Source organism: Caloenas nicobarica, chromosome 5 (assembly GCF_036013445.1).
Source record: "Caloenas nicobarica isolate bCalNic1 chromosome 5, bCalNic1.hap1, whole genome shotgun sequence".
NCBI classification, from domain to species: domain Eukaryota; kingdom Metazoa; phylum Chordata; class Aves; order Columbiformes; family Columbidae; genus Caloenas; species Caloenas nicobarica.
In genome coordinates this window covers 3905277-3969263 of record NC_088249.1, presented here as the reverse complement: position 1 = coordinate 3969263, position 63987 = coordinate 3905277, and the positions used below count along the sequence as shown (strand labels likewise).

The 63987-nt window shown below is 44.0% G+C and overlaps 2 protein-coding genes across 2 annotated transcripts; one reads left to right on the top strand and one right to left on the bottom strand.

Moving 5' to 3' along the window:
• Window positions 1–5177: 5177 nt before the first annotated feature.
• On the bottom strand, window positions 5178–43260 carry DDHD1 (DDHD domain containing 1). The gene is made up of 12 exons (XM_065635762.1): window positions 42510–43260; window positions 33279–33452; window positions 27965–28093; window positions 26110–26257; window positions 21067–21173; window positions 20800–20906; window positions 19023–19285; window positions 16383–16458; window positions 11080–11229; window positions 9574–9826; window positions 7845–8021; window positions 5178–5747 (listed from the first exon to the last, which is right to left on the bottom strand). Exons 1-12 carry the CDS (start codon window positions 43192–43194, stop codon window positions 5566–5568), a joined length of 2451 nt encoding a protein of 816 aa, XP_065491834.1. The 5' UTR covers window positions 43195–43260; the 3' UTR covers window positions 5178–5565.
• Window positions 11721–12367, top strand: LOC135989955 (ferritin heavy chain-like). The gene has a single exon (XM_065637114.1). It carries the CDS (start codon window positions 11750–11752, stop codon window positions 12365–12367), a length of 618 nt encoding a protein of 205 aa, XP_065493186.1. The 5' UTR covers window positions 11721–11749.
• Window positions 43261–63987: the final 20727 nt, after the last annotated feature.

Sequence of the window (63987 nt, the reverse complement as noted above, 5' to 3'; positions counted from 1 at the left end):
GCTCCGGTTTCTAACCACTCTGGGCTTTGCAAGCAGAGGAACACGAACAGAAAACCAGAATTAAACCCTCTTTTTGCTTAGAGGCTGTTGGGTATAATATTAATACAAAAAAAGTGACAGTGCAACACGGATCACGGGGTATCGAGAGGTTAAAGTGTCCAGTGCTGGCCAACTGGCAACCAAAATGCCAAAGCCTTTTTATTCCTGCGCTTAATCCATATTATACAGAAAAGGTAGGAAGAGTAACAAGCACTAAGGGCACTCAGAACGTGATCCAACACTCACCAAAGTCAAGGGAAGACCTTTGTTTCTGTGGGGTTGGGATCTGGCTGTTAGAGAAGCAGCATAAGCAGGACCACATTGGTAATTTGATGTTGTCTGTCATGTTACCAGTGATGTCATATCAGAGAAAAAAAAAAATCTAGATTCATAAGACACAAGGTAAGATTAATTTCTACTTGAAACAGCTATTATGAGTTCAAAACGCAAGCTGAAGGAGCCTTCTTATAAACTGCAGAAAGTAGTAAAACCCAAAAAACTGATGATACTTTGGCACGAACATGCTTGAAAACCATGTTTTAAAATGGGAGACAGGGATCTCCAGTATCGGGGGGTATGGTGAAATGAAGATGTCCCTGATCATGGCAGGGGTTGAACTAGATAACCTTTAAAGGTCCCTTCCAACCCAAACTCTTCTGTGATTCTATGAAACGGTGAGACTCTTCGAGTAGCTGCGGTACGAAGTAGGGGACCACTCTGAAAGAGATATTGAAAGAGCCATAAAACCAGCAAGAACAACAAGCTGGATGTGGGGTGCTTGGAGCTCGAGTGTCCGGTCAGGGCTGCAGTCGGCAGAGGTGTTTGCACTTCACCTCTCCCACGTCCACGCCTACAATTGATGAGGCACCAGGGAACGGGCAGAGTGGCTGCAAGAAATGGTATTTTATTTAAGAAACAAAGAGAGATGTTAATTTATGGCAGATGCCCACAAAATTGTCAAACGAAAACCCTCTCTGGATAAATCATCGAGGATTTCAAAACCACAGGAGATTGCTCCAGGGACATCTCGTGTTTGCAGGGGACTCATTGACTTTTCACTCTCAAAGGGAAAGTTCTGCAAGTCAAGAGCTGCTGCAGCTGCAGCTGGGGAGATGGGGCATTTTTTGGGGAAAAGGCTGATGTTGGAATTTGCTTTCTGATGGGACCAGAGAGCACTGACCTCTGGGGCGATCCGAAACTTGGATAGCCAAGCATTTCTCTCCGTGGATTAGGACTTCTCCTCGGAATCCTTGGAAGATGAGACCATGTCAACACAGACTGCGAGCTCTGCATCCAGTTTTAAGTGCTTCTGCAACAGCAAGCAGAGAAATGCAGAACATTGTGACATCTATAGCAAAATGTGGGTCTAAATGGGCCTCAAGGGATGCGGGAGAAACCCAAAGAGCCAAAATTCATCGACAATGACAGAAAATGTTTCATCAGTCCCAGAGTTAAGCTGACTGACGCAAGACTTGAACGCGGCGAAGAGACAACGTGCAAACCCGCCCTGAAAGCTGAACACGTCCAGCTGGGCTTTGCTGATGCTGAGCTTTCAGAAGTCTCCGGGATCACAATGGTAATTCCTGTCTTTTGGGTTTCAAGCAGGTTTCAAAGTCTCCACTTTAAGTTTTGAGGATGCACAGGCCATGCTCAAACATTCACGAAGCTTCAATTCCAGCGGACAGAAATCGGAGCAGAAATGAAAACCAAACGCTTCAGAAACGGCTGCAGTGCAACTGGTACCGGACAAGCTGCAGGAAAAAATACCTATGGAAGAAGGAGGGAAACAGGTAAACCAAGAGAAAGTATCATTTTGTGGAAAATGATCACTAAATGCAGGTTAAACATGGAATGCCAGAAAAATATCAGGCCGAAGTCCATCTGATAAACCAGAAAATGGGATTGTCACATGGGTGACATTTGAAAAAAGGATTTTAAAGCTTTTCGCAAGATCAGCAAAGACAATAGGCACGGACTCTGGGGACGCAATGAGAAGTGGTCACCACAATTGTAGATGGAGTAAGATAATGCTTGGAAAACTGAGAATAACTCAACACATGTGGCAGTTTATTACTGGCTCTTGGTGCATAAAAGTTGTTGAACCCTTGATGGTTGCTGAAGATGTATGGCAGAGATGGGGGAGCTGACCCTGTAAAACACCGTGGGTCAATCACCCGCAGTCCGACTTCAGGAGAAAAATGATGTGCAGAGGCAGAAATCTCCAAGCTAATAATGGAAAAACGGCAAAGAACGAATTTCAAATAAACTCGCTGGGCAGAGGGCACGCAAATATACATTAACTATCTAACTGCAAACAGTTGACATAATGATTCGGGAAGTCAACTTGAAAAAAAATCAATCCCCAGCGATTTAGCTACGGGCAGAGTCAGCTCGACTGACAAGTGGCATGGGACAACGGAAAATAATGGAGAAAGAGGTGGCAGCCAGGTGCAATGTATGTATGAGAACATGAAACATGCTTCAGTTCAGCCCAATGTTACTAATTAGGAAATGAGATAAAGTTGGCCAGCAAGGCTATCACGGTAAAATAAAGCAAAGGGCTCTCACTCCAGAAACACGGGCAATAAAAGCAGAGAGAGCAGAGAAAGGGAATTATGGTAAAGCCACAACAGAATAATTAGGAGCAAAGAGATGGAATTCAGTTAAAAAAAAAAAAGTATATATACTTATCTGCAAAAATGACCTCGTAGCAAAAAAAACCAAACCAAACCAAAACCCAAAAAAACCCAACTGTAAGCATCAAATTTGGACAAAACACTCAAGGACAAGTTTCGGAAAACAGCTCAGTATCAGTCAAAAGACTGACAGCAGCGCAGAACATTTCCCTTATCTTGGTTTCTCAAGAAAAACCACCAGTCAACACAGCTTGTAAAGCTAAACATCATTCTTGCAGAAGAAAACAAGTCAGTAATTGGAAGCCAGGACATTCCAGCTCTATATTATGCCACAGACCATCTGACCAGAAAGTTTTAAGCGTGAAATTTAGACTGTAGCATGCAGAGACGTGACTCTACTTGAATCTGTGCTACAGAAAATGGGACAGCCATTTTTCTAACAACTTCAAAATTTAATTTTCAAATAGTATTTCATCTTTGCAGGAGGGTAAGAGATCTCTTTTGAGGACCAAAAAGATGAAAGTCTGCCCACAGCATGCTTAACTTCTTCGCATACACTTCAGAATAAATCTCCATTTATTCTTTTGAGGTATGTTTTATCCTTGTAATAAAGCTTGGAGATCGGTAGATGCTCCATGAAGCTACAAATTAGAACAGAATCATAAATACATATGCCTATTAATTCAGAAAAAATGCAAAGCGATGAGCAGGTATCGGTCCTTATCCTCCCTGCTCCTACCAGGAATACGCTTTATTTCTCCCTGATTTACCACGTATATAAAAGCAGGATCTCATCCCTTATATGGAGAGCAGGCAGCAAGTGCCGGCACGTCCCGATGCGAAGGGAACAGCTATTCCATAAATCTGAAACATGCTCTGGACAACAGCAGAGTTTACACAGACCACAAGAATTATAGGAATTAACTCCCTTTTGTTTACAGCGTTTAAAAAGAGAGATCTCGTGTAGATTCGGTAGCGTAAGGGGATAACGCAGCAGCGACACAATCCAACTCAAAGCACTGAAACACAAACCGTGCACATTTGGAAATGTTTTGCACGTTCTAAATATAAAAGGAGACTCTCCTTTTATGTTTAAGTTCTTCTAATTAGGAAGAGCTGATTAAACAACTTATCCGGAAAGGCAGTAATGCAAACAAAAGCCTGTTCCGTGGAGCAGAGGTGTTAAGCTTTCTTCTCCAAGAGGGTTGATTTTAATTTTTTATGATTCTCATCAACCAAGGTAAACACGTTAGGCAGGAGAGTTACAATTTGCTGAGGCTGGATGGATTTTTTTCAGAGATCCACACTGAAGCGTGGTCTTTTACACCGCCTGAACATCTGTGTTGGGTATTGGTTCCCTGCATTTATAGCAGTGCTGTTTCTGTCATCTTTTTTTCTTCCCATTCCCCTCCACTCCTACCTTTCATTTTTCTTCGCATTATTTTTTCCCCCTTTACAATCATTCCTAAATCCATAACCCCAACATACAGGCGCAGCTCCCAATTCCTTCCCCATTGCACCACAGAAACCAGCAACAGCCCAAGCAATATTATTTGGGAGAATAATAGTCATTCTCCCTGCAGAATTTCACGAAAAGGGACATCTGGGTGTTTTCCACATCTCCGAGCCACTGTCTGGTGCTGTGGGCTGATGTTGCCACATCTGTTTACACTGAGAACACCGCTATTCACCAACACCACAGCCTGTTTTTTTTTTTAAACAAAAGTTTAGATTCTGCAGCTTTTCCATGCGCCATACAGATCATAAATAGCTCTGCCAGAGGCAGCTCAGAAGCCACATATCTGACAGTTCTACCCCAGAGCTTTCCATGTTGTTTTAAAAATCTCAGCAATGACCTTTCAGTGTTTCATTTGGAGATTATTCCTTTTCATCGCAACACTTCTCTCTTGACTTCTCCTGAATTAGTATCAGATACAAACGTAATCTAAGCTATAGTATTCTCAGGCCTCACGACGTTTATTTTATGCCACTCTCTTTCCTCTTGATACCATCCTTGCACATAAATATACATATATTTTTATACAAACGCACACACATACATTTAATAATGGTAACCATAACCAAAAGACAGCTGGATCTGCTGCCAACCAAGTCGAATGTGAAATCAAAACCTCCCTGTGCCCGAGAAGCACTTGGGACCTAAAAAACAAAGGCAGTTACTTAACTTTGAGAAGAATGTGACTGATGTTGTTTGTGTGAAACCACAAATATTTATTTTTCATGAAAAAATACTTAAAGTGTGCCACAGTGTCCATATATTCATCTGAATAGTAGTACAAAGATATGTATTTCTGAGAAAAAGTCTTAACACTGTAGAAAATAAATGTGGTTCTTAAATTATGTCAAAAGAAACCAGTAAAAAAGTTATGTTTTATACATTGGAATAAAATGAAACAATTAGAGAGAATAATAAATTATAATTACAGTACTTCAAATATTTGCTTCATGCAAATTATTTTGGTTAATGGAAATTAATTTAGGTTGTTTTTTTTTTTTTAATCAACTGATCTTTTATACTTCAATGAACTAAACAGCACTTATGGTCATTAACAAGTATGTCACCCAAGCACACTGCACAACCGTGCTTACGGGATGCTACACGTTGTCTTGGCTTTTTATACAGTCAAAGTTAACAAGAATTTGGAATCGTTTCAGGTCTAATTAAGCACTGCAAAATGTTTAAAACTGTCAAGTGCTTTTAAATACAAATCATTTTTGCTCTTTAGAAACAGGAAAAAATCCAAACATGCACTTAAACCTGAAACCTCCATGCCATATATAGAGTAAATGGTTCAACAGTAAAACATCAGTTTTGTGCCATTTGTTGTAAAATTGCCTTTCCCATCCTGCCCCCTCCCCAGTCCAAAATTCAAGTAGTGTCTCTACTGGATTTGTCGGTGTCTCCTTGGTCGTGTTTGCACATGAAGGTCAGGAGGAAATGAGCGATATCCAGAGATGACCAGTAGGCAGTGTGTGATGTGACTGTGGACCAGTATCTGCTCTCCACGAGACCCTCCCTGAGCTCAAAATCAATCCTGTGCTCCAGTTCCACTAGAAATTGAACAAGAAACGAAAAAATTGGTTAGAATTGTGTGTCAGCGGAAGAAAAAACACCGGCGTGTTTTTCCATCAGCTTTCAGTTCTGATTCTACTTGCTGTATATAAAAACAAACATAGTATCTCTGTGTTTAACAGCATATCCATCTAAATCAACTGTGATTTTTAATGGCACATACATCCATTTTTATGCACATGCGTTTGGCACAAACCTCAGAGCAGTGCTTAGTCAAAAGGAAAAAAAAAAAAGAAACTAAACTCCAAGCTTGGAAAAAGCTGGCCTTCTTTAAGCAGCTGTTTTCCTTACAGTAACAATATAAATACATTTATTTATGTTCCTTATGATAACTATACAGAAGTATCCAGCAAATGTTGAGGCCCCATTAGGAAACACTGACTTTCAGAAGCTGGATGCTCAGAACTTTCTGAAATAAATTGACTTATTTGCTTTTTTAGTGGCTATACAAGGAGACTACACCCAATCTTATATGCCCCTTCTGAAAACCAGCCGTCCCTACACAGCATTAGCCCTTTTAATTTCCAGATTATTCCAAATATATTTCAGCAGTTATCCTTTCATTTCAATGGCGGGTTTGATTAATACCATATTCAAAGCAATTTTCACCGCGTGTTTAACTGGGCCAATGACTAACCTATTGTTAAGGCACTTCGGCGGTTAGAAAAAAAATCTCTATGAAGAGCAATAGTATAAAAAGGACGAAACTAAAAAGCCTGCTTAGCTAGAAAAGCCAAAACCCCATATGTAGTAAAAAACAGAGCCATTTATCAAAGCCAGTTGCAAGGAATTTTAATTCTTGGCTCCAAGAGCGTTAAAGGGAGCATCGCACAGGCACTGCCTCGGCTCCCATCGAATGAAACGGCGTCTCGACATCACCCTGGGAGCATCGCACTGATTTGCAAACGCAGCGCGGAGAAGGAGTCAAAGCCTTGGAATACCAGGAGACAATCGCAGCCATTTACACTAAGATACATATATATTTAAAAAGCAGTTTCCCTGCAGGAAGGACGCCCCGAAGGACTCTGTGTCTCCCCTCCCCGAGGAGAGGCCGTTGCAGGAGCTTGGTCGGCAGCCAAACCCACCGCGAGCCGAGCGGCCGCCCGCTCGGCAGCAAATCCTTTGGCGGCCGATTGCATCATTCTGCGTGCGGCCTCGCCGGCCCCACATTCTCCTTCTATGGAGCAGGGACGGGCTTTGAGCACAGAGGGTAAAGAAACCACGCAGAAGGTCCTTGACATGCTGCCCCCCCCACCCTGAAAGGACCTCATCGGTAGCTCCGCGATATTCGCCATCGTGCAGCTCTGTTTTCCTCAAGTTTAAAAGCAAGTCTCTGTCCTCAAATACTGACTCGGGTTATCTGTTGAAACGAACGGACAGCAATGCATCATGTGAACGCTGTCACAAGATACAACAAAAACCCCCACCTTGCAACAGTGCCAATGAGAAGTTTAGAAATAAAATGAAGTATGAATTTCTGTAAAGGAAGTACCTATACTTTTCCAAAAACAACTACCAAAATTGTACTTTCTGTTCTGGGCAGTTCAGACCGGGACAAGGGCAGCTTCTGTCTCCAGTCATACATGCCTTTAAATCCAGGTTGCTTCAGGATTGCAAATGTATGGGGAAATGTAAATAAATCCATTTTATGATAAATGGTGAGTGGGATTCTCTGCAGCAATTATATTGCTTTTCCTAGAGGGAGTCTAGGAACTACTGATATGCAGATATCATTAGCCAAAAGTCATACATGCAAGTGTGTGTATATATATATATATATATATATATATATATATATATATATATATATATATATATATATGGTGTATGTACAAACAGATATACAGATAAATCTTTAAGATGAAAAAAAGATTAAAGGGAGCACAAAGGCTCAGTCCTGGGACAATCTTAAAAGATTCAAAAAGCAGGAATGCATTCAGTATTCATGACTTCAGAGCAAAGCAACAGAATTAAATAGCAGCATATGTTGTTGTGGCATTTCCAGCCTCCCGTAACACAGAGATGCAGCTCAGTAAAGGTTTCCATGGGGTCTGTGAGGGGGACTTGTCACTAACCTGCAGGTTCGACAAAGCCCGAGCTGCTGTGCGGGAGAGGTGGTGTCTCAACACTTGTGGCCTTCTTGTCCTCCCCCTCGGCTCCATCTTTTCCTGTCTCAGCTGTCTGTGCTGTACTAGAGCGACCAAATCTCGAAAAAAGCATCCCGCCGAGGCCCTTCCCGATACTCGCAGCTCCTGCATTCAGCACGGAAGAAAAAGTAAGCACAAGGGCAGCTAAAATCAAAATGCAAATTAAAGTCACTGAAGCGTCCATCAATTAGAGTTGAGTGACAGACGAAGGAAAACGCTATTCATGCTTTTCTAGGGTGGGAACAGCTTATCTGACTTCAGTGTACACTGTTGATTGTGAGACTAATCTAGCGTACATGCAAAGGCTATAATTTGGAAACTGTACTTAGGGGAACAAAAATACATGATAACACTTCTGCAGCAAGAAATCTGGTACTTTTACAGATATGTTGTAATTTCTCTTTCATAAAAAGTCTAAGACTGAGACAAAAATGCTTTGTAACAATGTTAGTATCTTCTGTGTATAGGAATCTCATCAAGACATCTAAGATAATCCTCCCATAAGGGTCCTCATGTTGGCATAACCCTTCCAGATCTTTAAAAGGACTATTTTGGTTGCTCAGGAAGAGGGGTGTAAAAGCTAAGAACAGATCTTTGATGTTTTATCCTGACTTTGCTGCCACCTTATGGACAAGACATTAAAGATACTACAGTAACACAGCAGAAAGCAATCCTGCTTTGAAATACTGCCTATTTCCACTTGAGGACTAAACTGGTTTTATATATTTTACTTATTTGACTGGGAAGATTCCTGGCGCTACATCACATTAGTCTTCTTCCAAATCCCACATAGGGAGCTAAAGAAAAGCCTTGAGTCAACAAAAACTGCAAGTGCATGCTCAAATATAAGCTCCAGTGAAAGTGAATTTAAGCTCAGTTAAACCAGGGCTTATTTTGAATCAGAAAGCCAGAAGGGCACAGACTTCATATTAAAACAGCCTGAATTTCCTATTGTAAAATCATTGAGTTAAATGGAAATGTACTAGCTTACGTATTTTTTCTCCTATCCAGTATCAGAAAATGTAGTCACAAAACAAGATTTATTTTTTTCCACAAAGTGGAAACTATTAAATCACCAGGATGTTACTTCAATCAGGCCAACAACAATAAAGCAGCAATAGCATAAACTCCTTGACCCACATCCTCTCCCTACAAGCCTTGTCTCCAGCATACGTAAACTGTCTTCTCCTTAAAGTAAATGCCAGTAGGGATTAAAACAAGCCATAAGCATATACAGAACCAAAACAGCCAGGAATAGCTTGCTTATGGTTGCACCTCAAATAGCGAAGCTCTACAAAGGAAAGGAGGTTGGAGCATGGAGGGGGTTGGTCTCTTCTCCCAAGTAGCAAGTGAGAGGACAAGAGGAAATGGTCTCAAGTTGCGCTGGGGAGGTTTAGATTGGATATTAGGAAAAAATTCTTCCTGGAAAGGGTTGTCAGGCATTGGAACAGGCTGCCCAGGGCAGTGGTGGAGTCACCATCCCTGGAGGGGTTTAAAAGGTGTTTAGATGAGGTTCTTAGGGACATGGTTTAGTGCTAGAGTTAGGTTAGGTTATGGCTGGACTCGATGATCCTGAGGGTCTCTTCCAACCGAAATGATTCTATGATTCTAAGAAGGTCCTATATTAAAAAAAAAAAAGGGCATAAAGAACAATTACCTAATATACTCGCTTTGCCTATATTTGTTATAGACTCCCCGTAGTGGCGTCGAACCATGACTGGTGAAGTAGTTGGGCTCGGTCCAGTTGAAGCACTTTCACTGTCGGTAACTGAGGTAGATTCTTTTGTCGGGTTGAGAAAACTTGGCTTCATATGCTCATAAGGTACAGGGTTCGCGGTGTTGTACCAGTGGATCTGGACCGGCGAAATGTTGCTGTAGTGTTTCAGAATTAAAGGTTCTAATCTATAGGCCTGCGAGAGTCATTCAGAAAAGAAAATCTTGAGTGTCAAGACAAAAAAAAAAAAAAAAAAAAAAAATCAAAAAAAAAAAATCACATTCCCTTCCCATACAGAGTCCTCTCCAACCTCAAATCCAAAATATCTGCCACGAGTGTAGCCTAGAAAGTGACAGAAAAGCAGTGTTAAATTCTGGTTGACTTTTCTTTTCACAGCCTGGAAGATATATCGGCTGCCCAGTTGCTTGTGCGCTCCCGTTTGCACATTTCTCTGCAACGCTTCTACTACAGGTTGCTGTTACCACCACAAAAGCTACTGTTAATAGATGTTTGTTGTTATTCTTTGACAGAGCAAACTTTATATTTATAAACAGTTAAGCTTATTCTGGACAACACAAGGGAGCAGGAGGAACTGCCTATGTAAACACTTTGCTTAATGAGTCTTCATTGATCCCTGTGCAAACCATTAATCGGTGTGCTTAATAGGAAAAAATCGTTTTCTAGTGATTATTTTTGTTTACTCAGATGCAGAAAAGCATTCTGCAGTTCTTTATCTTAAAACTAAGTAATTATTTGGAGAGTGGGACCACAGATTGCATCCTGATCAATCGCCTTAGATATCCCAGGAAAATTCCATTTTTTTGAGCAGCTGGAGCCGAACAAGATCTTGAGATGAGCAGAACCAGCATGTTTGAAGTCTGAATATGCTCAGATTCAGGCAGAGCTTAAACACAAAAGTATCCCCAAATTATCATTCTACAGCATGAAATCTCAAATCGAGCTTGCATCAAAGGCCCTTTGATGACAGTCAATGCTGGCTGCCTATGGAAGAGCAGAAGGGCAGGGCAAAGCTACACCAAAACTATCCCACTCTCTCATAATTTGTTACTCAGGACCCTTTGGGAAATAAAACTGTCTCTGTTTTTCTACAGTATCCTGTAAATTGCTTGTGAAGCCTTTTTTAACAGCAGTAGTATCTTTGGACAGATGATGTTTAATGGAAGTCAGAAAGTTAAACACAAGTAGGAACTTGACTGAGAAGGATTATTTCTTAACATCTTTCAAAAAAAAAAAAGCAGAGTAATCTTAAATTTTATGCTTATTAATATGAAAAGAGAATAAAAGTATACGATATTTAAGGCAATTATTTGTAGGAACTGTTATTCTACAGTTATAAAAAGCAAGACATGCTTTGAAGACCACACATTATCACACAGCTGATGCTTAAAAATAGTCAAGGAAAAAGTTCCAACTGCAATTAAAACTCACCACTGGATCTGTTGGATGAAAAATATTTAGTAAGCGGTTACAAATTGTTTTGGGCAGAATGTGATCTTGACTGCCGCTGTTTCCTGGACGGACGCCACGCATTGCCAAAAACACCGCTAATGGGGATCCCATACAGAAGAAATTCTCAACCTAAGGAGAGATTTCATCCACGTTAATAAGGATGGAAATAATGCTAACACGGCTGGATTTCATTTCTCTCTTCCAACCAATTTCTCAGTTTCAACTGAGGGACATGTACAATATTAGTAAGTCACAACAGGGAAGACTTTGCTGTGAGAAGAGTTACATGTCATGGTGCAAAGTAGTCGGAAAATGAAGAAACAAGTTGGGTATTTGAACTGAAAGAGGTCTACCAACATTGGAAAGGCTGGAGCAAGAAGAATTTGGGAGACACTGAAGAAATTTGATGAGTTTCATAAGATTGAAGTCTGATTCTCAGGCGACTTCCCAAAGCTTACCACAGTTCCTTAATCTTACCTTAACCAAGGTCTCCATGACTTGTTTTGCTACATACACCCATTGATCAAGTAGAAATGCAAGCCACATTGAGTATTAAAGTCAACCTACAGGATACTTATAGTAGTCAAACACACATACGACCACCTAATCCACCATCGAATCTACCGACTCAACACCTTAAGGTAATGCCATGGCAGTGCCCACTTCCCAGGTGCGCCAGAACTACCAGCAGGACTGCGAAGCTGCCGTCAACCAGCAGATCAACCTGGAGCTCTACGCGTTCTACGTGCATCTCAGCATGTCCTACTACTTTGACCGGGATGATGAGGCCCTGAAGAACTTTGCCAAGTACTTCCTGCATCAGTCCCATGAGGAACATGAGCATGCTGAGAAACTGATGAAGCTCCAGAATCAGAGGGGTGGATGCATCTTATTGCAGGACATCAAGAAGCCAGATCGTGATGACTTGGAGAATGGCCTCACTGCAATGGAGTGTGCCCTGCACCTGGAGAAGAACGTGAACCAGTCACTGCTGGAGCTGCACAAACTGGCAACTGAAAAGAATGATGCGCACTTGTGCGACTTCATTGAGACTCTTATCTTAAAACCACCTTATCTTATCTTAAAACCACCTGGTGTTAAGCGAACAGAATGGCGCTTGTCAAAAGTGCCACCATGTCACACGTTAGGAACCACTGCCCAGGATAGGTACAGCACATGGAGAGACTCCACCAGCTACGCGCACGCTGGCCAAAGCTACTGTGACTTTGCTCTAGAAGGACCATCTCAAACACAGAGAAGAAATTGAGGAAACCTGGACTGACCCATCTGACAAAGGTCACTGAACGCGCATCAGTGGGAACGACTGTTGGTCACTACCAACTTGGGCCGGGATTCAACAGTGACCTAGAGGTGAATGGCTTCATATCCCACCACCAATCCTCAGAACATTGTCTCCTAGAAACATCAAATGTAAAACTCCATAGTGAAAAGTATTTTCAGAAGTCAAAATTAATTTTTAACCTTCAGAGCATTTTCTTAGACGAAAAATTAATTTTACCATGATCAGACCTTTACTGCAACTTCCCCAACAGTCGTGCCCAGTTTGCAGGGCGCTACAACCGAGCAACTCCCACTGTGCTGCTACTTTACCAGCACGAGAAATCACTGCATTCTTGCTCAGTGCGACTGGAGGACGCTTGGATTCCCATGTGCCTTCGCTATATGTCAGCACATGGAGCGCGGGCGTAGACATAATGGTCCGTTTCACCTATCGGATTCCAGCACTGATTCCTCCTCCTCTGACTTAGCACTGGTACCCCACCTCTGCCTTTCAAAAGAATGTGCAAGTCCCAATTCAGTTGGGAAAAAAAAAAAAATCTAGGTCTTCAGCAAAGCTATTCAATGCCATATGCTGCAAAGCGCTGCTCTGTCATCTGTATTGTCACCCTAGTCTAGCACAAAGCTGCTCTTCTTTCTTATCATCAGGCTTTACACAGACCCTTACATTTTTGCACTTTGGACAAAAAGCTTTCTTATCTTCAAATACAATAGAAACAGATATTCACAGTGCAATCCTATAAACTGAATAAGTAACCTTTAACCCTGTCTATCTGCTATTCCTGTATCGAGTGCCTGGAGTACACAATTAGTCTTTCTGCTTTAAAAAGAAAGCAGAAAGTGACTGCCAGCTTACGCTTGCTAGTAGATGCTTAAAAGGTGTTTTCTTGAATTCACCTGAGGTCACCACAGACTAGGCAAAAATTGCAAAAGGTAAATAGCTTCAGTGGTTACACAGTGCTTTTGTTCCATGATTTCTATTGCTAAATACAGGATTAACAGTGTCCACAGACAGATGCTTTATTCTTGGAGGGCACTGTTCCTTGCTGTGGATTTTCTTACATGCACAAGCCTTCCAACACGGTCTTCCAGCTCTGGAAATGCTTACAGAGTACCAATTGGTGGGTACCTTAATGGGTGGCACCAGACCAATATCAAAGCGGCAAATGCTACAAATAAAAATTAAGTCTTCAAAAAGTAAAGTCCTTTAAATTGCTGCCATTAGACTTCTCAGCGCTGTTGCAAAGTGGCTGAAGAGAAGACTGCCATGCCACCAAATCTACTAGGAATAGAGGACTAAAATCTTTCTAGAACATATTGATTAATTTTGGTGTTTCTCGTAGAATCAGGAGTGGGGCACTTCACATTTAATACTCCTGTAAATGTTTAACAACAGAGGAGAAATGTTTATGAACATGACCTTTCAAGATAGCATTTTTCTCCTGGGTATGATTCATAAACGGCAGACTTCATGAATTTATTTTTATTTTACGCAGAAGCTGACTCACATAGTCATCCATTCACCCTGAGACTGCAGTATTTTCAGAATTTAGAAAGAAAAAAAAGTAGCTGAATGAGCCAACAGAAGTGAGGCAGTGCAGCTCTTTTGTGCATAGGTAAATGTGGGGGACAAGTGAACATGTTCAGTGGTGACGTTAAAACAGAAGACACCGAAGGTGATTACAATTCATGTTTCTGTGCTGCCTTTCAGCCTGGAGGGTCCCAAACGACCTCTCAGAGCAAGGAAATACAGAGCTCTGCAGCATCCTCTGGCCGTTCTGCACCCAGGAATGTCCTGCAGCCTCAGCAGACAAGGGGAACAGAGACTTACACCAGTATTACACAGGGAATTGAACTGGGCATCTGTGTGTAGAACTACCATGGCACATTTCTGCATTCAGTTTAAAGGCTTCGTTCTCTCCGATAAGGCTGAACGTCAGCATCCCATTGATCTCTCATCATTCTTGTGCATGTGGTAAATCACCAGTATCGTAAATATTTCGTGATAGTTGTTATCAACATTGGCATCACTGTCAGGTGATGCTACACAGAAACCACAAGGCCAAGTACAAGCGGGAGCAAGTTTCTGTAACCCTGGGTGAATGAGAAGTTCTGAGGAATCCTGAAGCACTTTAGGACAGCACACTGATGAGTCCAGATTTAAATGAATTTCCATCTCAGTATTAGGGAGCCACTGCAGTAGGTCCTGCCCTCCCCTTCCCCACTGTCATCGAAAATCATCCAACAACAGTTATTTCAAGCACCACAAGTCATCAAGAGGCAGGCATCACACCATTCCCCATGTTCTCATGTTCTTCAGCTCCTTTAGCCTTTAACTCTGACTCCTCTTACACAGATGCTGGGGGGAAGGCTGCACATTTACATTTACGACGGGGTATTGGCTTTGCTTTTAAGTCATGCAGGTTCTATTGATTTAACAGTTTATTCAATTATGCCATCTGATGAGAAGTAGAGGAAAAGAGGCAAACATACCTCACTCTCAAGTTCCCATTCTGGTGGCTTGTCCAATATATTATTAGAGTAAAATACATACCATATTGTGGCTTTTTTTTTTTTTTTTTTACCTCCCCAAAGGGTCAGTCAATCACAGAGATCATTTCCTCTAACATGGAAAAATGAGCCAAGTTAGCTGTTATATTTATTCTTGTGCTTGCCTTGCCAAAAAGCTACCTTTGTGCTTGCTCAACATCAAGCAAGCTTAATTCTGCTTAACGTAGGACTAGTGACTTTGTCTCATCCTGGGAAGCTGAATTTGTTTCAGTCCATAAAAGTGGCAACACGCGGACAGTCACCAGCCTTTTTATTACAGTTGTACGTCCCTGCTCGTGGCAGGAGGCTGGACTAGATGACCTCTTCCAACACAAACTATCCTATGATTCTATGCCCGTTTTGTTGTGTAACACGGCCTGAGGACAACAACATCTTCCTTTCAGTAAGGGTAAGAAAAATTATGTACTGTCATGGAAAATTACCTAGCAGTAATTTGGACTGATACTGTCCTCTTCTCCCTTTCTTTTCCCCCTCTTTCCCTGCTCCCTCTAGAAAGCACCTGTTCAAAAAAAAATCTTCAGTTTGAACACAACCGAGTGAAGAAGAATCTTTTCCAGAGCTGGAAGAATAACAGCCTGACTCCAGCTTCCTTGATAGTAGGGATAATGGCATGATACATGCTTTTAAGCAGTGGTGAAAAGGAGAAGGCTATGACAAACTGAATTATGGTTAGTTTCCCCCTTTTTTATGGCTCAAGATTGACCTTGGCTTCTAAGACACCCTCGGAATATAGAAAGAAAGAAAAACGGCAAGTTAAGAAACAATAATCTATTTTCTTCTGATCTATCACGTCACATTTTTACTGTTTAATATTTCAGGATATAGTCAAGCAAGCATAAAGTGTTACACATCCCACCAAGGAGATAGAAAACGCTTTTTCCCAAGGACAGGAAGTCATAGCAAATTATACAGCTGATTAGCAAGCAATCTATTTCATAAGACTAAAAGGAACTTGTGCTAACTGTCAAAGCACTGGAATTTGGAAGGAAAATCCACTGCTGGAGGAAATTCAATCAGATCTGCTCAGAGATGTGACATGTTAGAAGTCCCCAAGGAAAATGGATTAGTCTACCAAGTAGAAGTGAAATTGTTTAAGATACGAGATTAATGATGTAATTTGCCAAATAGCTTTTACCTTCCCACACAGTTGTACGTGTAGTATTTTATCAACCTAGATGCAGGTTTATATATTTACATATAAACATATATATTTGTAATAAATAGTAATACATGAATACAGTAACATGTTTACAAAAACGTACACACATTTCAACCAATACGTTAAAATTATTCTACCAACATCATGTCTAGGGATGTAAAAAAAAAAAAAAAAGTACGCAGAATAACTCATTTTGCAGGTGTATTTTTACAGCAAGTAGATCATTCACTAAAAACCTCTCCAACATACATACCTTAAATTTTAAGGCAGGTGGGTTTGATACGGTGGATGCCGTTAACTCACGTAACCTCTCTTCTATCTCTCTCACCCTAGAAAATAGAGATCATTCTGAGATCCAATTAAAAAAAATGTAGCTTTAACCTCCCTGATCCAAACAGGCGCTCCTGTGGGGTTTGACAGTTTTGCATGCTAGGAAGAGGCAGGTCTGGCATCGGTATTTCTTGGAGGCGGTCCGACAGATAAAGAGTCAATGTCTGTGAAATCCTGTCGCTATGCCCACAGAAGGATTCAATCCAGACACGACAGTTTCCTTGTTCACCACCCCAAACATCTGCCCACCCCCCTTCCTCAGGAGGGGGTGACTCACCTCCTGTTTCCTTGGTGTTTTTTGCAGCCAAATCACCTGGTTTGTTTTTTGTTTTGTTTGTTTGGGTTTTTTTGTTTTGTCTTTTTTTTTTTTTTAAAAAAAAAGAAAAAAAGACAGTGCCACAGGAAACTCCATGGCCTAAGCATTATGGAGTTCTGTATTGTGGTAGAATATCTAAAGAGCAGTGTCCCACCCTTTCAACTATTATTGAAAAAGGTTGTTCACGTCTTCTTCTGGTTAGCCTGAATTAAAAATGTAGCTACAATATAAATCATAGAATGGTTTGGGTTGGGAGGGACCTTCAAGCCCATCCAGTGCCCCCCCTGCCATGAGCAGGGACATCTGCACCAGCTCAGGTTGCTCAGAGCCCCGTCCAGCCTGGCCTGGGATGTCTCCAGGGATGGTTCATCCACCACCTCTCTGGCCAACCTGGGACAGGCTCTCACCACCTTCAGTATATAAAAAAAAAATCTCTTCCTCATGTCCAGCCTGAATCTCCCCTCCTTTAGTTTAAAACCATCACCCCTTGTCCTATTGCAACAGGCCCTGCTAAAAAGTCTGTCCCTGTCTTTCTTTTGGGCCCCTTTTAAGTATGGAAAGGCCACAATAAGGTCTCCCTGGAGCCTTCTCTTCTCCAGGCTGAACACCCCATCCGGAAGGTAAAACTGCCCCAAATCCCAGCAGCAGAGCATTATGCCCTCTTTGGAGCAGGAAAACACCATCTCCTCCAGTTCCGCAGAAGCATCACGTAAGCAAATATATTAAGTGTAACCTCTGCCACCCTGATTAGAAAGAAGCAAGTCTAGAGCTGAGACTTCTCAAAGAGCATTACTTTCAAAAAAGTTTGTATGCTTTAATGAGTATGATTCAGTCTTAAAAAAGAAGGCATGCAGAATTCTTGACTCTTGTGAACTGCTGTTGAAGGGTTTCAATACACAACCTCACATGCTGTATGTATGTTATTCTACAATGTAGAATATTTATACATGCTACGACACAACTTACTCAGGCATAAGCATTTCCAGAAATCCACTATGCGTTTGCCATCCTTAAACACTAGAAATCCAGAAATTATAGCATGTCAGTAGTGTATTTTCTATCATTTCAGACTGAATCACACTAAGATGGCTCCTGAAACGGAGAGCCACTCTACCTATACAGAAGTGCCAGTCTCAAATGATACTTGGATTACTGTGGATTTAACCTGATGGCACTTCAGAGGATGCCTAAGGAGCTGGAGCATGAGTGTGAAAATGGTAATTTTTCCCTGATCATATGGTAGTGGTATGTCTCTATCACTAGACAACTTCATTAGGTTGATTACTTCCCTTCTCTCATTAAGATTTCACTTTATCCAGCCTTGCAGCTGACAGAGATGTCCTGTGCCAATCCCTAATTACACAAACAGCCATTTCAAGCACTGCAGGAGATCTGATGCTCTATTAATGCTTCCAAAGTACCACCAGGAAGGAACCAAAAATGTGATCATGCTTTATCCTCACCTCCCACTTGAAAGACTGAAGCTCAAGCTACTGAGATTCTCTATCTATGGGTGTCCCATAGCACCTCAATATCCAGGTTAGGACAGGGAGGTCACATGAACACTGTGTGGACACCACAATGATGTGCAAGGTCCCCTGACACTGAGAATCCCGACCACTACTTGCAAGGTGCTGAAACCAAGATCCTGTTTGTCACAGTGGGCAGTGCTGCTTCGCACCCCAAACAGCTCAAACATTTCTAGATGGCAGCAGAAAGAAGTCAGTAAATGATCCACCACAGAGTAGCAACCCCATAAACCAAATCACGGCAATCACAACATCTGTATCCAGCTGCTGGAGCTCCATTTCCAAGCTGAGCCTAAGAGAAAACTTCCATTTTCCTCTAGAAACTTCAGAACTTCACTGCTCAGGTTCTACTCAGTATTTCAGCTCACTGCCCACCTGTGAGCTACTTTGCTGTGTTTCTCCTCAAGTAGGACTAATGGCCTGACCTCCTCCTTTCTTCCTGGCTGTCATCTGCTCCCATTGCATCTGGCCAGCGAGCAGTAAGCAGCTCGTTGTTTGGTTCTGGTACAGCCATGGGATGTGGATTCAGAGCTCCTACTAGCAGTGTTTGGCATTTACCACTGCCACTCAGCACCGGGAGAAGAACATCAACCACAAAAGATAACAGCCATGGTGGGTTCTGGAAACACTCAAACGGCATCATCTAGGGATGTGGACTCAAATGGCATCATCTAGGGATGTCGTTTTCTCCTTTAACAATCAGAAGTGGATGCATTACCGTTGTTCGGCTATGTAAAGTTGTTCAAGTAAATGTTGCTCCTCATAGCTCATCCAATGGTCTTCAAGCTTCTCTTTCTCCTTCTGCAGCGACTGTTCGTAAAGCCTGAAGGGGTTCCAGCCAGTCATGATGTCGTAGGTGATGACGCAGCCCAGCGAGTGGGACACAATCGAGACTTTCCCTCCTTTCTCCTCAAACTCTGGATTCCGGGAGCAGAAGAGTGAGTATAGCCGGTTCAGCTCCTGCTCCAGCCCTTTCACCAGCTGTTTCAAGAAGGTAAGGAAAAGAAGTTTAATATCAACAGCTTATCACTCCTGTTTATGTATGTTCACATACTACACTGACCAGCTATCTAGGATGAGCGTGATAGAATCCCAGAGACATGCCAAGCCTCTAATGCACTTCAAAAAAATCTATTTAAAGCTGCCGGAGAGCTTTTCATCGCTTGTCACAAAAGTTCATGCTGGCCTCAGTTCCACAATAGACAGAGACACCTGATACACAGCAGAGAACCCAGGAACCATGAAAAATGAACTTTGCATTACTTAGCAACAAGAGAAATACAGCTTTTTGTATGCTTATTCCTAGCACTGGGAGCTTAGAAGGTTCATAGCGATCTCACCACCATTGCTGCTATCAGAAAAAGAAATATTATTAGGTAGCTGAGGGTTTAAAATGGTATTGCCAGCTGAAGGACTTATACTAATCTCATTCTAATGAAAGGTAGCATCAAATTCACAGGTAAACTTTGAAAGTCTCTCTTCTCCTAGCGCCAGTCTAACCATGCACAGAGCACCAAGGCTGCAAAAAGATTACCATTACCCCTACATAATGTAGTCAATACAGAAAACCCCCTACTATTACTACAGAAACTAATCCTAAAACATCCCCACAGGGGTTTCCAGGAAGCGTGACACACAGAAAATGCTATTGGGTGATGCACTGTACCTGTTTTACATGTTACTTTATCATTTATTCAAGGCTTTTCCCCTCTGATTAACAGGGTGTCTCTACAGCTACAGACTTAAGCACACATGTGCCTGCAGCGATATGGCAAATAAGGTGGGAGCTTCCACTATACGAATAGTCCCTGAACAAATGGGTAACCCAGGGGCCGTCTGGTTTTTCCTGCAAGGCAGCTGTACACAAATGCATTAAAACTGGCCTGGGCATGTTTACACATCCCATCTGACACAAATGAGGTGACAAATGTCCACAGATTTTGCAAAAGGTATGAAAGATATAAGGAACAATTTATACCCGGAAAGGGCTGTCAGGCATTGGAACAGGCTGCCCAGGGCAGTGGTGGAGTCACCAGCCCTGGAGGGGTTGAACAGAGATGAGGTTCTCAGGGACATGGGGTAGTGCCAGGGTTGAGTTAACAGCTGGACTCTATGATCTTGAGGGTCTTTTCCAAATAAAACGATTCTATGATTCATTCTAAGAATCTCGGGTCTATGGGCTCCCATTGCTTTGAATACACAGGTACATGAAAATGCCATAAAAACCCTTCCCATTTCTAAGCTGCTGACACGGACCCACTTTAGACAGCCATTTCTGCTCCAAATAAACTACTTTGATTGTACTTTTTGCTGTTTTTTGACTCCTTTCACTCTTAAAACTCTGTATTTTGATTACTATGGATGACCATTATGAACTTGCAAAGTGTTTGCTTTCTTTATGCACGGTCTTTCAGAAGGAAACTTTGCTTACGTTCCTAAATCTGTTTTAGCTTCTATGCCCTCCTCTAGTAAAACTTGCATAAAACTACACTTACTTCATCTCTGTAAAGAGGACTTGTATAATACATTATATCCATCGCGCTGCTGTTCAGCATATCCCTTATACTTCGTACTTTATCGGGAGTAATGGAGTCCACAGTGTCTGGGGAAAAAAAAAAAGAAAAAGATACTTGAGTTACATGCGGGAGAATTATAAAATCCAAACAAGGGATGTCCAGAGAACATGGTGTGAAACTTCTGGGGACAATTTTGCAGACTGCAGCTACCGGAACAGCAAAAGAACCAGTAAGTGAGAGGTGTACCTCCATCAAGCGTAAGTTTTGATCTCCATTCAACTGGGAGAAATTCAACATGTGTTGCAAGATTGGAAAAATATTTTTCTTCTACTCTTCTTACAGTATCTCGCAACCTGTAAGAAAGAAAAAAAGAACGCGTTCCTGTATAAACTACTGTTAGTGCTCTCATCAAATAAAGCCAATATATCCAGGAACAACACAGTTCTCACTGTTCAAGTATGGCAATGCATACTTACTAACATAGGTAACACCTCACCTCATGCTTCTGTTATAAAGTACTTAAATTCTCATAAAATGAAAATTAAGAATTTTACCACTGCCTTGAAATCCTGAATCCACTGAAATCAACAATGTAGACCAGTATGTAAGGAAGATAATTCAGAATTTTAATTTAATTTCACATCAAATTGGAAGGCTCGAGAGCTCTCAGAGTGAGAAAAAGGATCATTTATTAGCATTTTAACTTGCAGTAGCAGATGGACAGGCTTCCTTTTTAAAGCATATCTGAACATGAACGTTGATGCACCTCTGAAGGGATGTGTGAAACTTTAAAGTACCTCAGAAACAAAGTACATCTGACCCTTTTTGTTGTTCGGGGAGAAGGGGAATGACGGTGAGCTATATTATTTTAAAAATGCTGTTTTACTAGTGTTGTGTGAAAGACTGATCGGCAAAAAATGAAAATCGACACGAAATTATGCAAGTTAGTAAAATATCCATGCGTTCTACCAATCCATGCATTCTATCAAAAACATCCAGCAACCAAACTGGAGAAAGTGTCATTTTTTTCTTCCCTATTTTCAAAGCAAACCCCTTTTAGTGTTTGCTGCAACCACAGGCACGATGACATTAATCTCCCATCTGCACTTCTACCAGTCCAAATGCAATTTAGTAAGTTTAACCCCCTGAGACACTTTCCTTGAATATATTAATGCTCCTCTGTTCTCCTTCAATAGAAATGAGAGAGTTTAGCCTAAATCTCTACCAACACATCTAAAAAGCTAAAAATTACACGAAAAAATTTACAGGAAATCTTGATTTAAGATTACGGCAGCGCATATTTAATGCACCGAAAGGCTTCTGAGAGGCTCTACACTCTGCAAGGGTTTGCACACCACTGGAAATTTACCAAAATCGCTATTCTGGAGTAATTATTATAATGATAACCCACAGTTAAAATGCTTTCTAATGAGACTTGCAATAAAAATGTAATTGGTGATCATGGAACGCCAAGTTGATGGTGCTTGTGCGGACGTCAATTCTTGTGCTACAAGCAGCAGCACCGGTAAATACAATTTTTGAATCAAAACAGGAGATTCAGACAGAGCACCAGCTTCGGGTTAAGAGCAGCCAAGAACTGTCAAAACATTACAGCTACCATGGAAATACACAGAACAGTTACTTCATTCAATCTGCAAGCACAGGAGCTGATGAAATTTAAAGGGTCAGTCTAAAGGTCTGACCTTTACCTAACTCAGGTAAACAATAGGATTTTTCTTTTTTTAACTAGGGTAGGAAAAATGGGTAGTAACATTCCTAAATTCTAAATTTGTCTACTCTGCCGGAGGCTGTCCTGAGGAACCCCGTACCCCTGAGGCCCCAGAGGAAGGCAGGACAATGGAGGATGATGAGGACTGGGTTAGGGAGCAATTAAGCAATCTGGACATCCATAAATCCATGGGTCCAGATGGGATACACCGGTGGGTGCTGAGCGAGCTGGCTGAGGTTGTTGCTAGGCCGTTCTCCATCATCTTTGCTAAGTCATGGGAAACGGGAGAGGTGCCTGAGGACTGGAGGAAAGCAAATGTCACTCCGGTCTTCAAAAAGGGCAAGAAGGAGGACCTGGGCAACTATAGACCGGTCAGCCTCACCTCCATCCCTGGAAAGGTGATGGAGCAACTTATCCTTGGTGCCATCTCAAGGCATATCAAGGATAAGAGGGTCATTAGGGGCAGTCAACATGGCTTCACCAAGGGGAAGCCTTTTATGAGGACATAACCAGGTGGATAGATGGTGGCAAAGCAGTGGATGTGGCCTATCTTGACTTCAGTAAAGCATTTGACACAGTCTCCCACAGCATCCTTGCTGCTAGACTGAGGAAGTGTGGTCTGGACGATCGGGTAGCGAGGTGGACTGTGAACTGGCTGAAGGAGAGAAGCCAGAGAGTCGTGGTCAATGGGGCAGAGTCGAGTTGGAGGGCTGTATCTAGCGGAGTCCCTCAAGGGTCGGTACTGGGACCAGTCCTATTCAATATATTCATCAATGACTCGGATGAGGGAATAGAGTGCACTGTCATCACGTTTGCTGATGACACCAAACTGGGAGGAGTGGCTGACACACTAGAAGGCTATGCTGCCATCCAGAGACCTGGACAGGCTGGAGAGTTGGGCAGGGAAAAATTTAATGAAATATAACAAGGGCAAGTGTAGAGTCTTGCATCTGGGCAGGAACAACCCCAGGTTCCAGTATAAGTTGGGGAATGACCTATTGGAGAGCAGTGTAGGGGAAAGGGACCTGGAGGTCCTGGGGACAGCAGGGTGACCATGAGCCAGCACTGGGCCCTTGTGGCCAGGAAGGGCAATGGGACCTGGAGTGGATTAGAAGGGGGGTGGTCTGTAGGTCAGAGAGGTTTTCCTGCCCCTCTACTCTGCCCTGGTGAGACCGCATCTGGAATATTGTGTCCAGTTCTGGGCCCCTCAGTTCCAGAAGGACAGGGAACTGCTGGAGAGAGTCCAGCACAGCCACCAAGATGCTGAAGGGAGTGGAGCATCTCCCGTGTGAGGAAAGGCTGAGGAGCTGGGGCTCTTGAGCTTGGAGGAGAGGAGACTGAGAGGTGAGCTCATTCATGGTGATCAATATGGAAAGGGTGAGTGTCAGGAGGATGGAGCCAGGCTCTTCTCGGTGACAACCAGTGATAGGACAAGGGGCAATGGGTGCAAACTGGAACACAGGAGGTTCCACTTAAACATGAGAAGAAACTTCTCCACAGTGAGGGTGCCAGAGCCTGGAACAGGCTGCCCAGGTAGGTTGTGGAGTCTCCTTCTCTGCAGACATTCCAACCCGCCTGGACACCTTCTGTGTAACCTCATCTGGGTGTTCCTGCTCCGGCGGGGGGATTGGACTGGATGAGCTTTCGAGGTCCCTTCCAATCCCTGACATTCTGTGATTTAATATGTGTAAGGACACCAGTTCCCCTCCACAATCTAGAAGCACAAGTTCGGCAAAATCAGAGATTAGGTTTCATGGAAAAAAATATGCCAAATAACAATATCAAAGTATGCACAGTAAAATACAAGGATATCTCCAACATGATTTTTTTTAAATTAACATTGTACTAGTAATGCCAGAATACCGCACTTGATGGCAAATAAAAACCCCTCCAATTAACTACATTATGCCAAAATATCTTCGCTTATATTGCACAGAAATGTAGAATATACTGTCAGATTCCTTAACTAACCCTCCCCTATGCTACCGAAGTGGCTCCCAGCACATCATTCTGTTCACGTTGGGTCAGCTGAATGACGGTTCCAGCCTGGAGGAGGGAGGAACCGCCTCTCCCCAGATGAGTTCTGCAGTTAATATCGGCACCGACACGAGCAGGTTGTTTTACCAGCTGCTGTGCTACATTTAGATAATAAATGTGTTTAACTACACCGTGAAACAACAAAATCATGCCACATCTACCCAAGACCCGTTCATTCAAGCATCGACAAAACACATCTTTTCCATTTACCTATTTACAGGACATCCTGCAACCACTGCGTCTAACCACATTAATGATTAGATTGAAATCCATTCCTTAATGAAATTAGCACATATAATTTTCAATTACCCTGGAAGAAGAGTTCTGTTTTCACCTCTGTAACCAACAGGATCTGCCTAATGATGCAGATGCATCACATACGCTGCACCAATTTCTGCTCGAGGCGGTGACCTGAGGACAGAGCATCTCAAATGAGCTCTGGTAGAGTCTCTCACCAGCCTGGGCTACACACGGAGTATTCCATGTCTGGCTTATAAGTTGTATTTTTGCACCTCTCTTTTCATTTGTTTTTAGGACCACTTGTTCACATGAGGCTTTGGTTTTGTGCTGTGAACTGAAGTAAATACAGGTTGAAAAAAATACAAGAGTTTTATCCCAGGGTAGAATGAACCCAAAAAGAAGCAACAACAATGTACGTGGCAAAGACAAAATGCACAAGACAGTTTTTTGTGGATGGTAGAAAGGAAGACACCTGAACAAGTATTCCCTTCTGCAGATCCAAGCACCATACCAAAAAAATGCAAGGTGTCATGGAGTTTGCTTCATCTCTGTTCTCACCCTCATTGTAAAAAAATTCATCCTCATGTCCAGCCTGAATCTCCCTCCTTTAGTTTAAAACCATCAGGCCCTTGTCCTATCACAACAGGCCTTGATAAAAAGTTTGTCCCCATCTTTGACTTCTCAAGCTTTTCCAGGTCCCTCTGGATACACCTGCTGGTGGCACCAAGATATGGGCAAAGGAAGAAGACATGGAGACACTGATGGGCAGACCTAGGGCTGAAGTGGCATCTGCGCACAGAACTCCACAAAAAAATCTCACAGCAACAGCTTCCAAGTGCATGAAATAACACTGTCCTGTTAGGAACGCCAATAGTCACACTAGCTCCCCAGCTCCCTTCTCTTACCAGTATCCGCTTCACTTGACCATTATTTTGATAACCAGCAAGAACAATGGAGATTCCCCTCGATTTTAACAAAATGAAAAATCTCTCCCCGCTCCGCAAAGTCACTGACCACAGGCGCTAGAAATTCACGGGCCAGTCCCCTAAAAGCACAAGCGCTGGCCATGAAAACAGAATATATTTTTGTTCTTCTGGCTTGCAGCTAGTCCATACATTTGAATTAATGTAGAAAATAGTGTACCCACAATTTAATGACTCGGGGAAGAGGAGAAGGAGGAAAAAGTTAAACATACAGCTTAAACCAAAGGGTCTGTCGTCATTTATAAAGTCAGCCTTATATCCAGGCTTGAGTCAGTATGGCAAATATTACAAAGCACTCACATGGCTGTATTTTTGATGATCCTTCCTTGGTCCATTTTCTGTCCAATACCATGCACGACAAACACAATGTGACTAGTTTGTGGTGGCTTGTCTTCTAACGTGGCTTCTTCTACATAGCCTCTATGTAGCCTTGTCCCACTACTTGAAGCTGCAGAGAAAACATTATCCTAGATCAGTTACATTCTGTGGAGTGCAAAATGGTCTTACGTGTTGACACAAACTTGACTTTTTTCCAGACCAATAAAGTATTTTGAAAATAAGGTTATGTATAAAGGGAATAGCATGTATTTTTAAATATCTGCGATTTTAATCTCCTGAGAGATTCGAGCAACTAGGTGCTATTAATCGTATCAGTCAATGTACTACCAGGCCATTTCCACTGTAAAGATAACTAATGTGACGTTAGTCAACGTTTTGAAAAATAACTTTTTAGAAAACAGTTGTATAATAGTCCATCCACTTTTACAACACAATATCCTTCCTCTGTGTGTCTCAATCATTAAACTTCCTCATATCTCCACCTTACTCCCACAGCCTAGAAGAATCATGGAAATGATCTGGCCACAAAACTGACAAGTGTTGTCACTCTCTGACCCAATTAAGAGAGCTGGTCGAAAAGCTTTCCAATTTTTCCTTTTGGCAGGGAAAACCTATGTTTTATTTCAAGCTGATCCAAGCTCCGATTTCCCCAGTTGTTCTCTGGTTTAGTGGCCAAGCCAAAAATCAACTACCCAGGGAAAATCTGAGTGTTCTCTCACAGTCAAACCCACTGTCATGGCATGTATCCATCCCCCTCTAGTGACAGACCCACAGATAGGACCACAGTCTTACACAGGAATCCCAAATTGCTTTGGTTTTAAAGAGGAAAACACTAGAAAAACACTAAGGGCAGTTTTTACACAGGACAGGTTTGGTTTCTCAAGTAGGCCTCTGTTTGGTATTTCCACCCACAAGTTGTTTAGGGCACATCTTACTTGTTATTTATTACACACTACCCAAATAATATTCTCGATACAGAAGACTTCATTTCTTCTGGAACTGAAGCATTGAATTATATTAATTCTCAGCAAACATTAAGTACGTATCCACCCAAGAGCCCTGTGGGGTAAGAGGGCATTAATTACAGGACAGAGGCATGGAGATTAAAGCCAAACCTACCACATGATCTTGTCTCTTCAGAGACCAATGAACAAAACAAATGTGTATGTTCTCGTTTTTCTAGTTGTCCAGCATTGCACAGGAGCACCATCACAAGTTCCAGTTTTCTAGGTCGGCAATAATCTGCATTTTCCTTGAGAGAGACCATCCTCTCTCCCAACCATCTCAGCCTTGCTGGCTTTATGACTGGTAGTTTTGGGCTTAAACGACCCTGGATTCCTGCTGTAAACAATTTCTAAGTGCTACACCCCTGCTCTCAGTTCATACGTCTGTTTAACGAACTGAAAAAAAGCCAGAGCTGGTGAGAGGGGAAGATACGATCATGTATTTAAGGAATGAATCACAGTATGCAAGTACACAGCAATGAAGTCAAGGTTGCAAAGGGAACTGTAATTCTTATATTGCAGACACTAGACTGCTGCTGTAATATTTTCATATACTTATTAGGTAATGCTAACTGCTGCATCCAAAATAATGATAAAATGCATAATAAAAATAAGTCAGACTATTCACATCTAGTCACAATTATGCACGACAACCTAAGGACCCTAATATACTCCCCTGTGAAAACTGCAATGGCCAAAGCGGGCTAATCACATATTAAAACTTCAACCTTGAAATCTCCCTCTAGCATTAAAGCAACAAACTTAAAATCCTGGTATTTACAATATTCTTTACAAACTCTGAGAAACTTTACCTTTGGAAAAGCCCAACTTTTGTGTAACAGTTCTTGCAATTTTAGATGTTGTTGCATCACTGTAAAGATAAACTTCATCCACACTGTGCCAGTCCACATGGTTGCGACTCAACTTTAGACTATGAATTGCTGCAGCAAAAAGGAACAACATTTAATTTAGAAGGGTAAGAGGGGAAAAACAAAAAGTCTCTTTGAAGAGAGAGAGAAAAGGGTAGTTTATATACAGGTTAAAAATCTAGAGCTCCATTATATCTAAATCTATTACTTCTTACCTTGAAAAGTTTTTACATTTAGGATTTATCTCACCAGGACAAGCAGCTGTTTGGAGGCCACCTCTGAGGACAATTCACATCCTTCTCCTCCCACCCTCATTTTAGGATGGTAGGTTTCCAAAATATTCCCTTAGCTGAAAACGAAAACCAGGGGGAGGCAGGGCAACGCATCCCGAAATATTGGAGGTTGGTGTGATGACCAGGTAGCTACCCCATGCACTATTTTCACTAGAAAAAGAGCAATTTCACTCAATTTTGACTATCCGCTGCAGTAACACAGAGGCTTTCAAGGCTCCATTACTAGAAGGCTCCGTGGCATTTCTATCCTTTCAGAAATATCTAGGAGATGGAAATGCAGTTCAATGAGAAAGCCTCTGAATGAGTAATTTCTGGCATGGAACAGAATCTAGCTCTTCCAAAAGCCACTAAGAGCTCTAGTGGGTTTTTTTGTGCAGTTATTGTGTTTTCCAGATTTGAAACTGATTGAGCTCTGGGACCAACCTCGTGACACACTGTCCTATTGTCAGGATTAAGCACAGCAGGCACGGTTTAGTGCAAGTCAGAATCGCTCATCTAAGGCTTAGAGATTGCTTGAGCACACACAGCTGAGAGCATCATTTGGCCACTATTGTTCTTCCTTAAACTCTGAAGTTCTGGTATGTAAACCTGAAATACAGCTGTGGATTTTAAAACCTGTTTTTAATTTATTTAAAAACAAATGCAAAGCCATTAAAAAGGCTATTCCTCTTAATTAAATTGGGCTGCTTCACATTGCTGTCATTTTAATAACGCACTTCACCACCTCTTAATTCAGTGTCACTATTTGTTATGCAAGCACTTACTCTTAATTTTTTAATTCATGCATATTCATTAGCACAACTGAGCATGATCTGGGAAAAAATAGACAAAATAATTCCAAAATTACGAACACAAAATAAAAGGCAGAAGTATTTTCTTATTGCTCCAGACAGTAGTTATGCTTATTTGCCTTTAACAGAATTCAGTTCCACGTGTGAGAAGCAGCAGGAAAATTTCACTATTAAACATTTTGATTTCAGGCATTTTCATTTGGACCCAATTATAGAAAAATATAATTGAAAGAAGTCAAAAGGCAAACATTTACGCATGTCAGAATAAATTCTTACACTTTACAATATCCCCAGGAGCTAAGCGTATGACAAGAATAACTCTAAGCCATCCATGTGCATTTAAATTTTAAATTGAAGGTGCAGTTTTCAGAAATCTAGTTCCACAGTCACTGAAGTCAGTAGAAGTTTAATTACTACTGGCTTTAACGGTGGCAGAAGAGGATCAGCGACAAGGACTTTTGAGCCTTCTGCAACCACTAATGGCTCCTCTAAGATCTACTCCCACTTTCAGAAACAAATTTGCACATCAGCTGTTGTGAAGTCCAAAGTTGTTTTCTGCAACCCAGCAGCCTTTATTGTGTATTCTATACAGCTTGTCTTTTTTATATTGTGCGTCCAAAGTCTCATGTCATTCCAGTACTTATAAAAAAAGCCAAAGTAAAAATAATTTACAACATAAAATTAAAGATGTGTGCATTATTAAAAAAAAAAGTGTCAAACAAAACATTATCTAGTATAAACCTTCAATTCCTCCTCTGACATAATTTATCTTATACCAGGTCTGGTGTGCTTCTAAAAAAAGCTGCTTTTAGTTTATTGAAAAAGCCAAACCACATATAAAGAGTGTAGGAAACAAATGTTTACAGTTTTCACAGTCACAATTATAATAAGGATTACAGCACAATACTGTTAGCATCTACTTTTCTCTCAGATTCACAACACTTCTACTTTTCTTCTAAGATCTACGATGCTTTTTGCTTCTCTTTTGAAGGAAGTGGCGTGAATACAGCTCAAGAAATTGAAGCATGTAAATCTAACACATTTAACTGATAAAAGCAAACTAGAATTTAAACTTCCTAAACTAGGAGTACTACAAAAAAAGAAATCTACAATTACTGTACCTTGGGAACGCTTGCGCTTAAGACATGCAGCATCTGAATTCTCCTTATATCCTCTCCATTTGAACAAAGAAGGGAGGGAGAAAGGAGGGAGGTAGTAGAGAACTAAAAGTAAAAACACTGAGCTTCAAAGTAAAATTTTTAAAAGGGGTGTCATTTTTTTATTAATTAGTATTACCATTTTTAGAAAAAAAAATAAGAAAAAGTTGGCATATTTACTGAAAAAGTATATACACTTAGACTGGTTTTTAACAAAAGCGTCAGGTCACATTAGCCAAATTCATTTTCTTCACTCTTTATAAACAGTTATGACATCACAATAAAGCTAAAGGCATTAATAAAAGACAGCTGGAACACAGTGTAATCAGACTCACCAAATGTCTTTGCATTTACTTGTACAAAAGCACAAACGCTCTATTTGTATAGGGTAGAACACAGTAACCCTTCTTAACTGTACACTGAACATTTGGAAAAACAAAACCAACCTCAATTTTAAGCACAGCTCTATTATTTTCCCCAAAGAGGACCCCCTTGATGGTAAGGCATAACTTTTATTAGACTTTCAATCGTCTTATTTCATTCCTTGTGAGAATACCAAAATATTGCACAGCAATTCAAAAGATTCTTTTTTTCAGGGACTTACGCATTGGTGCTGTGTGATTATGGAAGAAATATTAAGGTAAGTGAAAGCTGCTGCTAAGGAGCAGGTGAGGTTATGTGAATGGGGAGAAACTGCTCTTGGCATTTACAAAACAGAATTATATTGACTGTTAATTCTGTTATGATGGAGGTTCCCAAGCAAGGCTGGAAGAGAGGTCCTGCAAATCTACAACTTCTGTGTTACTGCTCTGTGGGCCCTCACTCATAAATAATCTTAATTTCAAAATGCTTTAGCCTCGAAAACCTGATATAGTCACAAGAGTGTGTTTAAATCCAGTGAGAAATCACAAGGCTCCAGCCTGGCTTCTGAATGCACCAAGCCATTAAGTTGCAATTACCTGAAATCAGTTAGTCTGCTGGAGAGCAGGGAGAAATGCAACGTAATGACATCTTCCCTGACAAACACTGGGAGTTGTTAATACTCTATAATCCAGACACTTATGCCAGTATAAAAAGTGATATTCCATGCTTGGGGCAAGGGCTTCAAGCGCCACAGCGATGCTGGTCCAGGACCTCACGTCTTCACCCCCTCAGCTAACAGCTCTGCCAGCAGATGCCTCAATACAGATGCAAATGAAGTATCTAACTGTTGCACATCAGTTTTCTAGAGAGGAAAATTAGGCTTATAGCTACTGCACTTGGAACTTAATGGAATAATTTCCTTTACAGAATAATTTACTGGCTGTGGCAACTCAAGAAGAATATACACAGGAAATTCAAGTAAAGTACAAGAAAAAAAAGAGTCTTCTGTATGGTCAGGCTGGTCCAACACTGAAAGAGATTGTCCAAAGAAGTGGAGATCTCCATTGCTGGAGATATTTGAAACTCCACTGGAACATCCTGAGCAACCTTCTCTTATTGTCTCTGCAGCTTTGAGTGAGAAGGTTGGACTAAATCTCCAGAGATCCCTTCTGATCTGCATGACTCTGATTCTACCATATGAATCTGGCTTCCCCATCTAAAAGTTAACTTAGCCAGCTGTGATAAAAATTCATTGTTAATATAAACTGTTTATGAAGAGAAAAAAATTTTCTTTGAAATCTAAGGCAAAACAAATAAACTATTTCAAATGCAATTTTTATAGATTTTGTGGCATCTAACCACATGCTGAAATTCCATACGAAAAACCAATAAACTTATGTCATTTTAAAATCAATGCATTAAAAAAATTCATGCTGATTCTGACTTGCAGGATTTTTTTTCTACGTTTCTTATCATCTAGTACAGAATCATAGACTTGATCACAGGATAATTTCAGCCAAAGGGACTGCCAGCGTTCATCTGCTGCAATCCTCTACAGTGAGGAGGATCAACTTTTAAGTTGGATCCAATTTCAAGTTTGGATCAGGTTGCTCAGGTGATTTCCAGCTGAATTTTGAGCATCTCTCTGTGCTAATACAATGAACTATGTCTATTCCTATCCTACTACACATATATTAAGCTTTCAGCTTCACTTCATCCTATTTAAATGAACATACCTGAAAAAGATGATGGAGCATCAGATGATAGGTATTCAACTATATTTATGATACTAACAGCTAATGAAGTATTGTTAAAGCGGAGATAGCAAATCCGAGGCTGCTAGAGGACATGATTTATACTGGGGACCAGTATATGACATTTCCTTTGAACCACTGATTTACCACGTACCAGGCAGCTGTGGAGTTCTTGGTTTGTGGAAGTTCACCAAGTGACAAGCAGCAAATAGCAGCAAAGTGTGAAAGCCAAAAATACTGAACTTTTGCTGTGCTATACTGACCCTAATTAACTAATTCAACAGCGTACGTTAAATAATAGATCAGCAATTTCAGAAGGCTATTCTTAAAAACATTAAATGCATTTGTCTGAGATTCCCAAAAACAGTTACAGAATGTCCTCAGCCTGCTCATTAAAATAGAAGGGCTTCCATAACACAATGAAAGCTCAAGATTTACTATAGCTGAAAACTGCTCTAATAAAATCACAGGCTGAACTAGGATGGAAAATGAAATGCAACCTGTAAAACTGATACTCCCTTTAAGGCTGAATTAGGAATGCTGGCAAGAGAGCTAATAGCCATTTTGCATTTGGACACTGGCTCTTCTTGTCCCATCAAGAGATTTCAGTTTGAGGCAGGATTTGGAACACAATTAAAAGATACGAAACACAAACCAAAATGGAAACAAGAAGTTTATCCATGAATATAATTTTTATGGTGTTCATCAAATGTGCTGCAGCAGGAAATCCTACAACATCAAGATGCACTGAAAAATGGGAGAGCAAACTGACGCCTATAACAATGTTCCCCACTATGCAGGATGGAAAACCATCACAGGTGCCATTCGTAAACTTAAGAAAAACAGACTCCAACTGTCCAGAGAACATACTATAAAAACAGTGATCTAAACAATCTTACCCTCCTTCCCATCAACAGGTTTTGATACTTCCACATCAAAGCTCTCCTGCAGCTGCTGGCCTTTGAAGCATTTGAGGTGCTCCTGTTCTATCAGGTTACTTTCCTCCTCTTCCAGAGGTTGCCACGTTCCATCAATAAACCACTGGCCACGCATAACCGGGATCTTTTCTGTTTCTGAAAAAAATCAAACAAGAGGGGTTTGTTTGTTTGTTTGTGTTTTTAATGCAACAAATCACAAACTGACAGAGCAGATAAGAGGGGAAGGGAATTCTCTCTGGGGTTTCGATAAAGTTACACTCCTGCTGCTGGGACCCCATACAAGGTAACCACAAATGCCTCCAGAAACATCACTGCCTCTTCCCATGGGGCTAAAATGAGCAGTGAAACTGGTGTGAACCCACAAACAGCTGAGCTGACGAGGCCAAGTTTTCAGAATGTGCGTGAGGATGTGAGGGACGGACAGAAAGACACAGATTCTGCAAAATTTACTAAGTCTTAAGTTCAAACAACAGGCCAACGTTAATGGGATAGACTCCTCTCTACCCAGTTGCCTTATATTTTCAAAAAATTAGGAACTTTGTGAGACTTATGCTCCTATATAAAATTTGATTGATAACAACCGCTGGTTTCAAAGTTATCATGAGGGTGCAGAATGAGAAGATACAAACCCACTGATGCCTGCCCTTGCTGCAGAGAGCCTTGTTTCCTTGGGCAATTGCAACAGCCCAAATTAACACTCAATTAGCATTAAGAGTGATTTTAAAAAGGAAAGGTGGTTTTTTTTAATAAAATCAGTCTTCCGTCAAGGGCTGTTTTCGGTCATTGCCATTCTGGTTTCAGTTTCAGTGCTCCAAATGAGAAAGTTGGGTGCCCAGCATTTGTTTAGCTCCCCAAAGCAGCTAAGAGAACTCGACCACAAAAGGAGAGACTCAAAAAACGGAGATGGGGGAAAAAAAATAGGCTTTACTACTCAAAGATGTGTTCCTGCCTGGAAGGTGGGAAAATATCTGGTAAGGAGAGCTTGGAAAAGAAACAATAGATGCAAAGAAACAGAGAAGGAAAATTAGGTAAAAAACAAACAAGGAACACTAGAGAGTGTGGATATTTCAGAGTTACTGAGCCAAGGAAGGGATCAATCTCACCATGTTCCAGTATTTAGAGGGTGGCTACAAAGAAGATGGAGATTCCATTTTCACCAGGAGTCACATGGAAAAAATGAGGGGCAATGAGTACAAGTTACTCCTGAGGAGATTTTTCTCATGAGAACAATTGGCCATTGGAATAATCTCCCCAGAGAAGTGGTGGATTCTTTTAAGATGCAGCTGCACAGGGTACTGGGCCAGCTTGTCTAGACCGTGCTTTGCCAAGAAAGGTTGGACCAGATGATCCTCAAGGTCCCTTCCAACCTGGGATTCTGTGATTCTATCTGATCTGTCACCAGACCAGTACAAACACAGCTGGACGCGGTGACCCAGCCAAGGGCAGTGGTTTTTAGCCCGGCCACATGGCTCTGTTGGCACAGCAACATGCTCAGGTCACCAAAGCATCTGCTTCACATCTGCTCATTATGCCCATGGGCACCAGGATCCACCAGGAGTATCTTTCATACTAACCACTTGCAGATGAGAATGTAGTAGAGAATTGCAAGCACCTTCATAATGTACGTGGAACATCTAAACTATTCTGAATTCTTCATTCCTCAGACCACTGCACCTACCAGCTACAAAAGGAAAAGGGAAATCTCCTTGCAATGATCTCCCCACAGGGCAAGTAACACACAAAAACTTCCAAAGCCAATTCTGAAACCTTTCCCATAACAGATTCACTGGAAAACACTGTTTCTATAGTACTAGAAATTACAATAATCTCGTAACACTATTAACGACTCCGGTCTTGTTGACCTGACCAAAACGCAGACAGAAGTAGCACAGGACCTGGTTCTGCCATTCAACTTCTGTTCGCACACCTAAAATAGCAACTCCAAACAGGAGCCAATTGTTATACACTGAATTTCTGATGTTTTGGATGCTGATGATCCACCAGACGAATCAAGAGGCTGAGGTGTTCAAAAGGCAAGGTTATTTAATGAAAATGAATCCCAATGTTATCAGAAGAACAAAAAGGTCTGAGTGGCTTTAAACTGACATTGTCACTACAAATGAGAGAAAATTCAATTGTCTGTGAAAACTTAAACTCATCTTGGAGCCTGCATCCCATCAATGAAGTGTGAAACACGAGTATTTAGTTTCCACGAAATGAAAATTAACTACAGCAGTGTTAATTGTCACCACATACAGTAGCTTCTCATCATGAACTTGTCTTCACCTTCACTGTATTCCATTTTACACCTGCCAGATCTCTGCTTTTTTCAGTAGAGCTAATACACACAGACCCCGCAAGGCTGCCCTTACAAACAAAGCACTGTCTGTAGGAAAAAAAATGAAATGCACATAATACACGAGCGCAGATAAAGGATCCCATTGTTGCTGAAGCAATGACACGACTACGTCAGATGTTAATCCTTACTGGGAAAATCTGTAAGCAATTCCTTAATTCTCAACTAAGCATTCTGATGAGGCTCCATTCATGGAATCCATAACAATATATTTTTTTTAAATAATAACCATATGAATGCTATTTTGTACTCCAAGCCAAATGAATACAACACACGTCTTTTTCAGTTTTGAAAGGCTTGAAGATTTTCACATGAGAATTTCCACCTACATATTTCTAAAATTCTAAACACAAAGCATTTAAAAAAAAAAAAAGGGAAAAAACTTCCCCCTAACATCTGTGTTTTCAAAAGTGAACAACGGTGGCTATAATGTTATATATTATGCTGGATTTCAGTGCAGGTCACAGTTTAACTCAAATCACGATCACTATAACCTACTGATCCTAAAAGCCACCAGCTCCAAAAGCAAGCGGCATGTTAGTCAAGAAGCAAGAGGGGTATATTAAAGGTATTAATAATTACATGGAATACTCTGGATTGGGTGGGGAAATGAGGCGATTGCAACACGAGATTTTTCAGTATAACCTTTTCACTGTCGAACACAGTAAAGGCACCTCTTCAGAAACACGATGCCTTTCTTTGATCTTGGACAGGTGCTGTTATTTCAATATTTCTCTGCGACTCATCCAGAGAAGTCCATGCAATCTACTACAGTGATCACTGTTAAAAAGCAATCAAACAAAATTGCCATTTTAGCACCCAATTTCACTTACCCCACCTTCATTAAATTCATTCACATCTCGGATATTCAGATGATTTTAGAAAGCTTAGACTACATTCTTTCAGTTATTTTTTTGTTCTATGAGAGAATTAAACATACGGATATTTACATCCCGTTGTAATTTAATTTTTTTTTTTGCCAATAGAGAATTCCAAATCTATAAAATGAAGTGTTCTTTATCTTTGTCCCTAAAATCTTGATCCCTAGGACGGGATTTGCCCCGATTTCTTCACTGCTTTAAGTCTTACGCCACATAATCTGCAGTTGGCAGTGCTTCAAATAGAAATATACCAATGTATTTGGCTGGTTATACACTTACATGGTTTATTTATACAATGATTTCTAAAGAAATTTGAATGGCAGGGATTACAAGCTGATGAAAGGCACTATATTTTCATTAGTCATACATGTTTTACCCTTTAGAGGAAAATAGTTTAAGAGATCTAGACTGTACCAAAGGACTTATTTATTTTTACAAAAAAGGTAATTTTTTTTTCCCCTGACAATTCAAAAAATAAAAGAATACAAGTGCTAATGTAAAGGAACAAGAACATGAGTGATTTGTATTACGATAATCACCTAAATCCTCTGAAGAACAAAAACGATGTTAAAAAATCATACACAACATACACATATGCAGTAACTTTTATATATATACACACCCCAACTACTCCTCTTTTGTGAATATAGTTAAACTGCGCGATCGCATCCACTGAGGTCTCAAGAGACCTCAGTGAACACAAATTGCATGAAAAAGCTTCGTAATCCATCAGGACACAGTATGAATAGTAATAACTGCGCAGAATTTACCTTCATTTTTCTTCTTGTACTCCTACATCTATGTTAGAATCTGCCTCCTGCCACCACATTGGTTGAAACGGTATATACCTAAATTTAAATATTGCACAGCTCAAGCTGTGGCTCACATTATTTCACCTTATTTGATTCAGAACTAAGAAATCTGTGGCAAAAGCAAGATGATATAGAAATACTAACTAAAGGTTAACAAACAGAGCTTAAATAAGGAGTCAAAAGGAGATTTGTTTTGGAAATACTACCTGAAAGACAGACATAATCAATTATAAGACAGCAAGATTTAGTAAACTTCTGTTTCATTGCTTCAAAGCTGAGGTCCTGTTCAGATGGCTTGACGGTAAAGTTCTGGAGCTTCTCGTCAGTCTTAAGACAGCAATAACCTTTTAGATCTTATTTGTGGGTAAATTGTTAATATAATATTCAAAGGCTCAGAAATTTAAATTAAAGCTTGTTTTCTGCTGAATTGACAATCCAAATTTCCCGGCTCTCCAAGCCCAAAGCCAAGAGGTTGGACATGAAACACAAGCTCATAAAATGCATTCAGCTCGAGATGTTTTTCAATGTGGTGATTTCAGATTCCTGCTTTTCAGAGTAGTAATTTCTGTTCCTTAAATTTCATTTCCTTATTATTACAGTTGCAAACAACTTGCAGTGCGTGAGCATGTCTGCACAAGTTGAAGGTGACTTTGAGGCCCTCATTCTGCAAAAGCTCAAGGGCAGAAGCTTTCCACAAGATGCTCACGGCTGCCTCTTCTTCAGCTTTACAAATCAGCTCACAGAGAGCTTACCAAAGAAAACAGAGGGACTTGGATGCTCCTTTCAGTCCAAGCTTAAAGGCAGCTGAAATAGTTTTTAAAAGCTGCCCAATTCCAGTCTGAGCATACAAACTTTAAAGTTAACACCCAGTGGTCCACCTTGTATTCACAGGGTATTTCCAGGCTAAGGTCAGTAAAATATCTGTTGTATCAGTACAGCAGATCTTACATCTTTGCTCAGTAACTGTCCCAGTAAGCAAACTACTTTTTAAATACAGCAACAGGTATTTTACTTAATAGACTTCTGCAACCATTAGGTACAAAAACATACACGTTAAAGAACAAATTAAAAAGCCACTCTTACCAAACCTGTGTCTGGGAGTTGAGTATTTTAAGCTTCCCTAAAACACAGTGCTCCATGGACTCCCCAAATGGCTGTAGAAACACGTATCTTTGTTGTTGCTTCTCTCCACATACTACCAGATCTTACAAAAGTCCTACTTCAATTTTAAAAGCTATCATTGCGAGATAGACTTTAGCTAAGATGATGAGTGTCCCCCAACAGTCAGAATACAAACTGGAGAACATGCTGGGATGAAGAAATTTTTTAATATGAGGGTGGTGAGAGCCTGTCCCAGGTTGCCAGAGAGGTGATGGATGCCCCATCCCTGGAGACATCCCAGGCCAGGCTGGACGGGGCTCTGAGCAACCTGAGCTGGTGCAGATGTCCCTGCTCATGGCAGGGGTGGCACTGGGGGAGCTGGGAAGGTCCCTTCCAACCCAAACCATCCTATGATGATGACCACCTGGAGACTGAAAGTGGACTGATTTATAAGAAACCTCTTCAAGAACTAAATACAAGCAACTTGAAAATGTAACCATCCAAAAAGCAAGGGAAAAGCAAATACCAGCCAGGGCAATAGTTGCATGGGACAAACTCACAAGTCAGGGAACAGGAGAGTCACCCAGAAGTCCACAGGCTGCAGACTCAGACTCACGCCAGGCTTTGAAAACTAGACTGAGTAACTTGATAGAAAAATGGTTGTAAAGTAGCCTTCTTCAACTGGGAGGGCAGAGAAGGACTGGATAATCTAAGAAGATTCAAACAGAAGACCCTTGAATAAAGTATCACTCCTTAGTATGTCCACAGAAGACAAGCAGCAGCCCAGCTCCAAGTTATTAACTTATCTGGAAGCCTACACTAATAATTTTAGTCCTCTTGTGCCATCTTTGCTAGTTCTACAATACTAATTAAATAAATCCCAGAGGTCACAAGGTAAGGATAAAATTCTCAGTAATTAATCTGCTCCAATTGCAACATCAGCAATATCAGACTGAGTTACAAATGAAACCTGGGATGAGCTTAAGATGTCTGAAGATATGAAGTGAAAAAATATTTCAGCACATGCCCAGATACAATCAACATTTCCCTGTCATTATGATGCCACAATATCTGAAGAACCGTCAGCGCGTTCAGTATTGTAGCTGTGAGATAACAGCGTTCCCTGAAGCGCGGCTCATACGTGAAAAAGAACAACAAAACAGGCAAGAACAAAGACAAAAGCTTTTGACCTTTGGTCTGAACCAAAAATGTGAATCAGCCAAACCAGATAGCAGTTTCTGTGCTCTTTAACGTGCATCTCAGTGTATTTTAAGTCAGCTGTACTCATTACACTTCGCACTTGTACAATCAGAGAGTGAAATTCTCCTCCCTTACTCACAGGCTTCGCTAGTGTGAGATCTGCTTTGCCACCACCTGCTCCCTCCCACACTATAGCAAACCAATGTAGTTGCTACCTTTTGGATCCAAAAATGACACAAACACTATCAAATGGGAATAATTTGAGAATAACAGCTATACCCAGGCCTTCAAAAGCACAGATGACACTGAAGCCTTGGCATCTGACCTTGCTGTCTTCTCAGGTCTGGACGCAGCAGCTGAGAGGAAAGAACTGGAAAAAAGCAAGAGTGCTCATGTACACAGGGAACAGAAGCAAGGCATGTGCAAGCGAAGGAGGAGTTCGACCAGAACACACCGACAGACCCTCAGAACACCAAAAGTTCATCTTAGTATTGTGAAGGAGCAGACCTGCTAATAAGAAAAGACTTGAGCACTCTCCTTAATCAGCTTTCTGAGGACTAGAAAACATCCCCGTCACTATTCTTCTCAGGAGCATGAGTTTATTTCTTCCCTGCCTACCACGGCTTCTGGTGCTAACCTCTGGGAATCTCTCCTTCCAAGCATCAGAAATCATCTCTGCACAGCGTATGGCGAAGCATCTGCTCCTCAGGCTTAACGAGACTGAATCAGCTTCCCAAATGGACAAAGCACAGGGTCAAGAAATTAAACCTTTAAGCTGCTGATGAGTACAGCCTCACACTCCCATCACCGGGAGCAATCCTGCCTCACCTGACAGCTCTGCTCGCTCTCCTCTCTCCCTGCAGCACAGTGACAAGAGGGATGGCCGCAGTTTCCGCATCCCCGGGATGACTTGCATCCATCTCTTCCCAGTAACCATGTGGCAGATCCATCAAGCAGCAACAGCAGAGGCTTCAGGGTGGAGACAGAGAGAATCACCTCTGCTTTCTGCTCACGGAGCTGGGCCCGGGCTCCTCTTTAACTCAAAACACTTGTGGACCAAGACCTCTGCTCGCTCTTCAAGCTGAGTGTCTGTTCGCAGGGGCAACGATTTGAAAGACAAATTGTCCCACCACAAGTGAATTGTACCACCTGGTATTGTGATTTATGGCTCTCCCTCTTGTAAAGATGCTGAGAAAGAAGCGTGGAAACAACCAAAGGCCCCAGTCTTCATATTTGCTGCTCTGAAACAGTTCTGCTGCTCCTTGGTGACTCCCACCTGAGCCTCAAAAATATGCAGAGTGGATGAGAAAAACCTGCCTACGCATGTCTCCCAGGTTCACGCCAGGACAGTGTCTTGCTGAGCCACTCTGCACCTCTCACTCTACACTATAATATTGCCCTTGAAGGAATGCAGGTGGAAAGCAAGTCCTCAGGGACACAGGGTGAGCAGTGGATTGTCTGCTCCAGGAGAGTAGATGCCCAATTATCCACTGAGACCATGGGAGACATTCCTTCCAAAGGAAGGGAGGGAATAGCTGAAGTGTCTGCTTGTCTTTCGTCTCTGTTCCCCAAGGTCCTCTCTCATCCAGCAAAGTACAAATGAATGTAAAGGGAAGGGTGGGAGACAGGGTACATCACCACCTCACTTTGAAGTTCAGGGGGTGAAGCAAATTCTCCGCTCTTAGAAAGGTAAGAAGTAAGGACTGTGCATGTATCCAAGATGCCTGTTGCATCCCCTCCAATAAAAAGGGGGAGAAGTCCCATTTCATGCCCCCTCCCAGTGGACAGGTGATGGGGAAAGGAAGATGAAGCACAATATCGAGACTTTCCTAGTGGAGAGGACAAGGGTAGCAGAGGGGAAGCCAGGTGTTAACCTCCTCTTCCATCGTTCCTCACTGAAGAAGGATGAGAAGCGTGCATGTAGCAGGGTGGCAGCAGACAAACTCCTTCTGAAGGAAGGGTGTGCATGTTGGGGAAGGAGAGGAGCACTGAAGGCAAATCTCCACTGTCTCTCACCCTTTGTTTAGGAAAAGGGAAGCAGAAGCAAGAAGGGTCTCACTCACCTTCCCTCTCACTTTCTTCTGCGTGTGTCGAAAAATGAGAAGATGCCCAGACCTCCCTTTCCCATGACTCTGTATGCCAGTGTGAATGCCCAGATTCCTCCTTTCCTTCAGGGGCATGTGCACAGCGGGGAAAGAGGAAAAGGTGCCCAGTTCCCTTTGCAGACGGAAGTGGGTGAAAAGGTGCCCAGTAAACCCTTCTCCCATGACCCTGCATGGGGGCTGAGGGCTACCCAGTGTCTCTCATCCTTTGGGTGTGCTGGGGGTGAGGGGGAGGATGTCCAATGTCCCTTCTCTTAAGTATATGCTGAGGGATGCTCATAATGCTCCCCTTAGGGGTGTGCCTGGGAGGTCAGAATGCCCAGTGCCACCATTCCCCCCCACGTCTGAGCCTTGGAAGAAGAATTACCAGTCCCTCCTTGCTCAGGTGTGTATGACAGATGGGCACCAGCAACCCCTCTCCTTAAAGAACGTTTTGTCCTGTATCCCTTATCCCCAAGCACACAGGGGCAGCAAGCAGTGCCCGGTCTCCTTGGCCGGGCCGGTGTGACGGGGAGACCCACGGGGGTGCGCTGGAGTGGAGGGGGGGGCATTAAGGGCCACCCGGTGTCCCCATCGGGGGTCTGTGTGCACAGGGGATGCCCAGCGTCCCTTGTTGGGAAGAGCAGGAGGCAGCCCAGCCACCCCCCACGGTCTCGGGGTGAGGACCCCGGGCGCCCCCCGCTCCCCACGGGAGGGAAGAGGAGCTCCCCGCTCCCGGCGGGAGGGACGGCGGCACTCACCGTTCCAGTACACGGGGTAGCTCTCCGCGTTGGCCACGTCCACCTCGTAGAGCCCGCTCCGGACACACACCGGCTCCACCGCCTCGCCCTCCCGCGGCTCGGCCGGGCCGCCGGCTCCCAGGGCTCGGTACGCCAGCTCGATGCGCAGCGAGTCGTAACCGATGAAGGGCTTCCAGGTTTTCCGGTCCTCCCGGTAGAACCAGCGCACCTCCTCGGCGCCCAGCTCCCGCACCACCTCATAGCGGGGCCGGCCGCCGCCCGGCCGCCTCCTCTCGGGCAGCGCGGCCGCCGCCAGGGAGAAGCCGCTGCCGCCGCTCTCGCTGCTCGCCAGCCCCGCGCCCTCGACCTCGGCGCCCGTGCCCGGGGAGTAGCGCAGCGAGGCGTCGGACTCGGCCTCGTCGAAATCGACGCCGGCCTCGTCGCTCAGGCTGGGCTCCCGCGCCGGGGCGGCCGCCGCCTCGGGCTCCCCCTCGGAGGAGGAGGCGGAGAGCGCGGCGCGGAGCGGCGGTGCGGGGCGCTGCTGGGGGCGGCGGGGCGGGCGGGCGAGGGGATGTTGCACGCCGCGGCTCGCCGCCGCTTCCTCTGCGCCGCGGGCCGGCTGTTCGTAGCAACCTCCGCCGTAACCGCTGGCTTCGCCCGGCGCGTCCCAAGCGCCCTCCGGCGAGCCGGGCTCGGGGTAATCCATGCCGCAGCGCGCCCAGCCCGCCGGTGCCGCCTCACCCCGGCCGCCCCTCACCGCCCCCTCACCGCCCCCTCACCGCCCCGCGGCTGCCGCAACCGCCGCCGGCGCCGTCCGGACGGGGGCGGTGCCGCATCGTCACGCGCGCCGTGACGCGGCCGGGGGCGGGGCGGCGGCACGCGCGGCGGCGGCGGGGGGGGCGTGAGGGGCACCCCGAAATAGAGCGTGTCGGTGTGTGAGGGGCACCCCGAAATACAGCCCGTCGATGTGTGAGACACCCCCAGACAGAGCCTGTCAGTGTGCGAGACATCCCCAAACAGCCTAGAGCCCCGCCTGTGTGTGTGAGACACCCCCAAAACCAGCCTGTCAGTGTGTGAGGCACCCGCAAATACAGCCTGTCAGTGTGAGAGACTCCCTGAAATACAGCCTGTCAGTGTGTGAGACACCCCCAAACAGCCTAGAGCCCCGCCCGTGTGTGTGAGACACCCCCAAACACAGCCTGTCAGTGTGAGAGACACCCGCAAATAAACAGCCTGGAGCCCCGCCTGTGTGTGAGACACCCCAAAACACAGCCTAGAGCTCTGTCGGTATGTGAGACACCCCCAAAACACAGCCTGTCAGTGTGAGAGACTCCCCAAAACACAGCCTAGAGCTCTGTCGGTGTGTGAGACACCCCCAAACACAGCCTACAGCCCCATCGGTGTGTGAGACACCCCAAACACAGCCTGTCAGTGTGAGAGACTCCCCAAAACACAGCCTACAGCCCCATTGGTGTGTGAGACACCCCCAAACGCAGCCTACAGCCCCATGTGCATGTGTGAGGTGCCCAACAGAGCCCCAGCTCTGTGTGTGCGTGTGAGACACTCCCAAACACAGCCCTGGCTCTCGGTGCGACAGGCAACTTGAACTACAACCCGTGTGTGTGAGACCCCTAAAACCCAGCCTGCAGCCTCACGGACATGAGTGACACCCCCTGACACAGCCCTGGCCCTCTGCATGGCTGGGGCACCCGAAAGCACCACCTGTGGCATCACAGGTGGGCGAGACACCCCGACACACACCCTGCAGCCTGGCGTGTGAGTGATGGGCACCCCCAAAACACGAACCACGGCTTGGTGTGTTCATGGCAGGTGCTCCTAAAACAAGCCTCTCTGAGTGTAGACAGCAGCCCCAGGACACAAACTGTGGCCTCGCGCGGGTGACAGATGCTCTTAAAGCACATCTTGTACCCATGGGTGAGACAATGCACCTGTGTGTGAGACACCCCCAGCACTCATCCTGCTGCCTTGGGGGGGATCTGACATCCCCAGCACTCATCCTGCTGCCTTGGGGGGGATCTGACATCCCCAGCACTCATCCTGCTGCCTTGGGGGGGATCTGACACCCTCAGCACTCATCCTGCTGCCTGATGGGAGTGTTGGTGTCAGTTTATGTGTGTTGCTCTCTACAGCCTACCTGGGGGGTCACTGAGGCTTGGCCTGTGAATGCAGGTGTCAGGCCCAACACACACCTAGTAACTTAACAGGGTGAGTGGGGTACACACATACACAAGAGAGACAACCCCAGCCAACGCCCTGCAGTGTGCCAGGAAGTACCAGGGTTCATGTACAGGGGGAAAGTGAAGGCTTCATCACACCCCTCAACATCTGATGGGGGTAACCTGTTCACCTCCGTGTGTGCTGGAGACATTCCACCCTGTGACTATCAAAGTGCAACAGGGATCTCCCCTGGGTGCGTGCAACACTAACCCCCATGCCAAGGAAATCCTGCAGGCTAATGGTTGACAATCATGATCCTGTGCACCCCGATGGCCCGAGAGGGAGAGGTGGTCAGGTTTGACCTCTTCTTGTTGGTGTGATGCTTCATTTTGCCTTCAGCCAGGCATTTCTTGGTTATGTAGGGGTACGTGTGAGACAGGCTGTGAGGATGCTGCAGCACTGGCACAGGCTGCCCAGAGAAGCTGTGGATGCCCCATCCCTGAAAGTGCTCAAGCCCCGGCTGGACGGGGCTCTGAGCAACCTGATCTAGTGGAAGGTGTCCCTGCCCATGGCTGGGGTGTGGAACTAGGTGATTTTTAAGGTCCCTTCCAACCCGAACCTTTCTATGATTCTATAAACACGCAGTCTGTGAACTAACAGGGGGGCAACAACCCGGGGTCACCCTTGCATGAGAGATATCCCACTTGTCCAAGTACTAGCTCTGTCCCCCAAAACTGGAGGGGCTGGGGTTCACCTGTGCTTGTTTGTGTGTGAGAGCGAGAAACAGCCACCTCCATCCCCAATAAGCGCTTTGTAATCAACAGGAGGGGGTGCTGAGATGTGTATCTGTGTGATAAAACACTTGGCAGCCTGTAGCATGGGGAAAGGATGACGCAGGGTGCCCCGGTTTTACACCTGTGTGGGACAACTCCCTGTCCCAATACCTGCAGCTGAGAGAGGGGCAGTGGTGGATCATCTCTGCGGTGCCAGTTCCTCCCCATCCTTTCTCATGGGTTGAGGGTTGTTGTGTGTGTGGGAAAGAGAGACACTCCCAGAAACACACCCCAGCTTACAGGGGTGGGGTGGCCTGTTTAGGAGACACCCCCCCTTTTCGCAACATGCCCAGGAGGAAGGACCGGTGAGAGGGTATGTGAGTGATACTCCTATCTCACCTACAGCTCGAAGGGCGAGGGAGATGACAGCTGCACATCTGACACATCTGTGTGTACAATGTCCCTGCTGCCTCACTCATATACACATCACAGTCTGCATCCTCCAGCCATATACACCCTACAGCCTGATGGGTGATGCAGCTGTGCGCAGATTGTACCCCCCACCCAACATTCACACACACACAGGGGAAGAGGAGACGACTGGAGATCATCTCTGAACAGCACCCACTGCCTGTGCCGGCTTGCCGTGGATGGCTGGGTTTTACCCCACCTAAAAGAGGCAGCTAGAGGGTATGTGTGTGTGCGTGTACAGTCAGAAAGCAGGAAGGAAAGTAGTTGACTGGGTATCATATACATTTCATAGAAACATAGAGTAGTTTGGGTTGAAGGGCCCTTCCCAGCTCCCCCAGTGCCCCCCCTGCCATGAGCAGGGACATCTGCACCAGCTCAGGTTGCTCAGAGCCCCGTCCAGCCTGGCCTGGGATGTCTCCAGGGATGGTTCATCCACCGCCTCTCTGGCCAACCTGGGCCAGGCTCTCACCACCCTCAGGGCCAACAATTTCTTCCTCATGTCCAGCCTGAATCTCCCTCCTTTAGTTTAAACCCATCACCCCTTGTCCTATTGCAACAGGCCCTGCTAGAAAGTCTGTTCCCATCTTTCTTATCAGCCCCTTTTAAGCATGGAAAGGCCGCACTAAGGTCTCCCTGGAGCTTCTCTTCTCCAGCTGAACAGCCCAGCTCTCTCAGCCTGTCCTCCCAGCAGAGCTGTTCCAGCCTCGGGTCATTCCTGGGGCTCCTCCAGCCCCTCTCCAGCAGGCCCATGTCTATCCTGTGCTGAGGCCTCCAGAGCAGAGTACAGGTCCTTTTGTGCCCCCATCCCTAAATGTCTGTATGTTTCGTTTTCCTTGATATACAGCAAAACCGCCTGCACGGCCCTGTATGTCGACTATGGAAAAAACCCCAGCAGGGTACAGTGCATATGTTCCCTGATTCTCCCATCTCCTACACATTCTGCTTGTCTCCACCCTACAGTCTCCTGTGACAAGGGGACTTCTGTGCATTGCACGTCATCGTATGTCCAAAAATAGGTTTGTGCTCTTCCTCCTACGTCCGCTTCCAGCAAGGGAATCCTGTTAATGGAGTGTGTTAAAACACAGAGAGAGGCCAGATTAAGTTCAGGCTGGAAGGGTAGGTGAAGCTTTTAAAAATGCTCGCTGCTGGTGTGTTGTTTCCCTGAGTCATTATAATCATGCTTGAAAGGCTGTACTCAGATCCTCAAATGCATTGGCAACACTTTTCAGTCCTAAAAGCTCCAAGAACTTCGTTAGCATTCACGAGTCCCCACCGCAGGAGTTTTGTGCGTGCTTATTCTACCTTTGCAAATGAAGAAATAGAGGAAAAAGAGGCAATATAAACAAGGTACAAACAAGAAGTCAGGGGAGGAGGCTGTGCTAGGGCGTTTGACCACACTGCTCCAGTGACAGGGATGTGATCTGTTTGTTTAACTTATCTTTTGCATTTCTAATGAACTCCACAAGGCAACCTCTCCATGACGCCTCTCCCAGATTTTTCCCCACAGTGGGGAAGAGAAAGGGAATGTTACTTACATTGTGGATTCGCAGAATCGTTTTATTTGGAAAAGACCTTTAAGGTCATCAAGTCCAACAATTAACCCACCCCTGGCACTGCCCCATGTCCCTGAGAACCTCATCTCTGTGTCCGTTCAACCCCTCCAGGGATGGTGACTCCACCACTGCCCTGGGCAGCCTGTTCCAATGCCCCACAGCCTTGTAGATTGCTTTGAAAACAGAGATTGTAGAATTCTCACTTTTTATCCTCATTTCCATGAAAGCCAGGTGGATTTCACCATCTTTTCTCATTCAACAAGCATTTTGTCCTCTTTCATGTCACCCCACTCGAATTCTTCCTTCTTTTTCTCTTTGTCTGAGTTCAAGGAAAGTTTGTCCAAATGAACAAGGGGCCCTTTAAATGTTCTTTATCTTTTTGATATATTTTTTCAGATCATTTGATTTCTTTCTTGATGTGCATTTCCGGGGCTATATGTCAGCTCTCCATATGGAGATACTGCATTCGTGTGCACGGTCTCTCTGTAGACAACAGGCAGAAAGACTGAGCACTCGTGGTTCATCATCATCAAGTTGAACCACAGCACAGAGAGTTGCGATGTGACTCTTCTTCATTACAGCCATCTTGGAGACCTATGGAGGCACGCGGCCTGAAAACTGGTTTATTAAAGGCAAAGTGAAGAGAACTTCAGGGCCTGGAGCCCCTCCTGAAAGAGTCCTAATGGCTTTCACTTGGATTTTGTGAGGAAGGTCTTTGCTGGGGTAGGCTGGTATGGGTGAAGTTGAGAGCCCAGACCTCTCTCATTTGAGCTCAAAGGCAGAGTATTTTCCCCTCTTTACTATAAGCAGCTCTGAGCTCACAGGTGTGGAGTAGCTTGAAAGTTTCTGACATGGGACAGGACCATCACCATGGAGTTACATGAAATAAAAAAGAAGACTGAATGTATAAACTTCATTTGTCTTCAGAGGAGGGAAGTTTCTTTACAGTGGAATAAATGTGGAAGAATGTGTCTATATGGAAGTTACATTTATTTTCAAGTGTCGTTTATATAACACTCTGAATTTCTGTGCAGATTTACAAGCAATGGATGCTGTGATCCTTCTGTCATAAGACGTACACAGAGGACTTCCATAGCCATATATATATACGTTTCCTTTCTGCAGAGTTAATACAGTTGGGAATTTCCTGAGAAAGAGGTAGGGAGGTACCATGAGAACCTCCTGAGGACCTCCCTTTGTCCGAGAGAAATGGAGGTACCATGAATGTAGGGAGTACAGGTGTAACTGAAAGTATAATGCACTGCAAAACACCTGGGAATATCCTCCAGTTTTTAACATCACTTAAAAAAATTGTGCACACTAGAACTGAACTCTGAATTTCTGCAGCAACTTCACCAAAAATGGAACTCAGCCATGCCTCCTTTTTACGATGTTCATTTGCCCAAGGTTGCTGTTAGCTCCAGTGGCCACAACATTGGTGTAGCTCGTTATAAATCTCCCTGAAGTACAGTTTATAACAGAGAACTCTGCTGCTCTCCAGGGCATGGACTAACCAAAAGGCACTTCTACATTTCAAAATGATGTTTGTATGACCCTGCACTGTGCTGGATACTTGTTCATAAGCACAGGACTTTGCACTTGTCTGTCCTAAGACCCCCTTTAACTAAGATCATTTTACCAAGTTTTGCTAATTATCCCCATCCTAGCAGTCTTTGTTCGCAAGACAAGCTACTCCCATTAGTGTGATGTTAAATACTGTAGTCAGTTTTGAAACTCTCTCACAGCTCACAAATGGTGTAATCACCTTGTATTTTCTTGCAGAACCTAAATAAAATGCAATGAATAGCACAAGTGCAAGTGCTTACAAGAGTCCATTTAAAACAGTCTTTATTCATTGATGAATCCTTTATAACAAAGCCATTTTAAGATCCTTCCATTAGCTATTTTTAAACCATTTATTTTGCACTCATATTGATTTTGTTGGTGGTGGGGTTTTTTGTTTTGTTTTGTTTTGTTTTAATTTTGTTTTGTTTTAGTTTTCTGTGTGTGGGGTTTTTTTGGTCTTGTTTGGGTTTTTTTGTTTTTGTTTTTGTTTTGTTTTTTTTTTTTCATTCTTTCGTTTTTTTGTTTTATTTGTTTTTTTTTCCCCTCAGGTCTGGATACAGTGCAGCACTGAGTCCACACAGTTACTGCTATCAACCGTACCTGTGATTTTATCACAGAAGAAGATGAAGTTTGTTCTTTGACAGGAACCATTTCCCATGGAAACTGCTGTTTGCCCGTTCATTACAACCCCACTCTCCACCTCCTTATTAACTGGTACAAACCACTTCATTTTACCTAGGTCAGGAGTGATGTTGGACTAGTCAGCCTGAAATTACGTGGACTCAGCCTGGTCACGCTTTTCAAATATTGACACAACACTGTTTTTCTTCTTAGAAATGGTCTCCTGGGCCACTTCTAAACTCTCACATTCCCACCTTATATGAGAAGAGTCATATGAAGAACCTTCTCTTAAAAATGCCAACATGCAAGTCCTCTCGACCCGCTGCTTTTAAAACATTAATTGTGCTGTTTGATGTTCTTTTTTAAAGGTGCTTGAATAGGAAGCATTTCATCAACATTATATAATGTGGAAATGGCATCCAACTTTATCCCAAATACAGGCAGGAAATATTTATGAAACACTTCTGCTTTTTCAGTTTCACAGCTATCCAAATATATTTGGATACACTGAGAATATTAGTAATTGGACTCCGCTAAAATATTGTTCATCGAATTAAGCATAGTTCAAAAAAAATCTTTGCTTACAACATGATATTTTCTGCACAGGGAACATTAACTCTCTGGCTCTTTTAGAAGGGATGTTGGTCAACTGGGTTAAAAATCCCCCTTGTGAGTGTTTTACCCCACTATCAGACGTGGGAGGCCGGTCTGTTTGTTTGTTTTTATTTTCCATGAACACCAGCACTTTTGGTACAACTCGTCTGCCAAGGTCAAAAGTGCCTTTCGCTAGATCTGAAATGTTCTTCCAAATCCACAGCTCCACATTCCTTTACCACTGCTGCAAGCAGCAGCAAGATATCCCCCCAGCTCTGAAAAGCAAGAATTAGGAGGCAAGGAGAGGGTCATTTCTGTGATAGCAGATACTGTCTCTCTCAATGCAGCATTGTTAAATTGCACGCGTGTTTTGGTTTTGTTTCGTTTTTAATTTATTTTGTTCTTTTCCCTTTGTTCCAGGGCAAACAAAAGAAGAAAGCAAAATAGTGACCCCTGGCAGAAATATTTACCATTCCAGACTTTGATTTGCCCAAGTCCTAGTGTTAAGCGTTCACCTGTGTGCTGGTGAGACTTGCAGAGAGCCACGTGTAGGGAGATCGTGGGAAGAATTGCAAAGAAAAGGCTGACCTGGGGCTGGTGTGGGCTCAGGCACCACATCTCCTCCTGGCTGCTCCTTATCTCTTTCTGGATCTCCAGGGATATGGATTTTCCCCTTCTTGCAGGAGTGAATGAAAATGTGGTATCTTGTTCAACATGACAAAGTGGGGCTGATGGGGCTAAAGGAAGAGTTTCTGATGGTGAGTCTGTCTGTTATCACACAAACTAATATTGGCATAGAGATGCTGGACATGAATTATTGCCCATTCATTCTCTAAAAATCATCCTGGGCCTGCACTTGTCCCCTTGTTAAAGAAGGGGACAAAGATGTGAAAGATATAAAAACATCAAATGGAGGGGCTACACTCAGTCTTCTAATTACCAGTTGGACTCAATGACCTTAAAGGTCTTTTCCAACCAAAATGATTCTATGGTTCTTTGATTCTATGATTCTAGCCAAGACCCTTCAGCCTTCTTCTGAGGAGTGTTAAAAAAAAGTTAGTTGCAAGGTAGGCTCACTTACTAAAATAATGTTCTCTGTGTGTGTGCACATGCTCAAAGAGGTGGATAAAAGGCCTCTCCTGTAAGTGTGATTGAAATCCAGATGCTTGTCCTGCACCAGATAGTCCTTTGACTCCAGGTACTTCTCCTCACAGAGCATTGCCATAGCCCATTTACAAGGATGCCAACTGTGTAAAAGATGCCATCTCATTTCTAGGATATTTCCCTTCCATCCAGAATACTCTTCCAAGAGAGTTTTGTCACATGTCCCTTGGTTCTGGGATTGGAGCAGTTCCTATTATTAGAGGGGTTACTATCATTGATTTTTTTTTCCTTGCTAGAAATGGTGAGCATATGGATGAAAATAATGTAGAAAAGGTAGTTCTTGTGGTGTTTTTTCCCCCTAGTTGTAACACGATGCAGAAGGTGATTGAAGTTCCACTTTCTCAAGGTCTTTCATTTAGCCAAAGCCTTTAAAATATAACATATTTCTTCCCATGTGTTTTTCATTTTTTCTTCCTCACAAGATACTGTGAGTGTAGGCACGTGGGAGGCAAACGAGTTTCGTGGCTCCAAGAAAAATAAAACCAACTCAAATCGTTTTTAGCGAGGGGGAAAAGTGTGTTGTGTAACATTCTGGTAAGTCTTGATTGTGGGCTTGACCAGGTCAAGGGCTCGGTATTCGCATTGTGCCAACCCCTAAGCCAGGACGTGAAGCAGAAAGACCTTCCAGAGGAAACCATCACAGACCTTTGGGAAAGTGGAAACCTCCTTCCTTTCTGCAGACACTGAAATAAAGACACATTTTGCGACTGGCCATCTGAAAGGATACGACACACAAACTGGAAGCACCACAAGTAAAAGGAAAAAATGCCTTTATCCTGCACGAAACCCCCTGTCTGGTGAGCGGCTGAAAAAGCAAGAACGAGAGGTCGTCGAAAACTCCTGTGTGTAGGGATTATAAGGGAACAAACCAAAAATGCTCCCTCATTTGCTTGGGAAAGGGCTGGTGTACACAGGGCTGGGGTCAGGACGGTTGTGTAGTGGTTGGGGCTGTGCTAGAGTTCACAGCTACGGATCTCGGGAATGGGGTCAGATGGGGAATGAAGACATTTTAAAGCTCTCTGTACCCGAGTCACGAGGCCTGGAGGGTTACGCACAATTTCGTCTCCTAATAGCACCCAAAAGCATTGCTGGAGTTGCAGGACCTTGGGAACACTTGGCACTAAAAGTGGCTTTGAGGTCACTGTTAGTGTGATCATGTGTGAAATCCCAGCTTTACTGAGGCTGATGTATTACCATTGATTTCAGCAGGGTTAAAAACTCACCCGCTCTCCGTGGTTCATCCTTTCCCCTCCCAAGCGTTTGTTATTGTCTATTGATCGCAATCCCCTGGATGTATTTCTGGCTCAAACCTGGGATAATTGTTATGCATGATGAATCATAAGACACACAAAATATATTACCTAGTCCTCGCAGTACATGCTGTTCTAGGAAAACATAGCAGCAATGCTCATCTTTGCATCCTTGGTGGGAGTACTAAGGGACATATTTAACTTCAGGCATGAGAGCAGTAATGGCAGTACTCGCACAAAGTCACATACCATCTTCAAAATCTTACTGAAGCAAGGTCTGGTTGAGAAAACCTTTAAGCCTGCACAAATGTGCAGAGATGCAAACGTTACCTCTTGTTAAGATGAGACCTACAGTAGGTAAGTGACCTTGGATCATCTGATACTGTCATGCTGCCCCAAGGGAATGTCCTTAAGACTTGTTTTCAGTAGGTAAAATGGGATCTTTGCAGCCTGTGGCTGCAGCACATGTGACAATGTGCAGGAGGGGGCTGTGGAAAAAGACACTGTGCTGCCATCTGTCTGGAGCTGTTTGTCGGTCAGGTGACAGCTAGGACCAGATTCCAACTATAAATATATCGCATTTTATTCATTACATGGAAGCGCTTTCATCAAAAGCCTCCAGTTCCTATGGGCCTCAGGACACTCCAGTTTTACCCTTTCCTGAATATTCCAGCTACTCTGTTCTGCCTCCGTTGCCAGATTTATTCACTTCTCCTCTAAAGTACCCTTAAAAGGTCCTTCTTTTATGTCATGTCTGGCAGGTGGATTGAACTGTAGTTTTTCAAGCCCGAGAGGGACCAAAGGCCAACTGTTCCTATAGCAGGAGATCTCCTTTCTATTTATGGTGGAAGTTCTGTTACAGAAAGTAGTAAAGGACTTGGCAAGGAAAGTCAGGAGAGGGGCCTTGGAGAGTGAGCTCTTTCCAGTTAAACTTATTTAACCTTTGCATTATCCAAGATTGCTGCTGTCTAATGGACTGAAATGAGACATTCTGTATTCACATAGTACAGGAGGATTTAAAAAAAAAAAAAAAAGAACAAGCATCTGATGTGGAAAACCTTCTGATGGTAGAAAATTTTACTGTGCTAGGAAATCTGACTGTGGTGGAAATCTTCCAAGGACTCACATTATTGAAAAGGCCACATGAAGAAATTTCCTCTCCATTTCTTTGCAGAGGTAGACAACCGTCTAAGTGTGGAATATGCTTTACTTTTTGCTTCCCAATGATTAGTTTTCTTTCGCATCAACCTACTGTCCCAAAATTTCCCATTTATATAAAGCACAGTGACATATAAGAGCATTTCCAGCCCCTCCTGCCTGGACACTGCTTGGAGAACTGTGTTTCTCCTGCTTCTGACCTGTGGATCTGTTCCTGGGCTGGCACAAATCCAGTAACTGAAAGCTTCCAGAATATTTTCCATTCTTCATTAGGTTGAATCACATCCCTTCCCAGAGTATTCTGGCTTTCCAAAGCCTTCCTAGGAAAAGGCTTGTTGGCTATTTTAAGTCCCAGGTCACAGTAGCCCTCTCACCCCAGGTGAACTATGTGAGTTAGGAGCTTATAGTTATATACACTGTGTCTGTAAAGCTGTAATGGGTGGATCTGCAAACCAGCGGTGTCTTTAATGATCCTTGCACTGTTCCCCAAACAGTTACTTGCACTGGAAAATAGGTTCCTGCCCTCTCAAATTGGCTCAGTGAAGGTATGGAGTTTTAGGTGGGTGAGGGATGAGAAACTGCTTTGTGTCACTCTCACTGCATCTGATTTCATGCTGTTGCTTATTTTTGTTGGTTTGGTTTCCTACAGGACTTTATCACTTGGATATTACGTGGGATTTATATTTCATAAGGGAGATTCTGGTAACAGAGTCACATATCCGAAGCTGGTGTCAGCACTGCAATTGGCTTGCTGGGCGGCACGAGTAATGGCAGGTTCAATGATGTGAACATCCGTATTCAGACAGCAATGTCCCGTGCCTCATTCGCTTTTTACAGTGATTTTAAGTCAGCAGTTCTTGATGGGAAGGGAGTAAAATCAGAATCACGTTCTCTATTCTCACCGCCCCTGGCCCGAGTGGGTGGCCAGCATTGTGGATCATGCACATAGAATCACAGGATGGTTTGGGTTGGAAGGGACCTTCCCAGCTCCCCCAGTGCCCCCCCTGCCATGAGCAGGGACATCTGCACCAGCTCAGGTTGCTCAGAGCCCCGTCCAGCCTGGCCTGGGATGTCTCCAGGGATGGTTCAGCCACCACCTCTCTGGCCAACCTGGGCCAGGCTCTCACCACCCTCAGGGCCAACAATTTCTTCCTCATGTCCAGCCTGAATCCCCCCTCATGACTTGGGAAGGTAAAACACAATGAGTCAAAGTTGATATGCTGCAATTGGACCTCTCCAGACAGATAAAACTCCTTAAAGAGGGTCTATTTATCCATCACTTTCCGTTCAGGTCGTTACGAAAACAGAAAGAAGAACATTTCTGGGGACAGGTATCTGGATGGCATAGAGAAGACTGTGTAATCGTGGCTTCCACATCCATGAAGTATCCCCCAACAAGTATTCCCCCAACAAGTATCCCCCCAACAAGAATCAAGATGCCAGCACTGGACCTTTCATTGCCTTGTATCTGAGACAGACTCCAGTAAGAGCAGCCCAGAAAAAGTGACCGTCCTTTCTGCTGCCTTTTACTGCCCTGAACATTGCTCAAAATGAGGGACACAACCTCCCATCTTGCTGCTATTCTTGTGAGGTTTTTTTTTCTTCTCCATCAAGTGCATATGCTTTCCTTCTTTCTGCTCCTAAGGCCCAGCAGAGCCAGCCAAGAATCCACATTTTACAACTGTTGTAACTGTTGTAACTGATTCTGATGCTAGAAAAGCAATATCCAAGGAAAGATGCCAAAGCCAGCAAAAAATGCATCAGTTTTCAGGGCTGCTGATAAGATGGGGAAAGCATCTATTTCCCCATCAGCCGTATCATAAATAGCAGTTGAAATCAAGCACTGATTTCTATTTTTGTTCATATTTTCTCTCTGTTTTACCTTGCATTCATTATATCTTTCTGTAAAAAGAAAGCAAGACCCTACTGCTTGTACTGCCTGGGGAAAGCCAGGGCTTTTTTGTGGAGTTTCTGTCCCTTTGTGTGACCAAGAAGAGCATCAAGGACATGAGCCTCCCCTATGGATTACATGGGAGACTAAACGCCTACAACATGGGCTAGCTCTGACAATCTGATTTTTGTAGGAATTTTCACTTGATCACTTCACCTGGATCAAATTATTAAGGCACATTTTTCCCTTGTGGCTCTGACCATAAATACCCATGATTTGATAAGAGTCTGAGCACCTTTGCCATGTGCTTTCAGGGCATGGATCGCAAAAACCTCTGAATCACACCGTTCCAGCAGTGGGCTCATGGCCACAGTTCTGGGTACAGCTACACAAGCAAATAAAGGTACTGCAAACTTACTATCCCTCCTCCTTTATCAGTCACTTCATGGCAATCGCTGATGCAAAAGGCCTTTGCCAAATAGTTTTTTCTCATTTTTCTGGTCTGCTCGAGCTCATTTATTCCATCTAAATTAACAGCAATGTTATGTTTAGGAAAAACACCCCTCTGCCTTGTGACTTTCTCTTAGGGCCGTGCTGCCTCCCTTTCTCTCGCATCCAGCTTTTTCTCTTTATGTGGCTTGTGGATGCTTTGGCTCACGGACATGCTGGTGAACAATACCCATCTCTGTATCTGTGCTCAGCGTGAACAGAACACTCCCCCACACCGCTCAGCTCCCGCTGTCGTAGGCTGCTGCTCGTGTTTTTGGTGGAACCCTCTTCCTCCGACAAGGACCTCTCCTCCTTCATGGGTCACTCCATCAGGTCAGCTTGAAGTCACTTTGCTCAGAGCAGCCAGGAGAAGCTCATATATATATATATATATATATATATATATATATTTTTTTTTTTTTTCATCTCCAGGTGCCGGTGCCTGTTATAAATCAGTTGATACTGCTTGATTGGAAGGACTCTTTGGCTTGATGTGAGTTCATTAGTGAACTTCTCTAAGGGTTTGATTCACTCAAGGCAGCAGAAGCCTTTCCAGGAGCTTATATGTGCTTCGGGACGAGTCCCTCTTGGTTTATTTATTTTACTCGAATGTTGGTATCTGAGGCAACTCTAGCACCTGCCCTCTCCATCCTGAGGATGATGTGGGGTCATAGAATCATAGAATCACAGAATGGTTTGGGTTGGAAGGGAGCTTCCAAGCTCACCCAGTGCCCCCATGAGCAGGGACATCTGCACCAGCTCAGGTTGCTCAGAGCCCCGTCCAGCCTGGCCTGGGATGTCTCCAGGGATGGTTCATCCACCACCTCTCTGGCCAACCTGGGTCTCACCACCTTCAGCATAAAATATTTCTTCCCCATGTCCAACCTTTTCTCTTTTCTTCACTGCAACCTTGCTATGGGTTTTTCTACAGTCACACTGCAAAGTCACATCGGGCCCTTTGCAGCTGTCCCCAACCAGTGCCCCGGAGGCACGAAACTAGTGGAGGAAGGGTGTCCCCACCCCGAGCACCCAGCCCTCTCACCGCCTCCGCTCCTGCCAGATGGGACAAGGGAGCACGGCACGAGGGAGGGATCCCCTGGGAGCACCGAGCTGCTCCTCATTGCAGAACAGGGCAATGCAAAGAGCAGACACAGACACCACGAAATGCAGTGTGGATCATCGAAAAGCATCTGCATACAGCCTGCTCCTTCCTTAACCCCACAGCAACCCGTTGAAGACTACTTTAGTACATGCAGAAAGGTGACTCTAGGCAGCAACTTTGGGAAATTCAAGCTTCCTTCTGGGCTGATTTTGGCCTGGCAGGGGAAGCGCTGCTTGGTTAATTGTTCTTTAAGATCTGAAATGGCTTTCATATCACAATTTGACTTGAGCATGATGATGCTTGTTTATTTTGGATCATGCTTTTCTGCCTTTTAGCAACACCATAGCTGGCAATCCAGAAATGCCTGGTCAAGATGGAACATCTCTAGCTTGTCCAGGAGGCTTCAATAACTCTTAATAAATATGACTATGAATGATTTAAAGGCTTTAGCCCAAACAAGACCACAGTGCCAGGTGCCAAACAGAGAGGTGCAAAAATGTTTGCTCCCAAAATGTGCAAATTCTAAGGAGAAACTGAAAAATCAAGAAGAACTAAGTGGTTTATGTTCATAGAGAGTAAAGTGAGGCATTAAATGACTGAAAGGTTTGTGGGAGGACACACAGGGCTCTTGCAGAGTCTGGTTGTGAATCTGGATTAGAAGGTATCTCCTGGCCTTCTGGCAGTTCAAACCTTGCACAAATAACAACTGTTCTCCCTCTCACATCTGTCTTTAGGGCCCCTCTTAAAGAAGGAGTGGGGGAAGATCTCCATGAGGAAAACAACACTACAAGAAAGGGCCGAGGGAAAGGGCTCATGTCTCCTCCAGCCCGGCTTCTGGTCCATCCTTCTCCCCTCTTGGCAGGAGAATGTTAATGCTGGGGAGAAAGGAGATTAATGCCCAGACCTTTCACCCAGCCCAGGGAAGGCAGAACTGTGTCCACGCTCTGCAAAAGGCAAGTTCAGACATGTGTAAGTACAGCTAAGCTGGCTGCATTTCTGTGTTAGATAAATACTGATCGATAAAAAAGCTGTCAAGTGTTTAAGTTAGTGGCTTACGAGTCCTTTATTTTTTCCCTGGATTTTGCTAGTTCTTCTGCAGCAAGAGCAACCCAAGCATTTGGAACCCATCTGCAGCGACTGTGCATCCAACGTTGTCCAAAAGGACATGATGGAGGGATCCGAGATTTAAGCTTCCTGTCCCCTGTGTCTCCTTACAAGCCTCATTAAAAGCAGTCTTTTCAAACTGATGCTGTGATGATGAGACATGGCTTTTTTCCTGTCCCACCTCCACATTTTAATTTCCAGATTTGCCCACCTGTGAAGAGAACCACTCATGGAAACACAGCCCTTCATCACCGTTGCTAAAATGTTGAATTTTTCATGTCATGCAGCTTCTGTGAAACACCACCAGGAAATAATACAGCAAGTCCCTTTATAAATCCATATATAAATTTTAGTAATAGGTCCAATTACAAAAAATCAGTACTTATCTGAGCCTCACACACAAAATCTGTGCTTTTCAGATGTACCTTTGGTCTCTGCAGGAATCTGACAGTTCAAATGAAAGAAAAGAAATGTATAAGCAATTAGAACCTTTCTTTTTGTGACATGTTTTCTGCCTGAGATAACTGATGTCCTAAAGACATCCTCTGCAGTGTATAATGATGAGGAATACACAGTAGTCCTGAGGAATCAGGAATGCACCCGCATCCTTGCTCCGCACCCAGCATACAGTTTACTTTCAGTGCAAAAAATTGCATTATATGGAATTTCTTGAAGGTCAATGACCGCAGATTGAAATTTTCTTATTAGGCAATGTTAATCGGATTGAGGCTGATCTAATCAAAGATGTGGAGTCGGCTTCAGCTCTGCTTGGCAGCCAGAAGCCGGCTAATCCAAGCGCCACAGATGCTGAGACATTCCTTCATGTGGTATGAGCCAAGACCTGCCAACTGCCAAGTTCTTCCCCTGAAATTCATGGGAACCGGGAGTGTGTGGCACCTGGCAAGACCAAGCTTGCTGCAAAAACCCTTTGGAAAGGACAGGGTTTGCATACCAGTAGTAAACTGTGGCCCCAGCCTTGCTGTTTGCCAGCACGAGCCGACGTTGGGATCATGGTGTAGGAAAGTTTGTAAACCAGAGTGGGGAGTCTGCAGCCCGAGTATTTACAGACTGGAATTTCATTCATACAGCCCTCATCACATGGCTCATTCTTCCACGGTTTTACAATAAGATCTTGGCTAATGTGTCAGCAAAGCCTGCTTTGCCCTGAGAAAGGAAGAGGTTCCCCACCATTGCTGCTGAAAAACATCAGACCCGTTGCACAACTCTGCTGGGAAACAAGAAGAGGCGCTCAGCAACTGCTTAGTCAGCCTATGCCTAAACTTGGCCTTGACTTTGTAGACACCACAAGAGCTTGAACTTAATTAAACCTTCACACCAGACAGAGAATGGAAAAAGGTGGATTTTTCCCTCTTCCACCTTTGAGTGCCAACTCTTTAAGCTCTGCAGTCCAGAAGCACAAAGCCAAACGTGCTGACGAGATATGCACCTGCATCTGAAGAGAAGATCCTTGCAGCTCACCAGCACCTGAGCTCTGCAGAAGGGTAGCTCAGATATTGCTGGAGTTGCAGTAGTGGCTACGAAACATCAGGAAAGGGTGAGATCTCATGGCCAAGACCAATGGCAGAACAAAAGAACCAGAGGGCACAACTGCCCTGCCAAACTTTTTTGCCGATATTTTGTGTTTTGAAGCTCATTCCTTTAGGTATTGTCCCGAAACCAAGTTCACTGGTGGTGTCATGAGGGTTTTTTTAATCATTACTGCAGCACAATGCTGCTACAAACCTAGCTTACCTAGCAGCTGACATAATTTCTTACTGGTGATTCTTATCTCCCAGGTCAGTAAAGTACATGAAATATGATTTCATTGGATCTGCAGTCAGGTGGAGCTAAGAAGAAACAGGTTGGCCAGTGTAAGATGCAAAGGAGTTTACAGGAACCTTGCACCAGTCCTGCACAAACAGCGAGCTGGCTGATTGAGCCTGCAAGAAGCAATAATCAGGGCCCACCCCAAAATGTTTGGTGCACCTGGTTTGCTGGGGATGTGACAAAAATCTCTGGCACAGACATGTTTATGAGCTTTGGCACAGATCCTTGGCTGTTCTTCGTCCAGCGCCCACCCAGGTCCTGGCAGCCGTGTTCACACCGTGCTCAGCATGGGACTGTCACCTGGAGGGGACCCGCTCCTGCAGCAGAAAGCAGATATTTTTGGGTGGTTCCTCACGGAGTCAGTGTGGGTCCATGCAGCGGGCCCTACGCTACTTGAATTTTTCCATTATCTCACCTACTCCAGCCCCCATGAGCTGGACAATGAAATTTGACCTGATATTGAAGACGTATAACACAGTCCAGCTCTCTGGGGCATTAGAAGTCAGTTTAAGTGATCGCTTCTCTCCTTACACATTTACCGCCTTATTTCAACCTGCAGATCCCTCATTCAGTGTACGCATATCAATGCAGTGTCTGAGGAAACCAGGGCTTTACAACGGTGGCCACACAGTATCATGAAGAATGAGGAGTTTGAATTGAACAGGCCTTTCAGTCAGGTGGCTGCCGGCCACAACGACATGCAGCAAGATAGGAGAACAGGGTACGATGTGGTGCTTATAGACATCAGCTAACAGCCAGGCCAGAGCACCTTCGGGAACGTATCTGATTTCATGCACAGATTAGCCCCATAGAATCGTTTTCGTTGGAAGAGACCCTTGAGATCATGGAGTCCAACTGTAACCTAACTTTAGCACTGCCCCATGTCCCTGAGAACCTCATCTCCGCATCTGTTCGACCCCTCCAGGGATGGCGACTCCAGCACTGCCCTGGGCAGCCTGTTCCAATGCCCCACAGCCCTTTGGGGAAGAAATTGTTCCAAGATCCAACCTCAACCTCCCCTGGCGCAACTTGAGGCCGTTTCCTCTGGTCCTGGCGCTTGTTCCTGGGGAGCAGAGCCCGACCCCCCCTGGCTCCAAGCTCCTTTCAGGCAGGTCAGAGATCAGAAGGTCTCCCCTCCGCTCCTGTTCTCCAGCTGAACCCCCAGCTCCCTCAGCCGCTCCCATCACACTTGTGCTCCAGCCCCTTCATCAGTTTCCTCGTCCTCCTACGAGCATCTCTAAGTCCCACTGACACTCTGAATCATATTGAAGGGTATTGGAAAAGAGAACAGAGAAAAAACTTGGTTCTGCTGAAAAAAACAGCCAAACTCTCATCAGTTTTACCAGAGCCATGACATTACCCTGGGACTTTCTGTACCATAAGCTGTTCTGGGCAGATGGACCTCTGGTTTTGTTCAAAGCTTCACTTGGTTTTCCTGGCGATGCAGATGGCTCTGAGATCTGCTCCATGGAGCAGGGCTGGAGCAAGTGCTCAGAGCAAGGTGCCAACAAACAGTGTCTCCAACTTGGAGGGGTCGTAGCATCCTCTAGCTTGGCCCGTTGGCTTTGCCAGGACCAGAGGAAATGGCCTCAAGTTGCACCGGGAGGTTTAGGTTGGATCTGGGGAACAATTTCTTCTCCAAAGGGCTGTTGGCCTGGGGTGGCTGGGCCAGAGTATTAACCAGGAGCCAGGGGAAGACAGCAGCAAAATTCGAACCTGAGTGTGTTGCTGAACACTGCTTGAAATTCCCTGGAGATTTCGATGATGTCAAGCAATGTTAAACATGCCCCTGCCTTAGGGTCCATCTTTTCCAAATGTCATTTGGTGGAAAAAAAGTATCCACTCTAATGTGTTGTTAAAAGGTCAAAACCACTGCAATTTGGGAATATGATGCTTCCAACCAGGGCTTTCCTGGGGAAAACGTTTCCCAGAAATTTTTGATGTTACCAACCCTGGAAAAGTACTGCTTGAGCTATGAGTTGTAGATCAGAAGAAAAAAAAATAGGAAGATGTCTCAAATGACCACGAGATGGCAGCTGGAGTCCGGGAAGTTTTTTGTAGACACAGAAGCTCCCACAGCAAACTGAGTCATTTGCCAACCCGGTTTTAAATCGCACAAGACTGCATTAGGGAATATGCACCTGCACAGCTTTGGCTTTGAACATTTCGTGTGTGCGCTTGGAGCAGGCGAGCTCCGGAATATCTGATTACCCCTTTGATTTCCCAGCCCCTCTGAGCCTTCCTCGATTAGTCAGTATCAAATAAATGGTTTAACCAATGTAATCCCTGTTGATAGGAAAACAGCAGTGCATCTGGTTTAGCACTGCTGTTACGATCTAGTTCTGCTCCAACACCTAATTCGACAGAGATCTGCGGCCAGATGCTCTGCCCGCCTCGTGCCATGACCACTTCTGCCTGCAATTTCTCCTGGAGCTGTACTCTTTCACTTGCCATTTTAAGTGGTCGATTGTGTGTGTTGTCAGTCGGTGATTGCGTTTCATTCCAGAAGAGACCACATTTCAGCAGCACGCGAAGCAAGCCCTTCGTCTCTGCAGTGCAATTCAGTTGCTGGTGGCCTTTGCGAAGGTCCGTCGTGCAGAGCTGCTCTCACAAGTGCTGCCCTCACTGAAGGTTGGGAGGCGATTCACACCCAGAATTAAATTCCCCTTGACACGGGCAACGTGAGGCCTGAGATTTCTCAGCTTTGTTAAGATCCACACAGAGGCCATAGAACTGAACAGTGGAGTTTTCAGGCAAAAACTGCTTGTCCTGGCAGAAGAAAGGAACAAGCGTTTACACAGATGGATTTTAAGACTGTAGAAGGAGCACAGGCAGTAGGCAAGGTGGTAATTTGGAAGTCGTGCTATAAAGCCATTTAGTCTGGAGCAAGTGTACGTGAAAACTGTCAATGCATTTGGCTGCCTTCCCCAGAAGTGACAGCATGGTCCGCTCCATTCCCACCTTCCGCAGCTGCTCAGCAAATGCCAATGCCGCACGGGAATCCTGTCCTTTGCATAGTGGAAAATATGCTAATATTTCCATATTTCTGCCTGTGGGAGATCTCCACATGACGTGCAGCTATCACCGCCCATCTTCACTCTGATCCAGCTCCGTATTTCCCTGTCGAGCTGCTGTTTTCCCGTTTGGGGCAGCGATAATTGTGACACAGACTGCTGCAGCACCAAGCAATTTGTCAGCTCAACCAAGTAACACCTGCTGCTTCAGAAACACCTTGAAGAAACAAATGAAATGTTATTTTGTTGACGATTTGTGCTATTGTGGCACTCTGAGATGCTGGTTGGCACAACTGAGGAAGGTGGAACGATTCACCCACACTCCAAGCTAGGACAGACCTGCCCCCTTAAAGCCTGGTACCCTTCCAAATCATGATATCTCCTGCCAGAAAAAAACGTACCTGCTCCTTGTCCCTGTAGCACCTCGCTTTTACATGCCATGAGCAGATAGTTCCCAGGAGCTGTCATGCTTTTTGCAGGAGGGATTTCTTGGCAATTGGGAGATGGTAGGAAACAGTCACAGTGGGAATGCCGGACAGAACAAGGAGGAAATTGTTATCGGCTGCAGAAAAAGGTGAAGAATCATCGTAGCGATTTCTGTGCTTCTTGAATGGTTTGGTTTGTGGAATGGAAACTACCACCACCCTGGATGAATTTGTTTAGCGAGGTTTCCTCTTTCTTAAGAGCATAATCTTATTTTATAGGACAGGGGAACAGAGCCAGATATGAGCTGTTAGCTTCTTT

What these genes read in the sequence shown, in the direction of transcription:
- LOC135989955 (XM_065637114.1), top strand. Translation starts at nt 11,750, where the DNA reads ATGGCAGTGCCCACTTCCCAGGTGCGCCAGAACTACCAGCAGGACTGC.
- DDHD1 (XM_065635762.1), bottom strand. Translation starts at nt 43,194, where the DNA reads ATGGATTACCCCGAGCCCGGCTCGCCGGAGGGCGCTTGGGACGCGCCG. An exon ending in GTCCTCTTTACAGAGATGAA is followed by an intron (nt 19,286 to 20,799) that starts GTAAGTGTAGTT and finishes TTCTTGAAACAG; the next exon opens with CTGGTGAAAGGGCTGGAGCA. An exon ending in CTTTACATAGCCGAACAACG is followed by an intron (nt 16,459 to 19,022) that starts GTAATGCATCCA and finishes TCTATTTTCTAG; the next exon opens with GGTGAGAGAGATAGAAGAGA.